At 48.4% G+C, this 72,089-nt stretch overlaps 1 protein-coding gene across 1 annotated transcript; it reads left to right on the top strand.

Moving 5' to 3' along the window:
• Positions 1-14,024: 14,024 nt before the first annotated feature.
• Positions 14,025-69,775, top strand: LOC144758122 (uncharacterized). Its single transcript, XM_078646413.1, is given in 3 exon segments — positions 14,025-14,065; positions 23,731-25,454; positions 68,574-69,775. Coding segments are annotated over 3 exon segments (2,967 nt in total).
• The last annotated feature ends 2,314 nt before the right edge of the window (positions 69,776-72,089 follow it).

Below are 72,089 nucleotides of genomic sequence, written 5' to 3'. Positions count from 1 at the left end.
TGACCTCTGTGGACAGTGCGTAAGCTCTTCCCTCGCACAGAAATAATTTCATTCATTTTCGGGGCTTGTTTTCGTAACCGGAGACATGTCAGGGCCTTCCACCTCCAGAGTGATTTAACAGCTTGTGCGTCAAAAAACCCAACCCGAGAGGACAGCCACGCTAAAATATTATTAATCACGCAGCCTGCACCTCCTCTGGGAGCCCCTGGAAGAGCGGCGGGGATGGGGGTTTCATCTGCCCTCACTTCCAGGTTACTGTCGGTGCCACACATATATACTCCCTTTCCTGAGCGCAAGCACGTCTGCGGGAAAATATCTGCCTCTCTGAACCTGAATGGCAGACGTTTGACATCCGCACACGGTGACCTTCACTGAGCATGGGGCGTTGCGCAAGTGGTACCCAGACTACAGGCACTCATACGCATCTTTAAATCAAGGGAGGCGAGTGGAAGCCATGCTCTGTAAGTGACGTCCTGGCTCTTGGCATAGTGATAGTCAAATTATCGCCGCCCTAAGCAGCAGTGCCTCCTACTAAGACATCTATACCTTGATCTTCATCCAGGAGTGCGTACCATAAATATCACAACTGGTCAATTGCCACCAAGGTGCCCAGAAACGGGGCCTGGTATGGTGTATAATCAGGGTGAGCAGGCGTCCCGTGTTTGCCGGGGCCGTCCCGTTCAGAGTGCAGATTGAGAGTGCAGATTGAGAGTGCAGAGTGCAGAGTGCTGATTGAGAGTGCAGATTGAGAGTGCAGAGTGCAGATTCAGAGTGCAGATTCAGAGTGCAGATTCAGAGTGCAGAGTGCAGATTCAGAGTGCAGAGTGCAGATTCAGAGTGCAGATTCAGAGTGCAGAGTGCAGATTCAGAGTGCAGATTCAGAGTGCAGATTCAGAGTGCAGATTCAGAGTGCAGAGTGCAGATTCAGAGTGCAGAGTGCAGATTCAGAGTGCAGATTCAGAGTGCAGAGTGCAGATTTAGAGTGCAGAGTGCAGAGTGCAGATTCAGAGTGCAGATTCAGAGTGCAGATTCAGAGTGCAGAGTGCAGAGTGCAGATTCAGAGTGCAGAGTGCAGATTCAGAGTGCAGAGTACAGATTCAGAGTGCAGATTCAGAGTGCAGAGTGCAGATTCAGAGTGCAGATTCAGAGTGCAGAGTGCAGATTCAGAGTGCAGATTCAGAGTGCAGAGTGCAGATTCAGAGTGCAGAGTGCAGATTCAGAGTGCAGATTCAGAGTGCAGAGTGCAGAGTGCAGATTCAGAGTGCAGCTTCAGAGTGCAGAGTGCAGATTCAGAGTGCAGATTCAGAGTGCAGATTCAGAGTGCAGATTCAGAGTGCAGAGTGCAGATTCAGAGTGCAGATTCAGAGTGCAGATTCAGAGTGCAGAGTGCAGATTTAGAGTGCAGATTCAGAGTGCAGATTCAGAGTGCAGAGTGCAGATTCAGAGTGAAGATTCAGAGTGCAGATTCAGAGTGCAGATTGTGTGGGTGACTCTATGTGTGTGTGGGTGGCTTTGCGTGTGTGGCTCTGTGTGGGTGTAAAATGCAAGAGGTCATGCATTTGCGAGCGATTAAGCTATTGGCATTGTAAATGACAATGCCATTTATTTATGTTTTTAAAAAAACACATAAATAAAAATAATGTCAAGAGCAATGCCAATAGCTCTAACTTTAACAAAGGCAAAACCATTGCATTGTAAATGCTTGTTAATTTATGTGACCAGAGCTGAAGCAGATTTATGTTTCGGCCGTGCTGGGAGAATTCCAGTAGGACGGAGAGAATGTATTTCAACATTGACCATTGAAGGTGCTAATAACAGTAGTTTTACGTCTTCACATAATACGTATTGTGTGTGCGGTAATAAAGGATACTATCAATTGCCTGTTGGGTGGTCCGGGGTATGTTAGATATCATTTTTGTTACCACCTGTGTTGTTGGCACCTGCGTCATATCACCTCGATTTAAAGTTGTACAATTACATTTCCAAGAATTGATACAAACGAACAATAAGGACAGATGAAGTTGATCAGACAGATACCACTATGCAACAATATGTCGATTTCAATTTGGGTTTGTTCTTTTTTGTGGGTGCTGCATTGAATAGCAGAAATATCAGGCGATTGACTTGGGTTGTGGAAGCTGTCACCAATCAGACAGCTATGGCACTTGGGAACATTACAAAGGAACTACAAATTGCAAGGATTGTAGCGCTCCAGAATAGGATGGTGCTTGACGTGATTCTAGCTGATCGAAGTGGTGCATGTCGCATCATCGGTAGCCGTTGTTGCGTATTTATACCAGATCACTCCCCTTCAGTAAATTATGCAATCTCTAAACTGCATAAGATTGCTGCAGAAATTCACCTAGAGACTGGTACATGGACATTTTCGAACTGGCTATGGACATTCTTTGTTACTTGGGGCTGGAAGCTACTGACTATTCTATGTATACTACTGGTGATACTATTTACATGCTGTACTTGTATACAATGTGGTCCTATGCTTTGCTCCATGTGCATCACTGCTTGTACACCTGCCAAAAGAAGTATTGCAGAAGTAAATGAACAAGAAATGTTGAATAAAGAAATAGCTAATATTATGAGCATCAATATACAGGATGCATAACTAGATTACCCCAGATAAACGAACTCTTGGAACTTCTGTTGCGATTTGGCAGCAATTAGGTTAGTATTAACTGAAGCCATCTTGCTTTTAGCGACTATCTTGTCCATTTTGCGGAATCCATTTTGTATTCTATCAGCCATTTTGTTTACCATGTGCTCTGTCCTCCCTTCCTGTTAACTGCTCCTGAAATCTGCCTAAAGACGAGATATATTTAGCCTCTCCTGTTTCGCACATGCTCAGTTGAGCTTACAGCTGTCCCCACTTTGTAACTGTCAGGATGTGTCCACCAGGATTAGCAACTGTTTAGCTCCTCCCACTTGTTGACTGTGCATTTTCTGTATGACCTTATATGTACCTAAAGCCAGCATTTGTACTTGTACCACCTTCATTTGAGCCCCTGTGTGGGTATAAAAGGACCAAGCTTCTTCCATTCAGTGTGCTACGTCATACATTGCCTAAGGGTGTTGTGTCAATGTAGTTCCACCTCATGAGGCTTAATAAACTCTGTATTTTCTATTCCAGTTTCTGTGCCAACTTCTTCCTATTGGTCTGAGGACTCTCTGCAGAGAAGGGCAAATCCCTTTCACTGGTAGGCCTTGCTGAGGCTCACCACCACACTTCGACATTCTATTCTGACTAGAAGACGGAAGATATCTCCCTTGTGGTCAAGGAGTGACCACCCTGTTCAAACAGGCACCATCAGCAACTTTGCTGGTCTGCAGTTTCTAGGCTCCCGCTGGAACCCAACGACTCTGCAACTCAAGAACTGGACTTCCAGACTTCTCTGACCCCGACCCACATCCACAGCAAAGCTGAGACCCGTGGCGGACAAGAGAGACGTGGGACCGGACAACTTGGGCATCCTGCATTTTGCTAACTGCACTCCTTCCCTGATGCCTCAGTAAGTTGTCCATTGGGGTACAAGAAGCCTTAGCCCCGAGCATCATTTGTACCAAAGCCCAGGCCCCCACACTCCGCAAGTGTCCCGTGGGCCCGCCTTCACATTTGTGCTCGACACGGCTTCCCTGGGTGAGGTAACTCGAGTACTCCGGTGCTCCTGCGGGTATTGACTCTTAAAGTGTCCTAGATTAAAAGGGTTCCATCCAAGTCCATCCGGAAGTGTCCTTAATCTTTAACTTTGTAACATTTACGAACACAATAGAAAGTCAATGGGAACCCGTGCCTGTGTTTAGACACTGCACGCGGCTCCCGTGGGTCTCCTACAACTGGCCGTTTAGTGTAGCCCCAGTGATTCTACAGGCCCTAGGCCTGCTTTCTAACTCTCTCATGGTTCTTATACCACTTTCTTGGTATATGGTTAGAGCGGCCCCTAGGTCATAACATATACTGTGCAACTTATTGTGTATTAACTGTGTGACTTGTATTGTATTTTTACCTCTGACCTCATAAAGAGTGCAGAGGGGTTGTGTTTAGATTAAATACATATATATTTGATATATACCTTGTGTGGTGTCCTTTCATTTGGTATTCAAGGGATTATATTTGGTAAAACAACTTGCTTTACTGAAGTCTTAGCCTGAAGACTGCTGGTTCATGCTACCACTAGAATAGCTTTCTATAAGGTTGACTTTACAACCATCACCAATAAGGGTCGATTAGACTGGTGCAAGGTGCCCACTAGAACTAGTGGATATCATATGCCAGGCTAACTTCTCACATTGGTGTGCAGCGGTTGGGATAAGAGCTTGCAATTTGTTTTACCAAATAATCTTGTAATAATCTATGTACATATAAATCAAGTCTTAGACATACATAAGTTCTACTAAACGTAGTTGTTGTAGGTGGTAAGGGCCTAGCACACCCTGACTACAACTCCTGGAGAGGTTCTAGTAGGAAAGAATCATGTTTAACATCTTTAGAGATAATGATAATTTTTTTTAATGCTTTCAGGACGATATTTTAATTTTTTCAGAGAATAATCAGGATCATTTGAAACATTTGTCTGAAGTTTGAAAAGGAGTGTGTTGACACTGAAGGCACACAAATGCAAAATGTTTAGAAACAGTGTAGAATATTTAGGACATACTTTGACAGGAGATGGTGTGATACCAAAAAAATCAAACGTGGACGGTATAATGAATGCTCCATCACCTAAAAGCAAAGATCAATTGCTGTCCTTCGCTGGGATGTGTGAATATTATTTAAAATTTGTGACAAATTTTGCAACAAAAATGGAGCCGTTGAAAAGGTTGTTGAGACACAATTCGTCATTTGATTGGTCAGAATTACAAGAAAATGCTTTCAATTAAATCAAAAAAGACATTGTCAACGCACCCACTCTCAGGCCATTTTGCATGAAAAAACAATGTATTATAATGGTGGATGCTAGTTTATATGGCATTGGTGGGGTGTTGTCATAAAAGAGTGGAAATGAGGAATGGAATGTTTGTTTTGCCTCGAGAACGTTGAATGAAACAGAAAGAAGGTATGCGGTTATAGAGAAAGAATTACTTGCATGTGTATGGGCTATAGAACAGGGGGTGGTTGGAATTCCATGGCAAGGATTGCCAGATTAACCTCTAGGTTACAAGAATATTGTTTTAGCACAGAATTTGTTCCTGGAAAAAAAAGTCACGGCTGACTTTATGTCACGTCATCCATGTGAGTCAGACTGTAAAGAAAAGGAGGATGATGTAACCACTATCCAGGATGTTGTGATTGGTGAACTTCTAATATATCAGAGGAAATGTGGAAACTGAGTGAAGAAAGGGATTTGTTGTCTCAACTGGTCAAGAGTTATTTGGTAGATGGTTGGCCAAAAAAGCATAACATACCTGAAGAAATGATGCCTTTATTTAAGGTGTCTGATGAATTAAAGTTAGATAGAGATTTTATTTACAAGGATAGAAAATGTGTGCCACCACTGGGGGTGAGGGAGATTATTCTAAAGTTATCCCATGATTCTCATCCCGGCATGTCAGCAAAGAAACGTTTAATTAGGAACTACTTTTGGTGGCCGGGTATGGACCGCATGGTAGATCGTGTGGTTAGAGACTGTTTGATTTGCAATTCAAGTGATAAAATGTTGAAAGTTAATGTTCCACCCCTCAAGACTGTAGATTGGACACAAGAACCGTGGAAGAAGTTGGCGTTTGATATTTCTGGTCCTCTCTTGAATTTACCTGTAGATTCACGCTATGCTCTGGTGTTAGTGGATTATCACTCAAAGTGTCCAGAAGTTAAAATGGTTCCCATGGCTACCACCAATAAGGTTTTAGAGTGTTTCAAGGAGGTCTTTTCTAGGGAGGGTTCCCCTTCAATAATTGTCACGGATAATGGTGTTCAACTGACGTCCAATGACATGGAGCAGTATCTCAAGGCCCACAGTATAAAACATATTACAACATCATTGTATGCGCCCTATGCGAATGGCCAAGTGCAACGCTTCAATAGGGTTTTGAAAGGTTACATTACTGAAGTCATGAAGGAAGGAGGAGATTGGAAAAATGTATTGAGGGGAAGATTGTGGATGTATAGAATTACACCACATTCTTTAACGGAGGTCAGTCCCTTTCGCTTATTAAGAGGCAGAGATCCTGTTTCTAACATTTGTCCCTGGTGGCTCAAAGGAAAGATTTGTAACAACATTGAGAATGTATGTAGAAACAATGATATTTGTTTAAGAGTGAGAGAAAATCAGAAAAGGTATAAGAACTGGTATGACAAAAAATGGGATACCAAGCAACATACGTTTAGAGTACGAGAATGGGTAAGAATAAAAACCCTGGATTGGTGGGTAAATGTATAAGCAAATTTTACAAACCTATTAAGATCACCAGAGTGTTTAAGAATTCTATTATAACACAAGATGGCAAAGTCTGGAATGTTAGGCATGTGTCTAGGTGTCCTGAGACGTATAAAAATAGTATTGTTGACAACAATGAGAAAGGTATTGATTGTGGTGATGTAATAAATACGCCTAATGTTTCGTATGATCTTCAATCAATAGATTTAAACACTACTGATGTACACTATGATTCTGCAGCCAACAGAGTTAAAGACTCTGCGTGTTCTAGATCGTTACCTGCCAAGATGGTGGGTTACGTTAGATAGTCTACTTATGTACTTCTGCTTTGTGGTTAATGTTTTGTTGTACTTCTGCTTTGTAGTAATTGTTTTGTTGCCTTTATTTTATATAAGGGAGATATGTTACATTTTGCATAATACTTTCATGCAATAGTGTTATCATTTAGTTAATGTTCTGATTCCATCAGAACATCTTGGTGGAATGTTTAACTCCTGAGTATTCAGGGACCAAAGGAAGGCCCTGCGTAACATGTAGAGAAACTGGAGGAGGAATAAGGATACAGCCACTTGCGAACAATACAAGATGGCGTTCCGTAGCTACAAAAAATCTATCCGGACAACTAAAGCCGCATTCTATGAGGTCCGTATAAATAGGGCGAATAATGTTCAAAAGGAAACGTTTAAAATCCTGAAGGAACTAACAAAAAGAGCCCAGGATGCAGAAAGTAGCATAGACTGTGACACCTTCCAGAAATATTTCCTGGATAAGGTTGATATCATCATGCGCGGGATAAAAAGCACGGGGTGCAGCCTAACTGAGCAGCATATCGATCTAAATCCAACTGTCAGCTGCTTATCATCATTTCCCCTCATGGACTCACTAACCCTTGAGTCATTGATGAGAAAGACAAAATCTGGCTCCCCAGCGGATCCATGCCCCCCAAGCATTTTCTGCTTGGCAGGTCCAATTCTAGAGGACCATATCCTAGCTACACTGAATAAATCCCTGAGTACTGGCAGGCTCCCCACTAGCTTCAAAGAAGCTCGTGTAAGACCGCTGCTAAAAAAAGTGGGGGCAGATCCCAATGCCTTAAAAAATTATCGACCCATATCCCAGCTGCCCTTCCTGTCCAAAGTACTCGAGCAACATGTACTAAAATCTATGTCAAGCTATCTGGAGTCTAACCATCTACTCCATGAGAGGCAGGCAGGCTTCCGTGCGCACCACAGCACCGAGTTGGTCATGCTCTCGGTGCTGGATAAGCTCAGAAGGATGGCTGACAGTAAAAGACCGAGCGCCCTGATTTTGTTAGACCTATCAGCGGCGTTCGATACTGTCAGCCATTCCATTCTGCTGAATAGGCTGGCTGGGTTTGGGATTCAGGGTTTAGCCCTTCGGTGGCTGGAATCATTTCTATCTGGGAGAACCCAGAGAATCCAGATGGGAGATAGTGTATCAGGTGTGGGAAGTCTGATTTGTGGCGTCCCCCAGGGCTCAGCACTATCCCCACTCCTGTTTAACATATATCTACAGCCCCTGATTAACACACTAGCGGGGATGGGCTGTCGGGTGTTTAACTATGCTGATGACACACAGCTGCTGCTGGGCATAGACGACACAGCACAAGCCCAGTCACACGCGCAGGATATACTTAGATATACGGTCCACTGGATGTCCACCAACCAGCTTAAAATTAACCCGGAAAAGACAGAGGTGCTGATAGTACCATCTAAGTGCTCCTCCTGGAGCGACATGTACTGGCCCCAGGAGCTGGGCCCAACACCACAGCCAGCAGCCACGGTTAAAAGCCTGGGTATTAAATTGGACAGTGCCCTCTCAATGACCAACCAGGTTTCCACTGTGGTTGGCACCTGTACAGGTCTTCTAAGACAGTTGCGCAAACTAGTCCCTCTTCTCTCCCAGTCGATGCTACGCACAGTGGTCTCGGCCACCATAGTGTCAAGACTCGACTATGGCAATGCACTCTACTTAGGCCTGCCAAAAATGCTAACAAACAGACTTCAGGTAGTCCTAAACGACGCCGCTAGACTTATTTTCAATCTTCCGCGGAGAACGCATGCCTCTCCACTACTAAAAAGTCTACACTGGCTACCAATTGGACAGAGGTCCGTTTTTAAAAGCCTCTGCATAGCCCATAAAGCCATCTATGGGAAGGCCCCGACCTACATCAAGGAACGGATTGAGATATATAGACCGGAAAGAAATCTCAGGTCCTCTGATGCCAAACTCCTTGTATGTCCTCGTTTTAAGCTGGCCACAATGGGAGGGAGATCCTTCTCGGTTTTATTACCGAACCTTTGGAACGTCCTGCCTGAAACACTCCGAAAGGAGGGGAATCTACTCCGCTTTAGGAAAGCCTTAAAGACCAACCTGTTCAGAGCAGCACTTAGCTTAGCTTAAGCACTCCACCCTTCTATATCCCGGATGTTATGTTCTGTGGTCAAAGCGCCCTGAGACCTGTAGGTGACCCGGCGCTATATAAATCCACAATAACAATAACAATAACAATAACAATTCAGTTACACTGGACTCTGGAGCTGTTCAGTGCTTGTTACTGTGCTGCTTTTAATTATATACAATAAACTTATTTAATTTAAATCTGTAGATTTAATAATGTTGTTCCAAAATTTTTGCTAGAAAGGGGAGCTGTGAGATGGGCCTGTAGATTTTTAAGGCTGTCGTATCTGCCCCTGGTTTTTTCAATAGGGGGGTGACCCTGGTCTAAGGACTCATTGAGTAATCCCAGAGCCTGCCTTTCGCAGAACCATTTGGAAAAGCCTCGGAGGACAAGGGTCCATTCGAGAGCCTGATTTAATTGGTTTTGCTAGTGCAGCCAGAGTGGCAGAATCAAAACTTGAAAAGCTGGCTGCTAGGGCACGGGGGCTACTCTGATCCAGAGAGCTAAAGTCAGTGGGGGTTGTGGTGATTTCTGAAACAATGTCCAAAACTTTTTGGAGAAAGAAATCCTGGAATCTATCGCAGTTCGGAAGAGCGATTGTTGGCATTTTTTTCCCTTTTTGACTCAGTTCCTTCAGAATGGCAAAGATCTTTTTTTGTTTATTTCCTGCCAGGGCAATCCTTTCTTCGTAAAATGCTGCTTTCCTAAGTATAGCTGATTTATACATAGCAAAGAGGGCTTTATAGGTTTTTAATTCTGTTGGCTCATAGTTAAGTCTCCACGACTCTCAGCTTGGCGGAGGAGTTGCTTCTTTCCCTTAGTGTGTCGTCAAACCATGGGGCTTCTTTCCCTTTGTCTCTGACCCTTTCTTTCCGTTCAGGTGCCAGTGAATCAATGGCCTGTTGAAGCCGGGAGAATAGGGCCGGACTTTTGTGGTCCAGGTTGTCCTCACTCCCCACAGGGAAAGGAATTGAGTGAAGCATAGTTACTAAAGAGTATGCCTCAACATTTTTCCACAATCTGACCTTCTTCCACAAAGGTGGAGGCCGCAAGAGTGGGCTGTCACTAGGGACCCAACATCTTAACAGTGAGTGATCCGACGAGGCACAGGGGTGATATCAGTTATCTGTGCCCGTGGTTGTGAAGACCAGATTAGGTCTAAAGTGTAACCTTTAATGTGGGTAGGGCTATTCATCACTTGCTGCAGATCCATAGAGATCATATACATCTCAAAAAGAGCTTCTACGGGCTCTCTTTGCGTCTTGTCCCAATGATAGTTAAAATCCCCCACTACAATGAGGTGTTTATATTTGGAACATAGGTCAGTTATGAGCTCCAGAAAACCATCATTGAAATCAGGGGTAGATCTAGGGGGGCGATACGCTACCATCAGTATGAGGCAGGAGGATTTCAAACAAATTTTTATCCCCAACACGTCACCACTGTCACAATTTTCCGCCAATATTTTAGTGACTGCTACCTTCAACCCATTAACCGTAGGAGCTCGGGTCTGACCCCGAGTCCTCGGGCCCCCTCCTCCTCAGTATTATTGGCCTTCAGTAGGGATTCGGCTCGCAACCTTGCTTGCACACTTTCCTCTAACACATAGTTACCTGCCTTGAGTGGCCATAGTGTCTCTGTCGCGTAGGTCAGCACCCGAGCAGGGGTTCTGGCCCCTGGTCCCGGCCGGGCGCGGCCGGGCGCAGACGGGCTTGCCTTTGGTGCGCCACCGCGCCTGCTGCACACATCCGCTGCGTGTCGGCTCCATCAGCTGTTTTTATGGCAGCCGCAGCAGAAACTAGACCGCTACCCAAGATGGTGGCATGGCCTGTGCCACTGGAAGTAGCAGCGCTACCACAACCGTCACCCTACACTCCCTCCATACAAACAGCACTTAGAGCTGCGGTGAACTGGGGAGAAGTGACCGGAATGCGGCGGAGAACTGAGGTAGGCAAACAAGATGTGGGCAAGAAAAGTTTAAACACCCTGTAGCTGTAGCTGTATTTTAGGCAGATTCTCAGGATCCCCACAGTATGTGCATCAAACTTAGACCGTAGCTAAAAGTATTTAAAAGTATTTAAAAGTACCCCCTGTAAAGAGCTCCGCGTTAGCTGCTCTTCTCTATGCAGTGCGTCGGCTCCATCATCTGTTTTTATGGCAGCCACGGCAGAAACTAGACTTCTACCCAAGATGGCTGTTCCTAGCTTTTTAAATGTAGGTTACAGTTAGGCTTAGACCTAGATGCGATTAAATTTCATGTATGAAGTAGTCCTGAAAGTGTGATCATTCTTGATTTGTATATATTATGTAAATCATTTTTTATGTCCTTTTTAGGTCTCGGCTAGGCAGCGCATGCGCTGACTCGTTGAGATGCTGTATACAGTAGAGTGGGGGAAGCTCTGCCCACTTTCCACCTATCTTCTTGGTTGGCTGAAATCCCAAATGCTACAATCTGATTGGTTTTCTGCAACTTAGTCCCACCTCCTGGCGGCCATATCATAATTTTTCTCCTTCTATAGCTATCAGCCCCTTTACTTTAAAAACTCTTTTGTTCCCCTGCCTCTCCCTGGTCCCTCCCACAGTCTGCAAGTTCTCTGCCCACCCCCACCCCCCCACCCACTCCAGTTTGTGCCTTCTTGAACGTCCACATTTTTGTTTACAATCATTATCACCTTATGGAGAGATTGAGGGAAGAGGCCATTATCAAAAGAATCGTTATACATGGTGGCCAGATGTGGTTCTAAGAGCAATGCGAAAGTCTTATGGAAAAAGGCTGGAAGACCATCCAGACTGGGGGCCTTATCACTAGGTAAGCTGTTTATGGCAGCAAGTATCTCCTCCTTATTGAAGGGCTCGTCTAAGAATTTCCAATGATAATCCTCCAACCAGACCAACGCGAAGGTTTCGAAATATTGTTCAAAGGCCTCACTCGAGGTGGGGAGCTAGCGGTGTAAAGTTGCGAGTAATAGTCCTTGAAACGAGCCTTGATTTCCTCCGGTGGTTCTGGTGGGGCCACCATCTCGGAGAGCCATAACGTACAACGCAGCATGGGGGTGTAGAAGATTGGCTAAGGTCTTTCCAGGCCGATTGCCTTCCCCGAAGCGACGTGCTCTGGCTTCTCTGCCCACCAAGGCGAGTTCTCTGTCAGCCTCATCAGTAAATTCAGTATGCTTTTTCCTTAAGAGCGCGAGGGTCTCGGGCCTGGGGTGGCCGCTTGAGCGGTATCCAGAGCCCTGATTTCAGTTTCCAGCCTATCCAATGTAGTACGGATGGAACGGAGGACCCTGGCCTGTTTGGAGATTCACTCGCCCCGTATTACTGTTTTGAAGCCTTCCCACAGGGTGGAAGCAGAATCCACAGAACCTACATTTAATTCAAAATAGTTGGTGATCGCTGTTTGGATCTCGTCGCAAAAGATGGTATCGCGCAGTGCATTCGGGGGAAGCCGTCATGTGACTGCACGTTGTGGAGAGTGAGGGAGTCTGAGACAAATTTGAACTGGAGCATGATCCGAGAAAGTGCGTGCCATATGAGAAGCAGAGGTGAGCCAAGGAAGGACATCCGGTGAGGTGATCCATAAATCAATGCATGACCAGCAGCCCCGAACACCAGTGACGCAGGTGCCCTTACGCGCATTGGGCCACACATTACGCCAGGCATCATATAAAAAGTTGCCCGTAAGTATGGACTGAAGTATCCAAAATCGGCCAAAGTAAGAGCTGACAGAGTGCAGGCAATTGTGGTGCACGAACCCCCCTGCCCAGCAGAACCACCCGCCTTTGCAAACCAAAAAAACCATTCCCAGGAAACCCGCCACCCACACCCCCACTCCAATCCCCCAATCAGGCTGAAATACCTCCCCGGCCCACCCAAGGGACCCACAACTGGGTATAAGGAGAACAACAATAAGAAAGGAACTTATCCCGTGAGGACATGGCAGGGCTCAGCATACACTCCCGCAATAAAGCAGGGTGGCCAAGCTGTTGGGAAGGCAGACAGAATACAGCAAAGAGTTCACCAATAAGTCAGAACCAATCAGTCATTGTCACTGAGATTTTTGGAAGCAGCGAGCTGGGAGCCGGAGGGTGACTGGGGTAAGGATTTATCAAGTTTTTTGGCAAATGCAAGTGCATCTCTCGGGTCAGTGAACACGAATGTCTTGGTACCCTGCTGGACTCTCAGCTTTGCCGGGTAGGTCAAAGAGTAAGCAACATCCTGTTTTTGGAGGATCCGTTTTCCTGGGAGGAATTCACGTAGAGCGGCCTGAACTGCTAGAGTATAGTCCGGGAAAAATGAGAGTGAATTTCCGTGGTGGTTGATTTTCCCCCTGTCGCATGCTGCACGAAGGATCGCGTCTCGATCTCTAAAATTCAATATTTTTGCAATGATGGGGCGAGGAGGGAGCCCTGGACCAGGGCAGGGACCAAGAGAGTGATGGGCGCATTCCACAATAAAGACTGAAGAAAGAATGACCCCAAATAATTCCCGAACCAGTTGTTCCGCAAAATCCTCCATGCGGGAGATTTTGGTAGATTCTGGCACACCCGTGATACGGAGGTTGCTCCGGCGGGAGCGTGCTTCCAAATCCTCATTCTTACTTCGATTAACGTCCAGTATTTTATCCATCTGGAGCATCTTCTGATGATCCTGCGTGGCAGCATCCTCAATGTCTGAGATCCGGGACTCCGCATGGAGTAGGCGATTGTCATGAGAGTTCACCCGGGCTTTAACCGAGTCCAGACGTGCAGAGAGTTGGTCGAGTTGAGCCACGAAACCAGTGACCGCTGATTTAATGTCCTGCATAATCGCCTTTAGGTCGTCGTCACGTGACGGAGGAGCTTCCATGTTGGCCGCAGAGTCGCCCCCGTCCGGACCTGTGCAGTGCTGGCGAGTCGATTCACGCTGGTCAAAGGCGAGTTTGGGCTGTTTCGAGACAGTCCTTCCCATGCCGAATGGTCGCCGGAAGAAGAGAAGCTCGACTGCGCTCAGGAGGGGCAGCAGCGCAGGGGACAGCGGGTCGAGCACCACCCCTCAGATGGGGCAGTCAGGGTAGCAGAACTGGTAGAGAACACAGCGCCAATCAGCAACAGCAGTCAGTTGCAACCCACAGTGGGCACAGAAGGGCGCCAAAGGGCAGGAGGCACCGACACCTAGGGATCATAGAACAGCTGCAGTGTGGCTCCCCAGGGACGAATTCCCAGCGTGTGGTGAGGATGTCCAGAGAGTACACTGTGGTACAGACCGCTGGCGTCAAGTAGGCTTCAGGACCAGAGTGGCACTGTGTGATGTGGAGGGAAAGGCGTGTAGTGCAACTTATAAGAGCCACAGCAGCCCTGAGCAGGGCGAGTCCAGGATGCACTGGTGGCCCCAAGCTCCTGAAGCGGGGGCGATGCGGTGAATGCAGGGCCCCACCATATGCAGCTGGCGGAAAGTGCAGGTCCAGGGCATCACTCCCGATCACCTCACCCTCAGTAAAGCAGCCAGCGCGGAGACATGCCGGTCAGAGGGATAGGCGCCGTCAGCACAGTCCGCCCAGAACTTGCCGCCGAGTCTCAGGGCTAATACTGCAGAGGAGGTGGGTAGGCGGCTGATCCCAGGCGCAGAGGAGTGGCCTGAGCAGGGCACCACGGGCCGCGAAGGCAGGCGGCCGGAGTGCAGTCCCCCGCTGACCGCACCACAAAGGATCACCTGTAGTCAACCGGCAGCAGGTGCCAAGCAGAAGAAGCCACGGCGAGGAGGCGCAGGTGCTCTGCCGCACAAGGCACCAGGCCCGGGCTCCAGCAGCCGCAGGATAGTGCCCGGCTGGGAATCAAGGCAGAGTTAGTGTTGCTGCAGGCCCGGGCCGGACCGTACAGCACATGGACCCCCAACCCCGCCACGAGCAGCCCCAGCAGCAGCCACACTCACCAGAGCAGGATATGGAGAGGCCCTCGGCGCCCCTCGTGTAGTGCGCAGCTCCCAGGTAGCAATCAGGAAAGCAGGCAGCGTAAGGTAGACCAGGCCCACCGCGAGAAGCGGACCCCGCGAGGCAGGAGGGCAGCTGATCTAGGTCCACATGCTGAGGCGATGAACTAGGGTACGGTGGCAGACAGTGTTGAACGCTGCGGAGAGGTCCAGGAGGATGAGTGCCGCTGTTTCCCCGTTGTCGAGCAGGGCTCGGATGTCGTCGGTGGCTGCGATGAGGGCGGTCTCGGTGCTGTGGTTGGCTCTGAAACCGGACTGCGAGGTGTCGAGGGATCCGTTCGTCTCGAGGAAGGCGGCAAGCTGTCTTTTGGCGATCTTCTCGATGACTTTGGCTGGAAAAGGGAGGAGCAAGATGGGGCGGACGTTTTTGAGGTCGGTGGGGTCCGCTGTTGGTTTTTTCAGTAGGGCGCTGAGCTCGGTATGCTTCCAGCTCTCCGTGAAGGTGGCCGTGTTGAAGGAGGCGTTGATGATGTCCCGGAGTTGGGGTGCGATGGTGGAGTCGGCCTTGTTGAAGACGTGGTGGGGGCAGGGGTCGGTAGATCTGGAGTGGATGGTGTTCATCGTGCGGGCTGTGTCTTCGGTGGTCACTGTGGTCCAGGTGCGGAGGGTGGCGGTGGGGTGTGTTGGTTCGACGATTGGGTACGTGGATGGTGCACCAAAACTTTTGTGGATGTCGGCAATCTTGCGGTGGAAGAACGAGGCGAGGGAGTCGCAGAGATCTTGTGAGGGGGTGATGTTGTTGTTGCCGGTGCTGGGTTTGGAGAACTCTTTGACGATGCTGAAGAGTTCCTTGCTGTCGTGGGCGTTGTTATCCAGTCGCTCCTTCAGTGATTTCTTCTTGGTGGTGCGGATGAGCTGGTGGTGCTTGCGGGTGGCGTGTTTGAGGGCGGTCATGTTGTCAGTGGTCCGGTCAAGGAGCCAGGCTTTCTCGAGGGTGCGGCAGGTCTTCTTGGAGTCCTTGAGTTCGTCAGGGAACCAGGGGGCCTTCTTGCTTCTGGGTCTGCTGGGCGGGTTCTTCAGTGGTGCGAGGTCGTCGGCGCAGGCAGTCAGCCACTGCGTGAAGTTGCGGGCTGCTTCGTTGGGGTCCGATGTGCTGGCAGGTGGGTTCTGGCTGAGGGAGGTGGTGAGCTGGTCGGCGGTGATCTTGCTCCAGCTCCTGTGAGGAACCTGTTGCGGGTGGTGGTGGGTTGTGGTTTTTCTGAAGCTGAAGTGGACGCAGCTGTGGTCGGTCCAGTGGAGTCCGGTGGAGTGGCTGAAGGTGATGTGCTTGCTGGATGAGAAGACGGGATCAAGCGTGTGGCCGGCGTAGTGGGTGGGGGTGGTCACCAGTTGCTTGAGTCCGAGGTTGGCGAGGTTGTCCAGCAGGGTGACGGTGTTGCGGTCCTTGTTGTTCTCCAGGTGGAAGTTGAGGTCCCCTAGGAGGATGTAGTCGGCGGAGGGGAGGGCGTGTGGGCTGATGAAGTCCGTGACGTCTTTGCTGAATTGTGTGCGTGGTCCCGGGGGTCTGTAGATGAGGGTGCCTCTGAGGGTCGTCTTTGGGTCGGTGTGAATCTGGAAGTGGAGGTGTTCGGCGGTGGCGAAGGTGTCGTCGGCGTCGGTCGTGATGCGGATGGTGTTTTTGTGGACGATGGCAATGCCTCCTCCGGTCTGGTTAACGCAGTCCCTCCTGATGATCTTGTAGCCATCCGGGATGGCGATGTCGGGGGCTGAGGAGGCGTTCATCCATGTTTCAGTGAGGAAGGCGATGTCTGGTGAGGTTGTGTCGAGGAGGTTCCAGATTTCCACGGCGTGTCTGTGGACGGAGCGGGTGTTGAGCAGGACACACTTGAGGTCGCTGCTGGAGTTTGGCTTGGCGGGCGCGGTGCAGGTACGGAGGCAGGTGAACTTGCAGGCTTGGCAGGTGAAGGGTCCGTGGGTGCGTTTCGGGGTGGCTCGGCAGCAGGCGGTGGTTCGGCCGGCGTTGAGTGCGTTGAGGGTGGCGGCGTCGTAGGTCCATCGTGTGGGCAGGGCTCTACGGGGGCCAGGGGTTCTGGCGCTGGGCGCGGTTCAGTCACAGATGGGCGCAGACGGGCTTGCCTTTGGCGCGCCTTCGCGCACAATCGGCGCGCCTGCTGCGCGTGACCGCTGCGTGTTCGCGCGGTCGCCATTTATGGTTAAGTGGGAGGGAGGAGCAGCTGGGAGGCGGGAGCGGGGAGGACACAAAACAAAAGGGGGCGTGGCCACGAGAACGGCGGCGGGAAGCGGGGAGCGGGGTGGGCAAGGCACAGGGGGACAACAATCAAATAATTACATCAGGCTATTAAAAAAGCACACAGGCACAGGGGGACAACAGCAGAGATAGAACAAAAGCAATGAGATAAACAACAGAATCACAATATGCTACGATAACACGGCGGAGGGGCAGGGAACAGCGAGGCAGGCGGCTAAGGCGGCAAGGCAAGCACAAGGAGGCTGTGAGCAGCAGCGAGGGGCACACACACAGCTGGTGGCCGTGCGGCACGGGGGTGTCCTGAGAACAGGTCACACTCACCTGCGCCGCGCGGTCGCCATTTATGGACAAGTGGGAGGGAGGAGCAGCTGGGAGGCGGGAGCGGGGAGGACACAAAACAAAAGGGGGCATGGCCGCGAGAACGGCAGCGGGGAGCGGGGTGGGCAAGGCACAGGGGGACAACAATCAAATAAATACAAAAGGCTATTAAAAAAGCACACAGGCACAGGGGGACAACAGCAGAGATAGAACAAAAGCAATGAGATAAACAACAGAATCACAATATGCTACGATAACACGGCGGAGGGGCAGGGAACAGTGAGGTAGGCGGCTAGGGTGGCAAGGCAAGCACAACGAGGCTGCGAGAAGCAGCGAGGGGCGACGGGCACACACACAGCTGGTGGCCGTGCGGCGCGGGGGTGTCCTGAGAACAGGTCACCTCCCTTACCTCTGTTTGAAATGGGGAAAAAAAACTGGGATTATCAACCCCTATGATCAGGTCCTCAGGTAGGGACTCTATCACTCCTACCTTCACCGTACAAGGGGGCCTTCTCATGGGATGGAGGGTTACTTGTGCTAGGGGATAAGGATTCACATCACCAAGAACACATCTGATATGTACTAGCTTGTCTGGGAGAACCTGTTCTGGAAGTACTAGTGCTTTTTGTACTACTGAATGCCGGCACCCTGAGTCGAGCAGAGCCCTTATACTTATGCAACTGATAGTGACTCGTACATAAAATGATGGCCCCATCTCTGCGGTGTACGGGTCTCGGGACGTATCCCACCTCCATGGGGACTTCGGGTGCTTTTCTCCTGGGGCAGAGGCGTGCAATATGGCCCCATTCCCCACAATCAAAACATTGTGGTCCTTTCATTAGAGGAATTTCCATCTTGATGGGTCTGGGTCTAAGGGCTCCAGACCCGTTTTTTTTTTTTTTTCTATCTTTGGTGCCTGTGAAGTTTTTGATGTCTTTTCAGCGTCTCAGGGAAGAGTTCGGGGTTGGGCCCTGGAATAATTGGCGGCGATTTCGATGGTTTGGTCTGGTGTTAATCCGGAATGTTCAACGCAATTTCCTATGCACACAACAATCAATTTAGGTACAAAATGTATTTTGAACAGACATCAATAAGTTTCGTCCTAGAAAATAATATTTTCCGCTTCTTTTGTTTGAGCAATATTCCGCTGTTTTATTGCCCAAAAACCTTTTCGCCAGCCGACACGTGTTTCGTCAGAGTACAGATTGCTCTGACTCTTCAGGGCTTTCTTGCAATGATGGCGTATATTGTAATCCCACTTGACCGGTGATAATTCCAACCCGGTAAGGGTATCATGTACGTTCAATGGTTGTAGCTGATCCTCCCACGTGTCTTCGGTAACTTTAATTGGGACGCAGTCACAATGTCGTCTAAAATCCGTGTTAATGCACTGGAAGCCGTATCTAGAAGCGCGTAGGCAAACACAACATGATCGATATAATCCACTCGTCACTATTCATGAGTGCGTGCTCCAATGCAGGCGAGGGGATCACCTAATAACATGTAAGCGTTACTCAATCGAGTCCGTATGTCCCTGGACCTTAGACCATAACAAGCCGTGAATCCGGCGATCTTCCTTTCCTGTCTCCTCGTTGGGTACGTTATTAGGTGATCCCCTCGCCTGCATTGGAGCACACACTCATGAATAGTGATGAAAATCTAGCTGGGTCCGTTGTTGCAGCTGTACCCGGGGGTCTTATCTAGAAGATATTTTCCTCGTGGGGCCCACTCCCGTCTGCTTTGTCTGGGTTTCTCCACCGTAGGACATGCAGGAGAGAAAGGATAAGGGGCAGTCAGGCAACAGTCCTCTATGTACAATGCCCAAGGGGGGGAACCAAGGAGTGAGGGATCCCCGCTGTTCAAGTGTATATACAATGGGTCTTTACACAATGGACGTCGGTGAATGACAGTGAGGGAAGTGTGATATAGGTAGGAGGGGGAGAATTCAAAGGGAGTGAAGCGCAGTATTTACAATTAGTGGCCCACAGGCGCTGGTTCTTCAAAAAAAACGAACTAGCTGTTAGCGGAGTCTCCCCGCCTCCCCACCCAGCTCGACACACCTGCCATACCTGACTGAGCCACACTCCGGGAGTGTGGCTGGGCGACTCGTGGGGACGGTGGCCTCCTGGCGCCTCAACTCCTCCCGCTCTTCTCACTCTGGTCTCCGTTTCTCGGTCAGCTCCCTCTCCGCTCCTCTCTCGTTCCCCAAACACCACACGAACTTCCTCCTCTGTGTCGTCACACCCCGACTCTCGTCCTTCCTCCTTCTTATCCAACCCGGTTGGGCCTGCGTCATCCAGGGGCGGGGCTTCGAACTCTTAGTATGCCCAGTTAAAGGAGCCGTCTCCTTCCGTGTAGCTTTGGGTGTTTAAAAGATAAAAAAGAAAGCACACATTAGCATGACACAACTGGACAACCTTAGACCAATCTCCCTCCTCCCCTATTGTGCGAAGGTAATAGAGAAATTGGTTAACCGACAGCTGGTGAGCTTTGTGGAGGAAAATAAGCTCCTCCACTCGTCTCAATCGGGATTCAGGGCCAAACATTCGACTGAGACCGCCCTTCTTCTATCCACGGAACTGTTGCGGAGTAGGGCTGATGAGGGTCACACGGCCGCACTGGTCCTATTGGACTTAAGTGCGGCGTTCGACACCGTATCACACTCCGTATTACTGGACCGTCTGAGGGAGAAGGGAATAACCGGTCCTGCTCATGAGTGGTTGATCTCCTTCCTCAAGAACAGGAGATTTCAAGTGCACTGCCCACCATGCAAATCCAGTATAAGATGTCTTAGACAAGGGGTTCCACAGGGCTCGATTCTGAGCCCCACGTTATTCAATCTGTACATGGAACCCCTTGCCAAACTGGTGGAGTCATATGGTGTTGCCATAGTCTCTTATGCAGACGATACACAACTGGTGATCAATCTGTCCCATGATCCAGTTGTGGATGCTGAGAAATTCTCGACCTGCTTGGTGGCACTTGATGGGTGGATGAAGCAGAACTATCTCCGCCTCAATGGTAATAAGACGGAAGTTCTTATCGTTGGTCCCTGTCCTTCCATCTGGACATCCGCTTGGTGGCCCGTAGAACTGGGCACTGTCCCTGCCCCGGTGGACACAGTCAAAAATCTTGGCATACTTCTTGATTCTAACCTAGCCTACACTAATCATGTTGGTAATGTTGCTGGCAGATGCTATGGCATTTTGAAGGTCCTGAGGAAAATCCTTGCCCTACTGTCTCCCAGCATCAGAAAAACAATGGTACATGCCTTGGTCACCTCCCATTTGGATTATGGGAACTCCCTGCTATGTGGACTCAGTAAAAAAGGCCTAATGCAGTTGCAACGCGTCCAGAACGCAGCTGCCAGGCTTGTCCTGAACCTCCCTAGGAGGGCCTCTGGGAGACATGCTTTGCGTTCCCTGCATTGGCTTCCAATTAAGGAACGCATCAAATTTAAAACCATGTGCATTACCCATCGCATAGCTCACAAAAAAGCACCTTCATATCGCCAGGATTTGCTTCCAATCTATCGTCCTTCGCGCCTTCTTAGGTAGATGGGCAGCATGCTATTAGTGGTTCCCCGGATACACAGAGCAAAGATGGGAGGACGGTCCTTTAGTTGCCTGGCCAGTAAAGATTGGAAATGCCTGCCCATCGAATTGAGGATGGAACCGTCTGAAGCAAGGTTCAGACAGAGGTTGAAAACCCATCTCTTCCCCAAGGCATAATTAGTTTAGTTTTCCCCACGGTCCTAGTGATCCTCCTCCCTGAGCTAAGCTGATGCGATGATTAGTGGGATTTTCAGCGCGGGGACGCACTGTTCCTTGTGCAACCATGCGCTTAACAAATGTCATTAATAATAATAATAATAATACAGAGCGGCTCTGTGTCCGTGTTCCACTCGCTCTGGGGTAAGTGAAGAGAGGGGAGATTTGTAGAGTCAGTGACCCACCATTCAGTTGTTGGGGGGGTGGGGGAGGGTTCTATGAGTCTGGTCCCCCTGCTACACATACGCAGCAGCAGTAATTCTAAAGTTAAGTCTGAAAGAACTCAACCACCTTATCCTCGTTTGAAGAAATAAACTATCTCCATGAATTTATGATCAAGGTCAAATGCGGGTCACCAACTGACCCTTGCCCTCAAGCAGTCATAGGATCTCTGATCTCAAGAATCAATCAATCAGCATTTATAAGGTGCACCCCAAAGATATCTGGGCGCTGAGGGTGCTGTTTATCCATCGAAAAGCCAGGTCTTGAGCAGTCCCCTGCAGAGCGTTTTCATCAATTCAGCAGCTCAAGCTATCGCTCCAAGCGCTTTTCAAAATGCTGTAGAGCTCATGTTACTGAAAAACCAGGGAGAAGTCCCGGATATAACCAAGAATTATAGGGCAATAGCTCTGCTCCCTTAACCTGCAAAAACTATTGGTCAGAGAACTGTCTTCAAGAGGTTCCAGGCTTTATAAATACATCAGCTCTCAGATAATTCTTATCAATGGAATGTCAGCCTCACCACTCCAGGTTCAGAATATGATGCAATTTGATGATCACTTGATGAGGTTGAATCCACTAAAACTGAATATTGACAAAACTGAGATTGTAATTCGAAAGAATAAGACCAACGTTTGGAGCCAACGTTACACACCAATAAAAATGAGATTGTTACCGGATCCTTAATCCACAGCTAAAAGTCTCTGAGTGATAATCGATATCAATCTTAGCAAGAACCAGCTGCTGGAGCAGTAGGATGTAAATGCAGATTTATACGAAACTACTTGAGAAACTAACCCCCCTTCTCCCACTTTAGGCAAGAAAAGCAATAGCGGTGGCCGCAGTCCTATCTAGATCGCATTATGCCAACCGAGTATATGTAAGAATACCCAGTATCACTATTCATAGACTAAAAGTAATTCACAGCGACGCAGCTTCTTTTCTACATCATCTTCAGAGGTGGGCACGCGCCACACCTGTATTGAAATAACAAATGCACTCTGAGACCCTCTGCCTCAGCCCTAAAGAGTTGAGAGGTCTAGCCCCTCACTTCATTGCAGACCAGGTGGAAATGCATACACCCGTACAAAATCAGAGATTGCCTCACTTGAATTTACTGTCTATTCCGAAATTACAGAAGATCAGATCAGGTGGAAGCAGCTTTGGTACAAGCTCCTTCCATTCGGATCTCTCTCCCGGTGAAAACCATTTTGTTTTTCCAGAAATCTCATAAAAAAAAAAACCTACTCATCCTACATTCTTCCCTGGTCTGATTCATTGTCTCCACTTTTATTTATTTCTGCTTCAGATCCAAGAAACCTCAGATTGAGCATACGCTCTACATATGCAATAACATAACAAGCATTTTGTAGATCCTGTAGAGAGGTTTGGTGTGTTGGCGCGTGCTTCAGTCACTGAACTGAATATTGCAAAAGAGAGTGTACAGTGCAAGTGAGGATGATAGCGCAGTCTTGTCTGCCAGGGTATTATAAACCTTTCATTGCTGCAAGGCTGTTACAGTATTCTATTTTTTTTCATAAGTGTGCAATTTGAGCAGACTAAGGAACAGACATACGTTGAAAACAAATGTCAAATTAGTGCCTTTCATAATATATGAACTATGTAATGGATATTGTTAAATTTTAATGATTGAATTTTTTTCTGGTTTTAGAAATTCACAATTTCCTCTGATCACACTGGGGTTGGTGAGACAGGAAGGAGTATTTTATAGATGGCCCTGTGTGAACAGCAAACTGTGACTGGAGTCCTCCTCTATCTCAAGCGTCTGGTCACGAGCAAAGTCAGCGAACCACTGAGGACAAATGATGGACGGCTGAATTTATACGTTTAAAATAAAGTATGTTTTGGAATGTGTTTTTTAATGTGGTTTAGAATCTGACCAAATTTATATTTTTTTCGTTTGGTGATTTGTTTTTTTAACCCTTCTCATATATAACAACAGATTTTGATTGTAGACTAGCTTTACATATAGGGATAAAATAAATGAAGGACTACAGTACAAATGAAAACAATGTAAACACACTGATTTAGGCGATAGTTGTATTGTGACATTATTTTATCAATGTTTTAATGCAGAATATTGTTTGTAAAATATTACTGGGCTGCCTCGTTTTACATACCTTACTTAAATAAAATGCCTTTTATTTTTTTTATAATAAAACTGTATATTTTCAGATATTTTGAAAATGAGATGCAAAGGTATGCATGGCAATGGTATGCGTGGTAAAGGAGCTTATAATGTACCCCTATGTAGGAGGGCGCGGCCTGGCCGGCTGCAAGATGGCTGCACTCTAAGTGGGCTCTGCCGGCTAACAATCCGGCATCATCCGCAAGCAGACAGCATTATCTCTGTCACTCACCTGTCTATACCGAAGCTGTGATAACGTGTTGTCTTTTCTCTTTTCCTCTCCTCTGCAGACACTTGAGACTCGAACATCAATTTTCCAGAATAGGGAGAAGACGGGCTCCAGAAAAGAAAGTGACAGCGCAGTGTTCACGTGAATCCGTAAGAGCCACAGTCCCATCTTTACCTCTTCATGACGTCTCAGCTTCAAGATCGCAAAATGATACTCAGAGGGACCAGAAGCTGAAATCGCTTTCAGAGGGCCTGCCGCACATTATCCTTTTATCCATGCTGGAGGAGTTGGAAGCCAAACTGGATAACTTGATGAATACTGTGGAGGGCGTACCTTCTAGAGTCGCTGGGCTGATTAAGAAAATCTGGATAGAAAAGGATCAAGGTTACCTAGATAATGGCGCAGTGTCTTTGGAGGTGGTCTGTCCGGCGAGCATTAGAGAATGTGCTGTTAGCGGGTCTCCTGCGACACCTCAACTGGACAGGCCAGGTGGACCGAGCTTGTGCCTTCAGCAGGTGTTCTCTGATGGGCATACACCAAAGCAGGACTGTACGTTCTCTTCTCCGACCAATGTTCAAGGGCGTCCAGAGGAGCCAAACCTTTGTCTACAGTCAATGTTTCTACATCGATGTGACCCACAGCAGGACCAGTGCGTGCAACCTGAGTTTCCAGATGTAAACGAGTTGCAGCCGGACGAGTGCATGCAGCTTGGTTTTCCAGACGTACACAAGTTGAAGCAAGACCGGTGCATGCAAACTGGTTTTCCTGATGGAAATGGAGTACAGCAGGATTGTACTTTATCCAGGTGCCCTCAGACAGATCCTCCAGGCAGATCACTGGAGGTAAGGTGGTGTCTTGACTCAGAATTTGTTGATGGGCAGACACCACAGCAAGACCACCGCATACAATTGGCGTTCCCAGAAAAGAAAGAACACAATGAGCCCCTGAAGCAAGAACAATCCCCATTGTCTGATAATAGCTGGGATCAGCAACAGAACCTCTGCCCACACCCACTATTTCCTGATGGACACGAACCACAGCAAAACCACTGTATACAACCCGCGCTGCCAGATGGGAACAGACCTGATGATCCCTTGAAGGAAGAATTGATGTGTTTTGATTTCCAAGATCCACAGGAGAACCGCAGCTTACAACCCGTGTCACCTGATGGGAAGGCACCAGACGATCACTTAGAGTCTGGGCTGTTGTCCTTTGATGAGTTGGGGTCACAACAAACCCAGTGCCTACAGCAACACTTATGCTTGAAGCAGGAGCTTCCTTATGTGCAGGATCCAAACGTGAACTACGAGCTGGAATCAATGCGCCCTGAAGCACAGGAACCAGAGCAGAAAGACAAGCTAGAACAGACCTATGCAGATGCACCGGGTTCAGATCAAAAGTACAAGCTAGAACCACTGCACATTGCGGCACTGGATCAAGAGCTGGAATCAAAGCGTCCTGAAGCACAGAAACCAGATCAAAACTACGCGGTGGAACCACTGCACCCTGAGGAGCAGGATTCAAGTCTGAAGTACACGCTAGAACCAGCCTGTACTGATGCACAGGGTTCAGATCAGAGCTACATACTCAAACCACTGCACCCTGAATCACAGCAACAACATCAGAACTGCAAGGCAGAACTGCTCTGTCCTGAAGAGCGGGGTCAGCCTGTGCCCCCATCATGCGTAGAACTGGACACAATTACTGCAGATGAAGACGCCCCCTCAGATTCAATGGAGACAGGACCAACACAGTCACATTTATTGCCGTCCAAAGCCACCCCAGGTATGTGTTTCGCTATACATAGAAACTCAGAGTGCATACTAACACAGGTAACCTCTTCAAAATGCATATGTGCAGATTTTAGAAAGTCTCCGAGGGGATTAATATGGTTTGGGTGGAACCCACTGAGCGATACTGACCTCCAGAGTATGAGTACACAGGGTGCAGATGTGTCCCTGCGTTCTCTGCCTCTGTTTCCACACAGGACTGCATAATTCCTGTGCAGAAACAGGCCTGTTTATGGGACTCTTCATGAGAGAAAAAAGTCAGTAGCTCTCGTCCTTCCTTGTTCGTCCCCATTCAAGGCTGAGGAAGCTCTCGGGTGCTTTATGTCAGCCAAAAGCCCCATGTCCTGACACAATGCAATGCAATACCCTGGCAGAATTCTTCATTTCAAAAATTGATAACATCTATGCTGATTTTGGAGACCCAACCCTTATATATTCACCCTCGGAACAGCCTGCAATGGCCACGGCCAGTGCATCTGAGGAACTGAAGCTATCATTCAGTAGTTCCTCCCAGCAGCTCACAACTTGGGACTCTTTAAATATTAACACACTTTATGACATCATTGGCAACATTAAATCAGGTTCCCCTAAGGATCCCATTCCCCCTCAAATTTTACGAGCCCTGGACACTTCTACCCATACCCTTATACTAGAATTACTTAACACATCCTTAAGGAAAGCCAAGGTCCCTAATGCATGGAATCATGCCATGATTCTACCTTTACTAAAAAAGGCCAATGCTGACTCTGAAAATCCTTCAAATTTCCGTCCCATCTCACTCCTTCCGTTTTTTTCTAAAATTCTTGAAAAACATATTAACACTCAACTCACCAAATACACCGAATCTAGGAATCTTCTTCATCCTTCTCAATCTGAGTTTAGGTCAGGCTTTTCGACCGAATCAACACTTCTAGGTGTCTCTGAGACCATCCGATGCCAGGTTGACAAAGGGGAAACCGTGGAACTCATTTTGCTCGACCTTAGTGCCGCATTCAATACGGTTTCCCACCCCATCCTTCTCAACACCCTACAGTCCTATGGCATCACTGGCTCAGCTCTGAAATGGCTTGCTAGCTTTCTTTTTGATCGAACCTTTCAAGTTTTCTCCACTACATCAACCTCCAGAACACACAACTCGAAATGCGGCATTCCCCAAGGCTCCATTTTGAGTCTCTTATTAATTAATATGTATATCATCCCTTTGGCCACGATTGCAGAACAATCTGGGCTCACCATTTATTCTTACGCTGATGACACCCAGATTATCTACTCACTTTCTGATAATTCTCATTCCACGTCTTCCTCCTTATGTTCAGGACTTAACAACATTGCCAAATGGATGTATGACAACAAGTTAAAACTCAATGGGGGAAAAACAGAACTTCTTCTGTTTGGTAACAATACAGTTCTGTGGGGATCTCATCACTGGCCTTCTCAAATGGGTCCTCTTCCTGCCCCCTCCAAAACGGCCCGTTACCTCGGCATTATCTTCGATGACCAGATGTCTATGAAGCAACAAGCGGTTAAAGTCGCCTCCACTTGTGTTACGATTCTCAAGTGGCTTAAGAAGATCACCTGGATGCTTTCTCAGGACACACAGAAAACCGTAGTTCAGGCCCTAATTACATCTAGACTGGACTACGGTAATGTCCTCTACTTAGGCGCATGTAAAGAAGTAACTCGTAAATTGCAGAGGGTGCAGAACATGGCCGTCGGGCTTCTCTGCAAACTTCCTAATAAATCTTCCACATCTCTGTCCTTAAAGAACCTTCACTGGCTTCACATTGAGTGCCGCTCAAAGTTTAAGGCCTTATGCTTCATGTACAAAATCCATACCGGCAGCGCTCCACTTTATCTTAGGAATCTAGTTCACCAATACTGTCCCTCGCGCATTCTTCGCTCCTTCAACCAGCACAGAATGGGTGGTCGGTCTTTTGCTTACTTGGCACCCTCCCTCTGGAATTCCCTTCCCTTTCTCCTGCGCGCTGAACCAAGTTACCTTAAATTCCGCAAGGATTTAAAGACCTGGTTGTTTAACCAATAGGCTGTTCTTTTATCTTACGAGTCTCAATCCTTGCCGGCTTTTACCCTCATCCGGTTCTTAGCGCCGGGAAACCTACGGGTAGCTGTGCGCTCTATAAGCTCAATTATAATAATAATAATAATAATAATAATAATAACTGGAAATGGAGCTATTCATGGGAAGAGTTACTGGCCGGAATCGCACGTAATAGTCGGATGCAAGTGATGTGGTGTTTATTGAGAATAGCAGACATGCGCAGTCTAGAGAGGGAAGTGTTTCCTGTTGCACAGTTACATTGGGTAAGACGCAGTCATCTCCAGTTCCTGTTATAAAAATTCTAGTCTGTATTCAGCCTCAACAGCCGGGACAACCAGGGATGTTGTTGTCACTTCAGGGTTCTCCACAAGTGCACACCACCTCATGATAGACAGATACACAAAATGATTTGTTATGTGACTTGTGAGTTCACCCACCCGCCTTCTAGCTCAGTCCCAAGTGTGCTATGAATGGTTTTAAGGGAAGATAAAAGTAGCGATGATCCCCTACAGCAGCATCCTGCCTTTAGTAAACTCTTTAAGTATGTAAAATGTCATCGCATCCTCTCATGTAAAATGCTGAGTTAGGGTTTGTACACCCATAGTGCGAGTTATGGATTGTGGTTCTAACTATAGCTTGCATATTGCAGTGGTTTGATCGGTTTTAAGTTTTTACTCTAAATGCACTTCACCCTTGTTTTTTAAGCACCTTTTCTAGTTGTTTTTTTTAACCCCTTCACTGCGGCGGCTATTCTGCCTCAGTGCAAAGGGGGCGAAGGGAGAAGTGTGGCTCAATGGTTAGAGCGGCAGACCCTGATGCAGAGGTCTAGCCCGGGATCAGGGTTCAATTCCCCGCCTCGGCGGGTCTTGAGCTCAAAAATTCCACGGACCTGATAATAGTTATGGAACTCCTCGCTGACATGCAATATCCTTATAATATGTGACGAGGTACTTTATCCCTAATATATTTCACTGAATAAGGTTAAAGTGACATTTTAGTTGGTTTTGTTATACCACCTTAATGGATCTTTAACCCCTCCCCTGCTGGTGACGGAACCACTCCGTCATCAGCCGCGGTCGCGCTGTGCTCATGACGGAGCGGTTCCATCACGGCCCTGCCCGCTCAATGGAACGCTCAGCGCAGGCGCGGAATCCGCGCCGCGCAGGCGTTCCGAGCTTAATAAGTTGAATAAATAAGCATGTTCTCTCTGCTTGTCACAGTAAGCTAGCAAAATAGAGCAGAAGAAAGAAAATCAAAGTTCCATTTGTTGGTTTAAACAGCTGCTTCAATTCTAGACCTGGTGTGAGAAGTTAGCCTGGCATATGATGTCCACTAGTTCTAGTGGGCACCTTGCACCAGTCGAATCGACCCTTATTGATGGTGGGTGTTAAGTCAACCTTATAGAAAGCTATCCTAGTGGTAGCATGGACCAGCAGTTATAGGCTAAGACTTCAGAGAGCATGTGAAGCAAGCTGTTTTACCAATTATAATCCCTTGAGTATCAAATGAAAGGACACCACACAAGGTATATATCAAATATATATGTATGTATTCTAAACACAACCCCTCTGCACTCTTTATGAGGTCAGAGGTAAAAGTACATCACAAGTTACTTAATTAGCATACGATAAATTGCACAAATACAGTTTTGCCCTAGGGGCCTCACAAACCATATACTAAAATAGTGGTATAAGAACCACAACAGAAATAGTAAGTAGACCTAGGGCCTAGGGAATCGCTGGGGCTACACGAAACAACCAAAGGTTAGGAAGTAGGAGACCCACAGGAGATGCGTGCAGTGCCTAAACACAGTCACGAGTTACCATTGACTTATAATGGGAAACGTAAAAGTTACAAAGATACTATTTAAGGGCACTTCCGGATGGACTACGACAAAACCCGTTTAGACTAGGACACTGTTAGAAATGGGATCCCTAGCTGGCCAGGGCTTGCGCCAAAGTCAGTCAGAGACCACCACTCCTAAGTCAGGGCAAGGGAGTTACACGCCAAGATAACCCCTGCTCACCCTCTAGGTAACGTGGCGCGAGCAGCAAGGCTAAACTTGGAGGCTATGTGAGTTAAGTATTTGCGCACGCACCCCAGCAACAACACCCAAGGCCCACCACAAAGGAAACTCCACACAAGGTTATATATAAAAATGATATAGAGACTTATATAGCTCTATTAGCGCCTAACTCACTTATGTAGGAGTTTTGCAGCAGCTCGGAGTACTTGAAGCTCCGTTATAGACCCCCGGTTCTTTTGTTGTTTGGATTACAGTTAGGGGGATACGAACTGGGCAGGTCTATAAATTTCCCTCAGACCCTTCTTCAACTGTTTGTGTTTTACTGTTTAGAGCAGCTGCCAGCTGCGGGTCTTTCTCTTAGACTACACTTTATGGAGGTAGTTCTTTCGCTAGGGACACTGTGTGCTCTAGTCTGCACCACTGAATCTTCTGGGGAGGTATTAGGTTCAGTTTCCTTTGAGTCTAGGGTCACCCACCTTCACTTTGGTCCTTTAGGGCTCTCTACAGATATACCCTTGGCACACTGTTTGCCTATATGTGAGTTTGAACTAACAAGCAACATCATTATTCTGATATGGCAGGCACAGCACAATATTGTTCTGTTTTGACAGCCCTCTACAACTTCAGTTTTTGAAGTGAGGGGCGGATGATTCAGCCCCCCTCCTCCTCCTCCCCCCTTCCCACCATTGGCTACCTTTCTTTAGGATTCATTTGGGGATCATTATCAGAGACCACTTTGATGGATCTTTATAAATAGACATCAGCTCGGTCGACTATTTCGCGCTTGCAAACACTTGTGCTATGGTTAAATAAAGCACCTTTATTTTTGAACTAGTTCAAACTACAAAGATGGCCGTAATGATGTCATCTTGTAGTTCGTGGGTGAACTACAACACAGTGGATTGTGACATCACTCTGTAGTTCAATCGAATCCCGCGAGAGTACGTGATACTCCGCCCCTATCTCCTTTATAAGCTTCCTGTGGGCAGCCATTTTTGCCTCCCGCGAAGCTCAGGTCCTGCAATGAGACAACGCCGGACAGGTTAGTGGCTCATTAGGATTTATTTTTGGCCTTTTTTCTTTTGGGGTGGCATAGACTGGTTCACATATGTTTCTGGGATATGAGACCAGGCTTGGTCTGTCAAACTTTTGCTAGCCCATATCTAAACCTGCTACAGTTTAGCTCCCTCCTATTGAGGACACTCCTATTTAGAGGAAAGCTTTTTACATTAAGTGATGGATCTTGGGAACCTTGGACTTTTATGGGCTCTGTGACTTATTCCACCCTTAGGATTTTTTGTGGCTCTGTGAAGCTTGACTGTTATAGGGGCCATATTATGTATTGGAGGGAGAGATAGAGTAGTACTGTCCACCCTTCCGTTCATTACCCCTTCCTTGCCTTCACAGAGCGGGGCCTCCTTTTTCCTGAGCTGGGTTCCAGGAGAGGTGAGGTACACTCCCTGTACTATTCAGGTGAGTAACATTAATAAAATAAACTGGCTTAATTAGTAGACGCCAGTGCCAGGTCTTTCCTGTTTTGATAGGACTTACTACATTTTATTTCTTGTTTCTTGTTAACAGATGTAAGAGACACCGTTTGGTACAGAGGAACACGATTTTGGACTATTTATGTATATCCTTTACAGATTGTGCAGTAGCTAATGCTTAGAACTCTGGCCCTGAAGAAAGCCATGGGATCTTGTCCCTACCGGCTGAAACATGTTGGCCTTGTAAATGCAGTTATATGTTTAGACTGCTTCCTCTGCATTGTTCTTGTTTGTTTGAGGGAAAGGACAAATTACATTAGAGTTTTTCGCCTATTGATCCTTTTACCCCTTGTTTTTAACTCACACATCTTTTGATTTTTGCACTGCACTCAATCCCATCTTTATCATTTGTTCATGGGTACCTTAGCGATTGATGGTGCGACCCAATTGAGTAAGGGCGATGGATGGGTCTCATTTATCAAGAGACATACCACCCCATTTTTGGATGACCAAATGAGAACACTTGATCTACATACCTATTTGATGGGAATCCAACACATCTCTGTACGGGTCTTACCAACAATCTCAGTAGGTCCTTCGACAGGTTTGTCCTGGCACACATTCTGATATAGAGACTTATATAGCTCTATTAGCGCCTAACTCACTTATGTGGGAGTTTTGCAGCAGCTTGGAGTACTTGAAGCTCCGTTATAGACCCCCGGTTCTTTTGTTGTTAGGATATATATAAAAATAGCCTTTGTATTATACCAAAACACATTAGATAAAAACACACACTTTACAATGTGCCAACAGGCACGGGCAGAATTTACAGGGCATATGTACAAGACAGGGCCACCTGGACCACTGTCAGGAATCAGCACTTTTAGAACTTAGAATACAAATCACTGTAGCATAAAATAGAACATAACGCACACAACCAGTAATCACTGGTAACCAGTAAGTACCACCTATGCAATCCTAACCACCTTAGTAACAGGTCACGCAGGGAACCGGGACCTCACTAGCACCACCTGTACTAGCAAGAAAACAACCACCTAAGTATCACAATACCTGTAGGGGTATAAGCACATAACACATGATGCATAACATACATTCAGCGGTATAAGGAAGGAAAACACATGATGCATCAACAACACATTCAGAGGTGTAAGAACAAGGCACATGACGTATAAAAACACATTCAGAGGTGCAGCAAAAGAACAATTGCGCCAAACTCACATAAGTCCCCACCTGTGACTGTCCCAAATGTCAGGGTCCTAAACGGAGCAGCTGCCCACTAAGTGCTGGGCAGCTGAAGGAACACTGGTGGGGATAACGTTGGAGCCTTCCAGGGCTCAAGAACAACAATGGGGCCAATGTGGGAGCCTCGCTGGGCTCAACAACAATAATGGCACTCGAGAGCCTCTCTGGGCTCTAAAATAAATGGGGGCTGGGAGTCTCTTTGGGCTCTGAATAAAGAGATGCCCCCTGGGCCTCTCTGGGCTCGCACACGAAAGGCCTGCTGCGCCTCGTGGGCTCGGATTAGCAAATGCCCATGGGGGAGCCGCTCCTGGGCTCTGAAGCAATGTGGGGGGTAGGCGGAGTCCCTCCCGGGGGACTCAGTATTACGTGAGGCCTCACGGGCCTCTCAGCATAACGGTACTCGCTCTGGAGGGGAGGGGCGGGCACCGGCAATGTGCCCCGACGCCCCTCCTCTCCTGCAAGGCACTCACCGGGTCGCGTCTCTGGCGTCTCTCACGAGAGCTCCCGCTCCTCGGGGGCTCTTGGACGATGCGGCCTCCTCTCACTCTCTGGGGCTCTCCCTCGCTCCTGGGAGCCCCGGGAGGGGGGGTGGGGACGCTTTACTTTCGGCCATGCAGGCGCGCGGAGTAGGCTCCCGCCGCTACCTGCTTCTTTTTCACTCTCCTGGCGGCACCTCGGAATCTCCTCGGGCCGGCAGCCAATCCCAGCGCGGCCCGGGGAGTGACGTCACAAGGATATCCCGGGCCGGCAGCCAATCGGAGCGCGGCCCGGGAAATGATGTCACGTGGTGTCCAGCAGTCCCGCCCGCGGCCTGCCTGACTTCCTGGTCGCGGCCGGGCGGCAACAGGGACAATTTTGCGCACTTTGCGGGGCAAATGCCGGGTGGGCACCGGCTTCAATTAAACTCTAAAGCGAGGTGGGCACTCGCTCAGGGCGCCATAATCGGGCTGGCACCCGTCAATAAGATAAGAGTGCACACGAAGCACTCAGGCAGACAAAGGGCAGTAGCGCTTCCCTCCGAAGGAAAATGACAGCGCTCTGCCCAGGGCTAGAAATAAAGCGCTCACGGTGCTAGTAGCTAATTACAGCGCTCTCAAGCGCTAGGGGTAGCCACAGCCCTGGGGCAAGGACAAAGGCACAGCAGAAGGTCCTGGGCATCAGAAGGGGCATGCAGGGCCCAGGGGCCAGCGCACAGGGCAGGAGACAGCCCCCATGGCGGTCCCTCCTGGGCCCCACCAGCAGCAGCTCCCTCCTATCAGGATCCTGGAACAGAACATTTTTCAAGAGGTCACAGCCTCTTTTTATACAGACAAATCCTTTGTCTAAAGGTGCAGGGTGGGGGGCAAAACCAGGCGCAGCTGGTTTGTGAGCACTGTGATGGGCTCAGCCCCTCACTCTATTCACTGGCAGGGCTAGGGTCGTTAGACGCACCACAGGGGGCGGAGCTAGCATTGTGTGGGGAAAACCCAGCCTCATTCAGGACACATGTGCAGCCCCTCCCTCACATCAGCATGCTAATCTCTCCATTCACCACCGGGGCAGACCCACACACACTCATGGAGCCTGGCATCCCAGCCAGCCCCAGCCAATCACACGCCAGGCATATTTTACACTAATATGCCAACTCCTAGAAGTGGCACTTCCGTACACGACACAATCATGCCACATACATCATTGCGAAGCATTCAATCACACGAGTTTGCACATACCAAACTCGAGCATGCACACCTCACGCATCAGGAACTACCAGGGACACAGACATTCCCCATGCATTCCTATGGGAAGGCAGGCCTATCTCACACACGCACTCAGGGAGCGCACGCACTTTACACTGAGCCACAGTGTCAAAGTGCGCAAAGACCAGAAATCACTATAATTCAAGGCAAAAAGTTCAGGGGTGAACCTGCCAGAAGGGCCAAGTCCAACAGACACTTCGAGAGTCAAGACCCACTGGAGCACCGAAGTACTCGTGTTACCTCACCCAGGGAAGCCGGGTGCATAGGTGCCTTTTGGTGTCGGGTTTCGTCGATGTTTTCCATGGAGATCTGCAAAGAAGTGCTGCTGGCGACCAGAGGAAAAGTGTCCGGGTGGATCCAAGGGTGGATCGCAGATCTGAAGAACCTGAAAGCAGAGGGGACAGAGTCTGGGTCACTAGCCAGTGACCAGGAAGGTACCAGGAAGGAACCAGGCAATGTCGCAATGATCTCAGGTGAAGAGGTGAAGCTTGTCTCTGCAGCCACTAGGACCAGGAGGTGTCAACGACGACCAGGAGCTGGATTCGAGCTGTCCCATGAAGGATCTAGTTGACTGCGGCGTCAGTATCCGGATTGGACCCAACAAGCCACGGCAAACGCAACCCACGCAGGAAGTGAAGATTGATTTCGGTGCAGACCAGCAAGGTCTGGGGAGCTTCTCCTTTGCAGGGAAGCTGGAGCAAGCCTGGAGCAACCAGGAAAGCAGTTTGGTTTCAAAAGAAAGTCTTCAGGGGGCTCACTAGCCAACGGACTAGGAACCGGGAAGACCTGTCGAGCTGAAATGCAAGAGCAGGCCCCACGCTGCACTCGTGCAGTGTGGAGGGCTGAGCTTCGGTGCAAATGATGCTCAGGTCTGGGGCTTCTCGTACCCCAATGCACAACTTCGAGTTACCTCAGAAGTCGATGCAGTTAGCAAAATCCAGGGTGTCCTGTCCCACGTCTCTCGTGTCCTCCACGGGTCTCAGCTTTTCTGTGGATGTGGGTCGGAGTCAGAGAAGTATGGAAGTCCAGTTTCTGTGTAGCTAAGTCTTTGGGTTCCGGCGGGAGCGTCGACAAAGCAGACCGGCAAGTTACTGGTGGTGCCTGTTTGCACAGGGTGGTCACTCCTTGACCACAAGGGAGATGTCTTCCGTCTTCTAGTCAGAATAGAATGTCGAAGGTCCAAGAGTTCTGTATCAAAGTTTCGTTCCAGGATAATCTAAAGTCCTGGGGACACAGCTTCTATACTTATACTGAGTTAAGGGGCTGGATTACCTGCTAGGTCTCTCCTGTGGGTGGACCTGGGAATGGGATGGGTACACCCCTTTTCCTTTGTCCAGTTTTGTGCCAGAGCGGGGATGGAGTGCCCCAGCAACTAGCTTGAACCGGGCTATGCATGGAGCACCTTGTGTGCCCCAGGCAGTGTCTGGAAAAGCATCTGCTGATGCAGCCCTCCCTGCCCCAATACACAAAACCCTGTCTGGGGAGGTGCTGGCACCTCCCTTGACAGGAAACCTATTGTCCAGGCCTCCCCTGCCGGAGTTTTGTCCAGCAGCAGGAGGTCAGACTCGTGTCTGTGGCAGCAGCATCCATTTTGTGATGCTGAGGCTCTGTTTTACTGTAACCAGGGTTAGCAGTAACTACATGTCTTCTCCCTCTAGAAGAGTGGAATGCTACCCCCACCACCCGAACTGGTAGTATTCCAAAGTGTTTGACACGTTACACAACATGTTTTGATAAAGCCAAACCAAAGTTAGCATTAACCGCGAGGATTATAATGCACTTAAGAGTATATGGTATGGCTATATCATAGAACAGCTATAAGGAGATGGTTCTGAAAGCTGCAGAGGGGCTCAGCTCATGCCAGGGTACCCTCTCACGTAAAACCAAGCACTCTGCCTCAAAAATCGATAAGGCCTGCCATTGGAGTGAGTTATAGGTGCACATGTGTCTATATAGAAGGTAGATATAGATATACTATATCTAAGTAAGGGGTGATTACACCACCTTACCCAAGCCGAGTGATAAGCCTGTGGTGTCAGTTTGTAGGGCCAGCCAGGGGTGGCATGGTGCATGCTGCAGCCCCTGGTAGGCCTTGGATGCACCTATGCCCTGGGTACCTATGGTACACTATACAAGGGCTCACAAGGTTGACCCAGTAACCAATCTGGTATGTACCTAAAGTACATGGAGTCCATTTTTTATGGAGAGCAGATAGCCTGGGGCCCTGAATAGCAGGTTCCCAGACCAACTAAGTCGAAAACCAGCAAAACACTCGGCAAAAAGTTAGGGTAACCATATAGTCAGATATCCACCTTCCTACACAACTCCCCCAAACGAAAGAAGATAAGGCTATCCTTGTCCAGGTAAGTCTATATTACCTAAGTGGCCATATAAGGAAGTACCTGCACTAGCATGGTTACCCCCTGTTTCATGGTCCACTAAGCAATCCCTCACCCTAAGGGTATCAGAGGGTCTCCACCATAGGGAATCTCTACCTGTGGTGTGTTTTGGCAAAGTAAAAGGCTGGTGCTGGGATGGAGTACTGAAGTGAGGCTCCACTAATGTTGGGCTCAGCTTCCTCCAATCACTCTCCACCATGTATGCCTTTCTTTCCTGAGTTGCACTGTGCTCTCAGGGTCAACCTCTGGCTGCCTACAGCTGGAGGCTGGGTCCCTTTGTTGGACCACTGGAGTGACAGGTCAGGTTTGGGGCCACTGGTTCCCAGGTATCTTTTATGTTGGCTGGATTTAGATGCACTGGGCGCCGTGCCACTGCTAATCAGTGCCACAGCACGAATGCTCCCCGTGTAAAGATGACTGTACGAATTAGGATAACCAGAATGCCTAGGTCTGTATAGCATGTTCTAATAGCGAGTTACCTTCCATTTCACTGTTACTATTGTGAAGCTATCTGTTCTCATAGGCCATAATGGGCAGGTTGACGATTACCTTCTATAATCATATCCAACCCCCAGAACCTGATAGTAACTTCAAATTTGATATGTTTATGCTCAGGACAGTGAGATACACTTTTTAGTAAGAACCATTTATATATCCCATGTTCGAAAATGGCTCTTCTGGAAACGCTGTATTTCCTTGCCTGATCTTTCCTGTAGGCTTTGCTAGTATGTCTATTGGCCGTCTGGTTTTGTAGCAGCTGGGCCAGCTGGGTCAGACCTGGCTGGAGAGAGAGATCGGTATTCCAAGCGTGGGGAGGGGTGACTCTTTAATCTGAGCAAGGCCGTGCCTGGCAAGGTGAATGATGGCTCCACCCCCCCACTGGGCTTCTGATAGCAGACCCCTGCATCCTGTCATTCTGAAAGGGCAGGGCGTTACCTCGTAAACCAAGTGCTCCCCAACCCCACCATACTGGTTCTGACTGGATTGAGTGATTTGTGGCTTTAGAGAACAAAGACTTTTTAGGTATAAAACGCTGTGCTGAAACCTTGTCCAGGTATTATCCTTCTGGATGTCAAGACTAAACTCTTTCCGAGTGAACAGAGGAAAGGAGATCCAGATCCACACCAACCCGAACACCACCCTCAGAGGCACCCTGATCTACCGACCCCCTGGACCACGCACGCAATTCAGCGAGGACATCACCGACTTCGTCAGCCCGCATGCCCTCCCCTCCGCTGACTACATCCTCCTGGGAGACCTCAACTTCCATCTGGAGAACAACAACGACCGCAACACCAGCACCCTGCTCGACAACCTCGCCAACCTGGGACTCAAGCAACTGGTGTCCACCCCCACCCACCTCGCCGGACACACACTCGACGCAGTCTTCTCTTCCAGCACAGACATCGACTTCAGCCACGCCACAGAGCTTCAATGGACGGACCACAGCTGCGTCCACTTCACCTTCAAGAGAACGACGACCCACCAACACCAGCAACAGGCCGCCCGCAGAAGCTGGAACAAGATCACAGCAGACCAGCTCGCCACCTCCCTGAGCCAGCACCCTCCTGCCAGCTCAGCGAACCCCAGCCAGGCCGCCGACAACCTCACGAAGTGGATCAGCAACTGCGCGGACGAACTCGCCCCACTGAGGACCCCCCTAGCAGACCCGGCAGCAAGAAAGCCCCATGGTTCACCGACGAACTCAAGAGCTCCAAGAAGAACTGCCGAGCCCTCGAGAAAGTCTGGAGAAGGGAACCGACACCGGACAACAGGACCTCCTTCAAACTTGCCACCCGGAAACACCACCAGCTGATCCGCGCCGCCAAGAAAACAGCATTCAAGGACCGGTTGGACAACAACGCACACAACTGCAAGGAACTCCTCAACATCGTGAAAGAGCTTTCCAACCCCAGCGCAGGAAACAATGACATCACCCCATCGCAAGACCTCTGCAACTCCCTCGCTTCATACTTCCACAACAAGATCGCGGACATACACAACAGCTTCAACAACCAACCAACGCACACCATGACCGAGCAACCACCCCCCACCACCACCCTCCACGCCTGGACCCCGATCAGCACCGAAGACACCATCCGCACGATGAACTCCATCCACTCCGGATCACCGACCGACCCCTGCCCTCACCACGTCTTCAACAAGGCCGACGCTGTCATCGCACCCCACCTGCGAGACATCATCAACACATCCTTCGACACCACCATCTTCCCTGAGAGCTGGAAACACGCCGAACTTAGCGCTCTACTCAAGAAACCAACAGCGGACCCCACCGACCTCAAGAATTACCGCCCCATCTCGCTCCTCCCGTTTCCAGCCAAAGTCATCGAGAAGACCGTCAACAAGCAGATGGCCGCTTTCCTCGAGACGAACGGATCCCTCGACCCCTCACAGTCCGGCTTCCGAGCCAACCACAGCACCGAGACCGCCCTCATCGCCGCCACCGATGACATCCGAGCCCTGATGGACAATGGAGAAACAGCGGCCCTCATCCTCCTAGACCTCTCCGCGGCATTCGACACGGTCTGCCACCGCACCCTAGTACGGCGCCTCAGCAACATCGGAATCCAGGACAAGGCGCTGGAATGGATCATCTCCTTCCTCGACGGAAGAACACAGAGAGTCCGCCTACCACCGTACAAGTCAGAGGCCTCCGAAGTCATCTGCGGCGTCCCCCAAGGATCATCTCTGAGCCCCACCCTCTTCAACGTCTACATGAGCCCCCTCGCGGCCATCGTACGCAAACACAACCTCAGCATAATCTCCTACGCCGACGACACCCAGCTGATCCTCTCCCTGACCAACGACCCCGCCGCCGCCAGAGCCAACCTGCACGAAGGGATGAAAGAGGTAGCCGAGTGGATGAAGACCAGCCGCCTGAAACTGAACTCGGACAAGACGGAGGTCCTCATCCTGGGCTCCTCTCCCTCCGCCTGGGACGACTCCTGGTGGCCTCCCGCCCTGGGCACCGCACCCAAACCGACAGACCATGCACGCAACCTGGGCTTCATCCTTGACCCCTCCCTCTCAATGACCAGGCAAGTCAACAACGTCTCCTCGGCGTGCTTCAACATCCTACGCATGCTACGGAAGATCTTCTGGTGGATCCCCACCGAGACCAGGAAGACCGTCACCCAGGCCCTCGTCACCAGCCGACTGGACTATGGCAACGCCCTCTACGCCGGTACCACCGCCAAGCTCCAGAAGAGACTCCAGCGGATCCAGAACGCCTCAGCCAGACTCATCCTCGACATCCCACGAACCAGCCACATCTCCGGACATCTGAGAGACCTTCACTGGCTCCCCGTCAACAAAAGAATCACCTTCCGCCTCCTCACCCACGCACACAAAGCCCTACACGACCAAGGCCCGAGCTACCTCAACAGCCGAGTCAACTTCTACGCTCCCAAACGCCACCTCCGATCAGCCAACCACGCCCTCGCCGCCGTCCCCCGCATCCGAAGAGCGACTACAGGAGGAAGGTCCTTCTCCTACCTGGCCGCCAAGACCTGGAACTCCCTCCCGACCGACCTGCGCCTGACCCAAGACCACCTCTCCTTCAGGAAGAAGCTGAAGACCTGGCTGTTCGAGCAGTAGCGGCACCCCCCCCCCCTCTCCCCCTCCCCCCCCCAGCGCCTTGAGACCCTACGGGTATGTAGCGCGCTTTATAAGTGTCACTGATTGATTGATTGATTGACTTTTGAAACTTTCACCAAGCTTGCTGAAGAAACTACCTGAGGGCCTGAAACAAGAGCGCCTCCTGCTGAAGTCACAGGGACATTAGACTTCACCCCGTCAGCTGTCGAAATTCCTGTTCGAGGAATTCTGCTTGCAGGTGAGGCCTCTGTCGAGCAATGCGGAGCCTCTATTTCTACTGTGAGGAACGCGGACTGGGAACCTTCAATGAATCTGTGTGGGCCACTGCAGCTAAGAGAGAGCTGCTGCCGCTGAGAGCCCGCCTGAATTTGAACCTTCGCTGAATTCGTGTGTGCCGCCGCAGCTAAGAGAGAGCTGCCGTCGCTCAGAGTCCGTCTGAATTTGAACCTTCAGAACAAGTTCAAGTTCCAAAATTTGTATAGCGCACTACTCACCCAGAGGGTCTCAAGGCGCTTGAGGGAGGGATGTGCTTTATTTATCGAATATCCAAGTTTTTAGTTGCTTTCTGAAAGAGAGGTGGTTCTGTGTAAGGCGGAGGTGGGTGGGGAGAGAGTTCCAGGTTTTGGCCGCCAAGTAGGAGAAGGATCTTTCCCCCATGGTGGATCTGTGGGTGCGCGGAATAGCGGCGAGGGCTTGATTGGACGATCATAGTTGGCAGGAGGGGGTGTAGAAGGATAGTCGCGTGTTGAGGCATTCGGGTCCTAGGTCGTAGAGGGCTTTGTGTGCGTGGGTGAGGAGACGGAACGTTATTCTCTTGTTGACAGGGAGCCAATGGAGGTCTTTGAGGTGGCCGGAAATGTGGGCTTGCCGAGGGATGTCCAATATGAGTCTGGCTGAGGCGTTTTGGATGCGTTGGAGTTTTTTCTGTAGTTTGGCTGTGGTTCCGGCGTAAAGGGTGTTTCCGTAATCCAGTCTGCTTGTGACCAGTGCGTGGGTGACCGTCTTTCTTGTTTCGGTGGGGATCCAACAGAAGATTTTTTTGAGCATGTGTAGGATGTTGAAGCATGATGATGAGACGGCGTTGACTTGTCTGGTCATCGAGAGGGAGGAGTCCAGGATGAAGCCCAGGTTACGTGCGTGGTCCGTAGGTATGGGTGCGGTTCCCAGGGCCGGTGGCCACCATGAGTCGTCCCAGGCAGAGGGGGATGACCCTAAGATGAGGACTTCCGTTTTGTCCGAGTTTAATTTTAAATGGCTGTTCTTCGTCCACTCGGCTACTTCTTTCATTCCATCGTGTAAGTTGGTTTTGGCGGAGTTTGGGTCTTTGGTGAGGGAGAGGATTAGCTGGGTGTCGTCTGCGTAGGAGATGATGTTGAGGTTGTGTTAGGGTGCGATGGATGCGAGGGGGCTCATGTATACGTTGAAGAGGGTGGGACTGAGTGATGATCCTTGTGGTACGCCGCAGATGACTTCGGTGGCCTCTGATTTGAAAGGGGGGAGGCGGACTCTCTGGGTTCCTCCGGCGAGGAACGAGGTGATCCATTCCAGTGCTTTTCCTTGTATTCCGACATTGCTGAGACGTTGTATGAGGGTGCTATGACAGACTGTGTTGAAGGCTGCTGAGAGGTCGAGTAGGATGAGGGCAACTGTTTCTCCGTTGTCCAGTAGTGTTCGAATGTCATCTGTTGCTGCGATGAGGGCGGTCTCGGTGCTGTGTTAGGCTCGGAAGCCGGATTGTGAAGGGTTGAGGGATTTGTTGGATTCGAGGAAGGCGGCCAGCTGACTGTTGACGGCTTTCTCAATGACTGGCAGGGAATGGGAGGAGCGAGATGGGGCGGTAGTTCTTAAGTTCGGTGGGGTCTGCTGTGGGTTTCTTCAGAAGGGCGCTGAGTTCGGCATGTTTCCAGTTTTCCGGGAAGGTAGCGGTGTTGAAGGAGCAGTTGATGACATCGCGGAGATGGGGTGCGATGATGGAGTCTGCTTTGTTGAAGATGTGGTGGGGACATGGGTCGCTTGGTGATCCTGAGTGGATGGAGTTCATCAGGCAGATGGTGTCGTCGGTGGTGATTGGGTTCCAGGCGCAGAGGTTGTTAGAGTGCGGTTTAGTTTGGGAGGTGGGTGGAGTGTACTGGTCTTCGGACTGTTTTTCAAAGCTGTTATGTATTTCGGCTATTTTGTTGTGGAAGAATGAGGATAGGGAGTCTCAGAGGTCTTGGGAGGGAGTGATGTCGTTGGTGCCGGCGGTGGGGTTAGTAAATTCTTTGACGATGTTGAAAAGTTCCTTGCTGTTTTGGGCATTGTTGTCAAGTCGATCCTTGAATGCTGATTTCTTGGTAGAACGGATCAATTGGTGGTGTTTGCGGGTGGCATTCTTGAAGGTGGCTAGGTTGTCAGTGGTTGGGTTTTTTCTCCAGGTTTTCTCGAGAGTACGACAGAACTTCTTGGATTTCTTAAGATCGTCGTTGAACCAGGGGGCTTTTTTGCTGCCTTGTTTGATTAGATGGTTTTTCAAGGGTGCTAGTTCATCGGCGCTGTGGGTGATCCATTGTGTGAGGTTAGTGGCTGCTTGGTTTGGGTCCGATGATTTGGCAGGGGGGTTTTGGTGAAGTGATGTGAAGAGCTGGTCGGTGGTGATTCTGTTCCAATTTCTTCGAGGAATAGGTTGTGGGGGGTTGTGGGTCGTAGTCTTTTTGTAGTTGAAGTGAATGCAGCTGTGGTCCGTCCAATGGAGAGCTGTGGTGTGATCGAAGGAGATGTGCTTGCTGGAGGTGAAAATAGGATCGAGCGTGTGTCCGGCAAAGTGGGTGGGGGTGTCAACAAGTTGTTTGAGTCCAAGATTGGCTAGGTTGTCCAGAAGAGTGGTGGTGTTGTTATCGTTTTTCTTTTCCAGGTGGAAGTTGAGGTCTCCCAGTAGAATGTAGTCCTCTGAGGGGAGGGCGTGAGGGGTGATGAAGTCAGTGATGTCTTCGCTGAATTGTGTGCGGGGTCCGGGTGGTCTATAGATGAGGGTGCCTCTGAGTGTGGTTTTGGGGTCGGTGTGAATCTGGAAGTGCAGGTGTTCGGCGGTAGCTAGGTTATCGTCGGAACTGGTCGGGATGCGGATGGTGTTCTTATGGACGATGGCGATGCCTCCTCCTGTTTGGTTAGTGCGATCTTTTCGCATGCTCTTGTAGGCGTCCCGGATGGCTATGGCGATGTCGGGCGCTGATGAGGCGTTCATCCATGTTTCTGTAAGGAAGGCGACGTCCGGTGATGTGGTGTCGAGTAGGTTCCAGAGTTCAATGGAGTGTCTGTGGACTGAGCGGGTGTTGAGTAGGATGCATTTTAGGTGGTTGGTGTCTGAACTTTCCTTGGAGTTTGTGGGTTTGGTGTGGGTCTTGATGCTGTCGAACTTGCAGGAGTGGCAGGTGAAGGGTCCATGGGTGTGTCCTGGGGCGGCTTGGTAGCAGTTTGGGAGTCGTCCGGGGTTAAGGGCAAAGAGGGTTGCAGCGTCGTATGTTATGAGGGTGGGGTAGGAATTGCGGGGGCCAGGGGGTCGGGCGCGGTACAGGCGCAGATGGGCGTAGACGGGCTTACCTTTGGCGCACCTTCGGCGCGCAAAGGGGCGCGACCGTTGCTCGTGGACGCTGCGCGCATAGGCATCTGTCATATGTGGATAGTGGAAGGGGAGAGGCGAGGGAGGAGCAGCTGGGAGGCGGGAGCGGGGTGGAGATCCAGGCAGGGAGGCACAATAACAACAACAAAATGGCAGCAAGCCAAAATCGAAACAGGGTTGCGGCACAATCGGAATTAGCGCGATGCAAATGTCAGTGGCACCGGCACAATCAGGCACAAATGAGTCTACAGGCAGCACAGCACAATTGAAATTATCGTAAAAGCGCACCTTGGCAATCTAGCGCTACGATCTAATTGAGATATGCAATTAATAAACAGTCAGGCAAGCTAGCGCTACGATCTAATAGTAATAATTAATCAGGCAAAAGCAGTTGTGGGAGCAAGGCGAGATAAGCAATCAGCAGTCTGGAGGTATAGCGCTACGATTCCAGGCCGCAGGCAGAGCAGGGAGCAGCGTGGGGAGCGACCGCTTCTGATAGGATCAGGACGGTCACAGCGTTACCACGGGAGAGCGGAGCTAACAGTATCAGTGGGAGGGAGGAGCAGCTGGGAGGCAGGAGCGGGGTGGAGATCCGGGCAGGGAGGCACAACAACAACAATAAAAAATGGCAGCAAGCCAAAATCGAAACAGGATTGGGGCACAATCGGAATTAGCACGATGCAAATGTCAGTGGCACCGGCGCAATCAGGCACAAATGAGTCTACAGGCAGCACAGCACAATTGAAATTATCGTAAAAGCGCACCTTGGCAATCTAGCGCTACGATCTAATTGAGATATGCAATTAATAAACAGTCAGGCAATCTAGCGCTACGATCTAATAGTAATAATGAATCAGGCAAAAGCAGTTGTGGGAGCAAGGCGAGATAAGCAATCAGCAGTCTGGAGGTATAGCGCTACGATACCAGGCGGCAGGGAGAGCAGGGAGCAGCGTGGGGAGCGACCGCTTCTGATAGTGCCCGTCTGAATTTGAACCTTCAGAACATTCTCTGAATCTGTGTGGCCCTCTGCTGCTAAGAGAGAACTGTAGCCACTGAGTGCCCACCATTGTGCCAGCCTGGTCGAGACCATCCTTCATCCTGTGGGCCGCCGTAGCTAAGAGAGAGCTGCTGCCCCTGAGTGCCTGCACCTTCTCCAACTTTACATCATTGTGGTCTGTCCTGTGGGCCGCCGCAGCTAAGAAAGAGCTGCTGCCGTTGAGTGCCCACACCTTTGCCAACTTTGTATCAGCGTGATTCGTCTTGTGGGCTGCTGCAGCTAAGCGAGAGCTGCTGCCGCTGAGTGCCCGCACCTTTGCATCATTGTGATCTGTCCTGTGGGTCGCCGCAGCTAAGAGAGGGCTGCTGCTGCTGAGTGCCCGCACCTTTGCCAACATTGCATTACCGTGATCTGTCCTTTGGGCCACCACAGCTAAGAGAGAGCTGCTGCCGCGGAGCGCCCGCACCTTTGCCAATGCTGCCTCATCGTGATTTGTCCTGTGGGCTGTCGCAGCTAAGAAAGAACTGCTGCCGCTGAGCGCCCACACCTTTGCCAATGTTGCCTCATCGTGATTTGTCCTGTGGGCTGTCGCAGCTAAGGGAGAGCTGCCACCGTTGTGTGCCCGCATCTTGTTCACCATTGTCAAGGATTGTCGCTATTGTCTTGTGGGCCGCCGCAGCTAAGAGAGAGCTGCTGCCGCTGTTTGCCCACCACGGAGCTGCAAGACGAGAGTCATTGCTATCACCAGTCCGGGCCGCCGCTGCCGCGTGCTGCTGCCATTGAGAGCCCGCCTGTGCCCGAATCACTGTGGGTGCACGCTGCGGACCCCTGCAGCCATGACTTGTGGTCGCTGGGAGTCCACCTGTCACCGTCTCCGCTTCTTTGAGAAGCTGCGTGCTGTGTCCCCTTTCAACTGCAGGTATCTGGTGTGCAACGCGTCGCGCAGGCCCCGGCCTTGAACTCAGTCAGTGTCCCGTCTGGTGAATACGTTATTGCCTTTTCGAGTCCTTACTGGTTTACGTGCATTGTAGCTTGTTAAAACGCTTTGAGAATCTTGAGTTAAACCGTGGATACAGATATTATTTTTCTATACCTACTTGAGTTGTGTCCTTTTGTGGTGTCGTTACTGCCTTATTGTGCATGGTCCTAAATGCTTCACATACTGCCTCTGCGATAGGCCTAACTGCTTGTGCTACGTTACCACAGGGTTGAGCAGGGGTTGTCAAAGGGGGTAGGCCCTGACTTAGGAAGAAGAGTCCCTATTTGGACATTGGCGCCAGCCATTGCCAACTAGAGACCCCCATTTCTTACGTGTTTCATGGCCTGACCTGCCATTCACCCTGGCTGCTGGCTCTTGCAGCAGGCATTGACCTCAGAACTCGATGGTAATCTACACTAATATAATAAAGAGAGAGCCCAAACCTTTGAGGCGGGTAATCTCAGGAACCACAGCACCAATCACAACACCCAATACAGCCTTGGAAAGGGAAGTTGCAGCAGAAGGACATAGGCTATGCAGACGCCCACCATATACATCTAAAAGGTAAAAGAACCGTGCCAGCAAAGTAGTCCCTTGTGGGCGTGTTTGCGTTGTGCTGTGGGCGTGTGCTGGGGGCGTGTGGTACGTTCCGCCCTTCATGCCATGTCTCATATCGTGTGCTAATCCCACCCTGCTCCCTTTAAATACCCCTGCACCCCATAATCATACCCCACCCGTCCTCCTTAAAATACCCCAACACCCTTAAACACTAACCCATCTTAATCCTATAAATATACCCAATCAATCAATCAATCAGAAAATTTATATAGCGCACTACTCACCCGGAGGGTCTCAAGGCGCTTGGGGAGGGGGGGTCTGCTACAGCTCGAACAGCCAGGTCTTGAGTTGCTTCCTGAAGTAGAGGTGGTCCTGGGTCTGATGGAGGTGGATGGGGAGGGAGTTCCATGTTTTGGCCGCCAGGTAGGAGAAGGATCTTCCTCCCATGGTGGCTCTTCGGATGCGTGGAACGGCGGCGAGGGCGTGGCTGGTCGAACAAAGCTGGCAGGTGGGAGTGTAGAAGGTCAGGCGGTTGTTGAGGTACCTGGGGCCCAGGTCGTGGAGAGCCTTGTGTGCGTGGGTGAGGAGTCGGAACGTGATTCTCTTGTTGACGGGGAGCCAGTGCAGGTCTCTCAGGTGTCCGGAGATGTGGCTGTGATGGGGGATGTCCAGGATGAGTCGTGCGGAGGCGTTCTGGATGCGTTGGAGTCTCTTCTGAAGTTTGGCTGTGGCTCCCGTGTAGAGGGTGATTCCGTAGTCCAGTCGGCTGGTGACGAGTGCCTGTGTGACCGTCTTCCTGGTTTCGGTGGGGATCCATCGGAAGATCTTTCGGAGCAGGCGTAGGATGTTGAAAGAAGATGATGAGACGGCGTTGACTTGTCTGGTCATCGAGATGGAGGAGTCCAGGATGAAGCCCAGGTTTCGTGCGCGGTCCGATGGCTTGGGTGCGCTCCCAGGGCAGGGGGCCACCAGGAGTCGTCCCAGGCGGAGGAAGATGGTCCCAGGATGAGGACTTCCATCTTGTCTGAGTTGAGTTTCAAGCGGCTGTTCTTCATCCACTCGGCTACATCTTTCATCCCTGTACCCCAAAACACAAACCTATCCCTAAACCCTAAAAATACCGCTGTACCCCTAAACCCAAACCTAGCCCTGAACCCTATAAATACCCCCGTACCTCAAAACCCAAACCTACCCCTGAACCCTAAAAATACCCCTGTACCCCAAAACCCAAACCTAGCCCTGAACCTGGAGAAGTGTGGCTCAATGGTTAGAGTGGCAGACCCTGATGCAGAGGTCTAGCCCGGGACCAGGGTTCAATTCTCCGGCTCGGCGGGTCTTGGGCTCATAAATTCCACGGACCTGATAATTCTCGCCTCGTGCCTATTCTAATCATAGAGTCCCACTCTGCAACTCTGGGCAATAGCTTGCTTAATCTCCACAACGGCCATACAACGCTAAGGATGCCTGGCCTTCACCCTGGGGGTGCCCAGGAGTGGACGCCTCACAGGGAAAGCCAGGACGGGTTCCACAGCGGTATTCATACAAGCGCCTTGAGACCCTTGCGGGTGAGTAGTGCGCTATACAAGGATCAATTTACATTTACAACCATAAAAATACCACTGCACCCCAAAACCCAAACCTAGCCCTGAACCCTTAAAATACCCCTGTACCCCAAAACCCAAACCAAGCCCTGAACCCTAAAAATAAACCTGTACCCCAAAACCCAAACCTACCCCTGAACCCAAAAATACCCCTGTAACCCAAACCTAGCCCTGAACCCTAAAAATACCCCTGTACCCCAAAACCCAAGCCTAGCCCTGAACCCTTAAAATACCCCTGTACCCCAAAACCCAAACCTACCCCTCAACACTAAAAATACCCCAAAACCCAAACCTACCCCTGAACCCTAAAAAAAATCCTGTACCCCAAAACCCATACCTATCCCTAAACCCTAAAACTACCCCTGTACCCCATAGCCCAAAACTATATCTGAACCCTTAAAATACCCAAACACCCCAAAACATATACCTCAGTACCCCAAAACATATACCCCTATACCCATACTTACCTTATCCGAACATTAAAAAACAAACATGCTTTTACCATTTGTGCATTTACAACAAATTTCATTGTAAATGTATGCGTGGTAAAAGCATATCAAATGTAATGCCATGCGTTATAATGGCATTGCGGAGTCTTGGTACTTTTGTAATGAAAGTATGCGGAGTGATGGTATGCGGAAAGAAAGTTGCGGAATAATGGGTGTTTACCCTCCCCCGGTAAGTACATTGGTGGCACGGCGGCCCACATCTCCAGCAACATACTCATATTTTTTCACCACCCATTTGAAAAATCCACAGGTCTCTCTCATTGATGGCCAGCACCGAGATACACTTTTAGACACACCTCCCGCCACAAGTTCTAGAATTGCAAACTTTAGAGCTGGGGAGCTACGTTCGAATCTCAGCATCAGCTCAACATCCTGTGATTCCAGGCAAATCGCTTTGTCTCCCCGTGCCTACCACAAATGAATGTGTTTTTCTGTAATGTAAATTGTGCTCATGCCATGTTGTCGAGTTCAAGCTATATAATATTGCAAGGAAAAATAAAGTAGGGAAACTCGAGTTCACACACTACTGAACGCTTAAGTGCATCAGCAGTGCACTGTGAATCGGAGCGTTTCGCAGGCCTGTCACAGACAAGAAATGCTATAAAAACGAAATCCTACAAAACAATATACTACTGGCCAGCAGCAATTCATACCCGAACAACGTCGGGACGGGCTGCTAGTAACTTATAATAGTCGAGTTCTGATGTCTTTTCTTTTTAATCAGCGACTCGCTGCGTTAAAGTTGCTGATCATAAAGAAATTAGGGCCAGATGTAACTACCATTGGTTTGGCCCTGAACTCCGTAAACTTAAGCAGGGCTGCAAAAGAGAGGAAAGACAATGGAGGAAAGACTATAGTTCGGAAAAAAAAACAAATACAGGGCCTCTATCAACGTCTATAAATCTGCTCTTAAGGCAGCTAAGACTGCTTTCTATGCAGAGAAAATCATCTCCTCCCCTAACGCACCAAAATAGATCTTTAGGATTGTAAAATCCCTTCTGAAGGCCCCAGATCTCCCCTCTGTCCCAGACGCAAAGGGATCCCGTTGTGAAGAATTAGCAACTTTTTTTCCACCAAAATTAAAAAAATACTCATGCTCCTTCCTCCTAGCCCTACTTTTGACTCATCCCCTCAGTCCGAAACATTCCCTCAAAATAACGCTCCCAAACTGACATCTTTCACTCCCCTTACTGAGGAACTTTTCCCGCCTCTCCTTAACTTAATAAAAAGTGGTTCTCCGCTGGACCCTGCCCCTGTCCACATCTTAAAAGCAGCCTTGCCCGCCATCATCTTACCCATAATCAATCTGGTCCATTCTTCGATGGAATCGGGCATAGTTCAACTGGACTGGAAATTGGCCATGGTGAAACCATTAATAAAAAAAAAACATCTTGACCCCGAAGAACTATCTAATTATGGTCCAATATCTCTCCTCCCTGGTATCAGCAAGCTGGCGGAAAGATTCATAAACCGCCAACTGTCCTCTTTCCTGGAAACCTTCAATCTCCTCCACCCCTCCCAGACTGGCTTCCGTCCGGGACAAGGCACGGAGACAGCACTCCTAAAAGTGGTCGAGGAGTCCAGAAGGATCCTGGACGCGGGAGGTACTGTGGCTATCATCCTCCTGGACCTCAGTGCGGCCTTCGATACAGTGAATCAACGTATCCGCCTACCTCGCCTAAACAGTCTAGGAGTCTCAGGAAAGGCCCTTTCCTGGTTGGAATCGTTCTTGCAGGAAAGGTACTTTCAGGTATTTGAAGGGAATTCTCACTCCTCACCCAAACCATTGCAGTGTGGGGTTCCTCAGGGCTCCTCCCTTAGCCCTACGCTTTTTAACGTATACATGTCTCCGCTGGCCGAGATAGTGGCTCCCTTCGGAATTCAATTGGTCAGCTACGCCGACGACACACAGCTCGTGGTCTCCCTAAGTCAAGTAGAACTGTGCCCCACTAACCTAAGTTCCTGTCTGGAAGAAGTCGCCAATTGGATGAGTCAGTCTCAACTCAAACACAATGGTGACAAAACCGAGCTCATGCTATTAGGCAATCAGGCAATTTTCGATGCTTCCACTCTATGGCTACCTTGCATGGGACCAGGACCTACTCCAAAAATGAAACCAAGAGTCTGGGACTCCGGTTGGACCATGAGCTTACGTTCAAAGTTCAAGCCAGAAAAACAGCGGCCACTTGCTTTGGCCTGCTAAGATCTATCCGGAAAATTCTTCCCCAGCTGCCTGAGAATGCTAAAAAGATTCTAGTCCAAGCCCTGATTTTATCCAGGCTCGACTATATCAACGCCATCTACTTGGGAGCCCCCATCTCGGTGATCCAGAAGCTCCAGGTGGTCCAGAACTCTGCGGCCAGACTTCTGACGGGCACGAACAACCGCACCTCAGCCAAACCAGCATTAAGCTTACTTCACTGGTTACCCATAAAAGAACGTATACATTTTAAGTCCCTCTGCATTACCCATAACAACCTGACTGGCCTTATTTGTGCATCCATTCACAAAGGGGAAGGGGTCCCTTGGGGACCCTTTCCTGTTTGCGAGTGGTAAACTTTTTCAATTGCGGTCGCACAACATTCATACATAGGGTTTAGACTCGCTATTAGGAAGGAACGCTCTTGGCACGGCCCTTCCTAATAGGGAGACGCTAACCCCATTTTGCGAGTCGCTAATCGATTAGCGGCTCGCAAAATAGGGTTAGTACATTGAGCAGACCTATTTTGCGGTCGCAAAGGGGCCAAAATCCCCTTTGGGACCGTAAATAACAGTCGTACATCTGGCCCTATGAGACTGCCTTTTATACAGGGATTACAGAATCCCATGTAATATAAATATATGAACATATAATAACTTTGGGACAGTGCAGAGAATCTGCACAAAACTATTTGGGTATAGCATGGCTAGTTTTATGTATGTCTGTCAAGCGGGTGGCCAAATGCCATTTTCCATTTAATTCCCATTGAAAAAGCTACTAATAGATTTACAGAAAAAAGGCTGAACAAAATTACAACAAACATTACTCATGGAAGGGCCTTTGATTCATTTGCTACAAATCCACCAGTTATGTTTGTGAAGTTGAGCATTTGAAAAGTGTGTTTTTTGTGGGCTTCAAATCAAGACACTAGTCAATTAAATTAAAGCTAGCTGGATCTTTAGCCTAGAAATGGTCAGTGAATCTGGACTTGATGACCAAATGTAAAAATATATTGAATCCGATTGGATTAAGGAGCTTTTTCTCCTGTCGTCCATTTCGGATACATAAACCCAAAGTTGGGTCCTCCGACCTGAAGCTCCCTGATTGGCTGGCTGCAAATCGAACCAATACAGGATAAAGGTACTTGTTCACCGCATCGTGAAACAATACTAAAGCCTTAAGGAGCTGGGCTACCATCCTGTCTCTCTCTGGCACAGGAGCTGCCTAATGTTAACATTGGAAAACAATTAGCTGATTTTTAGACCAAAGCTGGGTTCCACATTGTGGCCCATGAGGTCTGCAAACCTTGGACAAATGACTGCGAAACCATTCAATTGGCCTTAGACCCTGGTGGACATTTGTGATTTTCGGAGACCTGGTGCTTGGTCTGAAACCCTATCAGTGTCCAATAAGGATTCACAAGTTTGCAAGTGTGGGAAAGTGCCTCTTTTGACATGGTTGGCCCCCACTTTTTGGCTGATCTCTGATGTAGTTTTGTACTGTAAGTGCACTAGGTTCCTGCTAACCAGGTGCCAGATCTTGTTCCCCAAAACTGTACCACGATTAGCACCACTTCAGTTGCCCCTATAAGTTCCTAATATTATATGGTACCCCTGGTGCCTAGGGCATGGGTACTGAAGAGGGTCTTCTGGGGCTGCAGCACTGACTGTGCCACCCCAGGGACCCCTCACCAAGGCTAAGCACTCTGCCATTGCGATGCGACATGGCACACAGCCCTGCGTGCCATGCCCACATACACAGCATACGGTATAGGTAAGTCGTGTCTACTGCAGGCCTTGAGCCCTGAGGCAGGGTGCACTATATCCTATATGTGGGCATATCAGCTTGAGCAGATATTCCCCTACAATGGTGGAGGCACTCATAAGGCGGTTGTTCTTGGTTTCTATCTCCATGGCACAACTAACAGTCACGGACCGTCTCTTCTGCATAATACTATATACTATACTCTATACATGTACCACTGTTTACTATTTTTTTTTTTTTTTTTTTACAATTGCTGTGTACATTTCATGTTTGTCCTCTCTTCCAACCTATTGTAAAGTGCTGTGATATCCTTCGGGATCTTGTTCGCGCTATATAAAACTTTATAAATAAATAAATAAATGTCCAGCCTACTTGGGGATGTTGTAATTGAACAGGGAAGCCATAAAGAGTAGATGTGGTGGGTGCCTGTCAAAACGAGTATCCTAGCTCCATGATGTCTCCATTGATTTCTAAGAAGGGGAGTTGGCCTAACGGCTAGGGCGGTCCACTTCGAATCTGGGGAACTGGGTTTGAGTCTCGGCAATGACGCTGAACATCCTGTGATTCTGGGCAAATCACTCAATCTCCCCATGCCTAACAAAAATGAATGTGTGACCTCATGTAACGTAACTGGTGCTAGATAAAGCGCTCTGATACCCGATTCGGGTCAAGTTCGCGGTATATAAAATTCTGTAAAAAAAAGATGTTTGGGACCAAACATCTCGTCTTTATAAATCCCCACTGATTCCCGTGGTGGATTTAATAATGGATTTAGACAAGAGACCCTTTTAGAGAATCCCCTGAAAACCTTCCAAGCACTGGTGTGGTTCCTGACTTGTTTTCGCCAGTCTGCCACCCCGTTTCTGATTTCATTGGGTGAAAGCCAGCGCTCCTGATACCAGAAACAAAGCCTGCTTTGGGGGGAGGTGCTTCACACCTCCTCCAGGACAGGATGGCCTTCCTGGGTGGGAAGCTTCAAAGGAAATGCCGCCTTTTAAATCCAACCCAGGAACCTGCAGATAGTGGCTGAGGTAAATCCATCTTTCCTCCACTTTTGGCGGGAGGAATGGTGGGAAAATTAGTTAGGTGAGGAGGAGGGTCCCCACTTAGCCTACACCACCTTTAGGGCAGGGCAGGCGAGGTGAACCCCTCTCCTGAAATTCCACCATCCCCATTGTCTCTTGTAGTCCGTAATTGTGCATCGTAGTGATATATTTATCGAACTTTGAAAATTCATAACTCTGAAAGTATTTTCCCAGAGCTGTCTTTAACCCCTTCCATGCTGATGACGGCCCCCGGCCATCATGCATCACGGTGGGCGTGTGCTGATGACGGATGGGGGCCGTCATGACCACGCCCGCGATCGGAATGTGCCGCACAGGCGCAGAATTCCGGCCGCGGCGAAGGGGTTAAAGAACTTTCTTTATTGTCTTAAAAATTATATGAAAATCAATGTTATTTTTACAAATTGGTCTTGACTTTATTCTTGTGTGTGTCTCATTCATTGCCTCTGTGAGTACAACAAATACTTAGCACTACCCTCTAAAAAGCCTACCTGCGCACCCACACTACAACAAAAAGAGATTTAGTATTTTCTTCGAACTCTACCTACCTTTTGGGGATCTCTCACACTCTACATAGTGTGCTTCATTTTAGTACATTTTACAGAGAGGCGGTTTCCTACAGCGGGGCTGTTTGGAGTGGGGTAGATTGGAGTGGAGTTGGATGGAGTGGTCTCATGTGGAGTAGATTGGAAGGAGGTGGGGTAGATTGAAGTGGGATAGATTGGTTTTGGGTGCAATAAATTGGGGTGGTGTAGATTTGAGAGGGGTATGTTGGCGTGGGGCATATTGGATGGAGTAGATTTGAATAGGGTAGTTTGGGGTGGAGGGGGTAGGGTAGATTATAGTGGGGTGGAATGGGTTTGATTAGACTGGAGTGGAATAGACTTGGGTAGAGGGAAGTGGGGTAGATTGGAGTGGGCTAAATTTGATGGAGTAGATTGGAATAGGATAGTTTGGGTAGAGTGAGGTAGGGTAGATTGGAGTGGAGTGGGGTGGAGTGGGTTAGATTGGACTGGAGTGGGGTAGATTTGGGTAGAGTAAAGTGGGGTAGATTGGAGTGAGGTGGAGTGGATTTGGATACAGTGGAGTGGTGTGGGGAAGATTAGTGCGGAGTGGGGTAGGTAAGGTGGACTGTAGTTGGATGGAGTGGGATATATTGGGTGAAGTGGAGTGGGGTGGATTGGGTGAAGTGGAGTGGGGTAGATTACAGTGGAGTGGGGTAAATTACAGTGGAGTGGGGTAGATCGGAGTGGGATAGGGTCTGATAGATAAGATTGTGGTAGAGTGTGGTTGAAGTGGGGAAGAATTGGATATATTGAGATCTCCCATTTTTTGGGGGGGAAACCATGCCTGGCTCACTCCCTGCTGGAAGAGCACCCTCTGAGATCTCTGGAATTGAAGATGTAGATTGGGAACACAGAGGACTGGAGGGCTACACAGTAGAGCAATTAAGAGGCTACTGCCATAAGTTCAGAGTTGCAAAAGTGGGGAAGAATTGGATATAATGCAGTGGGGTAAATTGGAATGGATTGGACTGAAGTAGAGTGGAACAGATTGGAGAAGATTGGTGTGGAGTGAGGTACATTATTTCAAGTTTAAGTTTATTGCATAGTTAATAAAAACCAGTGCATTACAATCAAGCAACTTTAAAACCATAGATGGGGGGTTAAGATGACAACTGAGTAGAACATGCCAGCTCGTTGTTCCATCTTGGCGACAAGGCCCATCCACCCATGCCTTGATTTGCTGGAGCAGAGAGTCTTCATAACGCAGCACCTGACTTGATTAGCCGACCAAGGCACCCAGACGTTGCTCAAGACAGCAGATCGACTGAGGAGACAGCAGATTGACTGGGGCGTATGAACCCCAGGCTGGGCGTGGCTTCAGTGCTGAAGCGGGTGAGGCTGTGTCGGTCCGTGCTTGCCTGCCGGCCCTTCCAAGAGGGCCCTGCCTACCTACGAGGCGGTATGAGGGTGCTGGCTGACTGGCGTTGCTCTCACTGCCCCTGCGACAGGGACTCTGCTGCTGGGGCCGACCTGAGGTGAGCTGAAATGGGGCTGGCTGAGCCTGTGGTTCCAGACTTCCTCGAAGAGGGGCTGGACACGCTTGAGGGGGCTCTGGCTGCTGCTGAGTCCCTGGGTCGGTCGGCTGGGCTGTGGTGCCCCCTCGCTGACGAAGGATCCTGATTTTGCTATAGTGGATGGAGCGCCCATCCACAACGGACTTCATTCCCGGCCCTATTTGTTGATGCAGCGACAGCTTGTCCTGAAGGCTGCAACCCCTACAGGAACCTGGGTATCTGCTGGCCGTCTGAGGGGCCGTGCTGCTGAGAAGGTTAGCGCAATTGACAACCGGACCTGGGGTCCCATCTCTTCACCTCTAGCCTGACACTCACGCAAATGGCTCTGCTCTCCGTGCTGGGGCTGCAACGCCTTGCACCCGGAGCCTGCAACTGCTGCTGGGCTCTGAGGACCTGCCGGGCTGCCGGGGCCCATGCTGCTAAGGAGCGGAGCACAGTCGAACACCGGGCCCCGGGGCTTGCACCACATGCTAACGGCCCAACATGCTTGTGCCCACATTCACTTCCATCAGAGGGAGCGACCTGCCTCTTGGGAGGCCACACTGCTGTGCTCCATGCTGCCCCCCCTCTCCCCCCTTGTCACCTGGAAGAGGCACCAGACTTGCATCCCTTGCCCTTGTGCACCTTTGGGGTGGACCCTTCCTGACCTGGGGACGCTGGGACCCGTCTATGAGCATGGCATTGCTCGCTTGAGCTGCTGGGGTCTGGAGGCCCCCCCACCACCGATCATCTACGCCGTGCTGTTCCTTTGGACTACTGTATACCTGGGGGCCCTCCCTGTATCTGGACGACAAGAGGACGCCACTTATTGATGGACGTGAGCCCCTCAAGGTGCATAACCAGGGCCTATCAGCTGCCACTGCCTCCAGCGAGGCGCTGTTGGTCGCACAACACTTGCTTACCTGACTGCCGGGGGTGTTGACTTTTCGACGGAGCCGCAGTGCACCCTTTGCACTGCCTCACTCTACACTCCTCTCACATGCTGGCTAGCAAGGGAAAGAAGAACTGCTCAGCGAAGGGCTTGCTCCTCAAGGCCTCCAGCTCTCATGTCGAGGGCTCCATGCCAGCCCCTGATCCGTCTGTGTCTACGGATGCCAGTGACGCTGAGGCCCGCTTACTCGTTCCTTTATAGAAATGCTTTTCGTCCTCCTCCGTGAGGACCTAAAAGCCATGAGGAAGGAGCTCTCTCAGGATCCCAGAGAAGTGAGGCGAGATATAGATGTGCTGGGGACAGGATAGACACACTGGAAGCATGTGACACAAGTAGGGACGAGGAGATCGAACAATTCCAGCAGGAGATAATCTGCTTTTGAGACCTCCACCTGGACCTTCAGGTGCATGCCAAAGCTTTGGAGAATCGCTCCCGAAGTAATAACATTCGCATCAGGGGATCACGAACGGAGCAGAGGGCATGAAGAACACCTTTTGTGAGTGACCCCTTCCGGGCGATTTATAGAGGCCCCTTGCAACTTTGAGATTGAGCTTGACTGCACTCACTGCGTTAGTCGAAAAAGGTCCACCCAGCACCCACTGCTGACATCCTCACCTGTGTCCATGATTTCCAGCTGAAAGAGCGCGTTCTTAAAAAGGTCATGGACAGTAGCCGGGTACAGTTTGAGGGACCCAAACCTACTTTGTACCAAGACCTCACATAGTCCACTCTTGAAACAAGCATTGACATAGCCAATAGGTCTCGCCTTTGGGACCTTATAAGTGTTTACCCATGCAACACTTGATGTTGTTGCAGCAAGGATATTGTGCTGGATAACTAAACACTTATTGATTCCCAAAGGCAAGGCCTATTGGCTATGCCAATGCTTGTTTAATAGTATATCTCACCATGTAGTTTCCAGGAATCTGATTCATGCACCTAAACTCACTGAGCAAGGTAACCACCGTTCCTGTCCTTAGCCCATAGGTTTGCTGCACCACGAAGAACTCATGAGGATGGAAACATTTTATAGACATCATGCATGATGGCCATGCCAGAAATAGGTTACACGGATAATTTGGGGTTGTTGATTCCACCACAGCAAAAAGAAGTGGAAGGCTCCAGCGAGCCCTCCTGTCCATAACCTTACTAGGTCTCTGTGATAAGACATACACATACAGTAAGGAATGACAGTGTGAGTCTATAAGGGAGGGTGCTCATAGTCTTGATGTGAGTTGTCACTCCTACCATTAATGAAGAAAGGGATTCACAAGAACAAACACGTTTTCTTTAAGGGAACCTTTAGCGTACATTTAGAAGCTTGCCATGAGCAACAAGGAAACCTTTCTGGGAAATATGTGTGACATGAACCAACCGAACAACAATGCAGGTCCAGAAATAAAGAACACAACGTCCAAATGAATAAAAATAAAAGATGAGGCTTGAATAAGCAAAATAGCCTAATAATGAACACATTTGTCAAGGCTTTCGTAAAATATGAATTCTTGAAAAATGTTAATGTGACTCATGAAAGTTTCAATGGTAACTAGAGATCGAGATCAGGGTATGCCAACCTTTGAGGGCACACTGTGAGCTTGTATTCAAGGCTTATGGTCGTCAAGTGTTTCCCCTTCGGGCTTGAAAGGTTCATCTGGAAAAAATTCTCTTCAGTAGTTGCAAACAAGAGAATGCATCAGCTGAGGCTGCTTTGTGATATTTGTGAGGGTATTTCTAAAGCGCAACGTTCGCTCCGGAGGGAGCATCTTGGCGCTGAAATCCTGGAGGACCAGTCCTGGTAACGGTAGGGGATTAGATGGCTGCTTTGGAGTAGTCATCGGAGAGGTTGAAGATCCAAGTCTTTAAAAGTTTTCTGAAGGGTTTTTCGAGGGTTTGTTGTCTCAGATTTTTGGGCATGTTGTTCCAAGCTTTAGTAGCCAGGAAGCTTAGGGGTTTTCCGCCCTTCGTCTTCAGGTTGTACTTAGCGGGGAGGATGAGGTTGTCCTGGGATGAGCGGAGGGATCGACTGGGGGTGTAGTGGGTGAAGCGTCTGGAGAGGTATTTTGGACCGGATTTGTTAAAAGCTCGAAAACAAGTGATCAAAATTTTAAAGAGAATTCTTTTATGAAGGGGGAGCCAATGGAGGGATCGTAGGGCTGCGGAGATAGATGCTTTTCGGGGCAGCTTAAGGACCAGTCGTGCGGCCGTGTGAAGAACACTTTGGAGTTTAGATAGAGTATTCTTTTTTGCCCCTGCAAGAAGACCGTTGCAGTAGTCTAAGCGTGAATTTATGAGGGCTACTGTTACCGTTTTTCTGGCGTCAAGTGGGAGGAAGTCGAAGAACTTTCTTAGCGATTTTATTATTCCGAAACATCTACCAGCAACAGTCCTGGCATGTTGATCGAAGGACAGGTCGGAGCCGAATGGGACGCCGAGGTTCCTAGCTGTTGTTACTGTCTGGGGGGGGGGTGCAACTGAGTCATCCGGCCACCAAAGGGCAGGGCAGAAGGAGGTGTTTTTTCCGATCGGGAGGATCTCCGTTTTACTAGAGTTGCATTTGAGATGGTTGTTGTCCATCCAACGGAAGACCTCAGTCAGGCAATTCTTGAGGTTGAGCTCAGCTTCGGTTGAGTTGTCCTCTAGGGGCACGATGAGTTGCGTATCATCGGCATACGATGTAACCGGTATGCCGAATGATTCAATCAGGGATAGGAGTGGGATGAGATAGATATTGAAGAGGAGGGGACTCAAGATTGACCCCCTTTGAAGACTTTTGCACATGATTCATAGACTCATGATAAACTATTTTAACAAGGACTATGGTATCTTTCAATTGGCATGACTCAGTGCGACATCACTGGATGTCATTCAGGCCTTTTAACGTTCTATTCGCCTTTTAAGAGGTCTGTTCAAAAAATTAATTGTGCTGTTTTGGTCATGACGTTTAGACCGAGATTCAGTAGGGACTATGACGGATTTACCTTTATTTTCATCAACTAGCGAAGTAGTGAATCTTTTGACTTTTACCACGTTAAGGCTTCACTTGAGTGCCATTGTTTCCAACAAAGATTTTTAAAGCAGATAGGTTTTGACGTTAATTGCTTACCTGACTGCTGGCTGCCATCAGCTCCATATACAGGGCGAAGAGGAGGGGAAGCAGCAGACAGCCCTGTCTCGTATCTCTATGGATTGGGAAGGGGCAGAGGTATAACCATTCACTCGAACTGTTGCAGAGGGCTGCGTGCACCTGCTCAAGACCCACGGAGTAAACCGATTAGGAAATCCAAAGTGCCGAAGGGTTTCTCTCAGGTAGGGCAAATGAACCCCATTGAAAGCCTTTTCTGCGTCAATAGATAAAAGCATGCGTTCTATATCAAAGCGTTGTGCCTTATCGATAATATGGAGTAGCCTCTTCATATTGTCGCCACATTTGTCATTAAGGACAAACCCCACTTGGTCTGGATCTATCAAGCCAGGCAGAAGAGGGGTCCATCTTGAGACCAAGATCCCCATGAACAGTTTAAGGTCAACTTTCAATAAGGAAATCGGCCTATAAGAGGCCAAGTGAAGTTTGTCCTTGCCATTCTTAGGTATGATGACGATAGAAGCCCCCCGCATGGTCGGAGGGAGCAGGGAGAAAACCCCAGCAGCATTGTAGACTCTGGTGAGTATGGGAGACAGGATGGCACAAAAGGTCTTATAAAAAAGCGTGGAGAACCTGTCTGGCCCTGAGGATTTAAGCAGCTTTTGCTGGAAGATAGCAGACACCACTTCCTCAACTAATATATGAGAGTCGAGAGTCACAGCCTGATCGAGTGCTAGTCTGGTGGTAGCGGCTTCACGGAGGTAACAGGTAAGGGCTCCCGGGGTGAGTGCCTGCGCCTCATAGAGGTCTGCGTAATATTGGTGGAATGTTTCGGCTATATTCAGGTCCTCATTCTGCTCCGTCTCAGTCGAACCGACCACTGAGACTCTGGATGACTGCCCTTGGGCAATACCCTATTGGCTTGCAGCCTCCCATATCTATTACCCAGGACATGAAATGTGTGTCGCATTCAGAGCACCGCGTGTTCTGCTCTGTCTAAGTCAATACTGGACAGCTGAGTGTGCGCAGCCTCGAGCTTTTGCCAGATCCGGGGAGCACCATCCAATGAGGGACATGCTTCAGTTCTTGGACCTTTTGAGAGAGTTGGCCCCGCTTGTCCCTGCTTATCTTATTATCAGCTAAGGTAAGCGCGATAATCCCCCCTCCCCCATCACTATCTTCAGGGTTTCCCAGAGAGTGGTGATCGAGGTCCGGGATTGTCATTAGTGTCAAGGAAGTCCCTGAGCGCGTGGTAATCTGCTGGACTACAGCAGGGCGATGCAAGAGCGTGTCCCGGAGATGCCAAGTCTTGGGTGGAAGGCGGGAGGATGGAAGAGAAAGCATGAGAACAACCGCTGCATGGTCAGACAGTGAACGAGGCAAATGTTTGTCAATTTAGGTATGGGATATGATACCAGAGGGGTCCAGGAAGTAATCTATTCTCGCATACATCTTATGGGAGTGGGAGTAAATGTGTGGTGGGGTGAATGGCCTTCCAGATGTCTATCAGGTCCATCTCTTCCAGCTTTTGTGTCCGTTCCCGTGAGAGAGCCCCAGACTGTCCCTGACGTTGACCAGAGCAGTCCATTGCGTTGTCGATGGCTATGTTAAGGTCGCCTTCCATCAGCAACAGTCGATGTGTCAACCTAGTTAACTCGGCCACCGCCCAGCACAAAAAGCTCTCCTGACGACCATTTGGGGCAAACAGTGAGCCCACTGTAGTGGTGTGTTATCCCAGCAAAAATGAGTAGGCTAATAACCTGCCCCAGATTTCTGCCTGTTTCGGACCAATCTTCCAGGGAACGCAGAGGACATAAGGATGGTCACCCCGCTGACTTGATGGAATAGGAAGAGCAGAGCTGGTGGTGGAACGCCCTGGAGTGGAGCCTATAGGTGTCGCTATCTTGGAAGAAGCATATGTGGGCCTCGGAATGCTCCAGGTATGGGAGGATGGCGTGCCTATTGAGATGGTTGTTGAGACCCTCACACTTAGTGTGATGATCTGAAGATCCGGGGCCATTGAAGGGACTATAATGTGATTCTAGAGGCAATTGTAATCTGGGGTGAGGGGGAGTGTGGTAGCCCGTGAGTCAAGTGGCACCGGGGTGTAGCTGTTTGGGACCTGCCCGGGGGAACCCAGGAGTGGAGGGAGACCAAACATCCCAATACAAACCTAACAAATGTTCAACACAACAAAGTAAACCTTATCAATGTCCTGGTCAAGAAGCACCATGAGCGAGAGGTGAACGATGCACTGACACCCCACCTCGCACCCCCAACCCGCCAGGGCCCACCACCCATTCAGAAAGATAAAGAGAGAAGGCTGGAAGGAGAGCAGACTCATATCAAAAACAGTGATCAGGAAATGTGACAAGAATCAGAGCTATGCTGGGTCAGAGGAATCCTCACCGAGGGATGCCAACACCGCCCGGCGCCCTCAGCCATTGACGGACCCGAGCAGGGGAGCGACCTATGGTCTTCTAGTCTCCCCACCCCCCAGCCAGAGGGGACAGCTCCTCTTTGTATGTTTACAATGAAAGGGACAATGGCAATTGTGCAACATTGATGTTTACTTCAAAAAGGCATGCACATATGGGGCTAGTCGAATGTGAGAAAAAAATCCAAAGTGTAGGCAATTCGACATGAAGACAGCTGTGCGTCAATAAATATTATGCCGCTGGAGATGTATAGCGAATTATCTCTGGTACCACAACTTACGAATTCAAAGACTAAAGTATACTCATGGGCTGCCTCAACACCCTTCAAAAGTCAAACAAAAAAATTGTAGCCACAATGAAACTTAAGAAAACTGTAGTGAATGTGCCTATTCATGTACTTCAAGGAACAGCTTCAAGTGCTTGCTGAGTTTTCATAGTGCTGCTGATATGGGACTGATATCAGTGAACTACACTATAAATGCTCCTCAAGAAATTGTAAGTCAATTTCCTTCATTATTTCATGGTTCGGGAAAAGTCAAACAATGAAAGTAAGGTTACACATAAATGAGAATTTTCATCAAAAACATAGACGAGTTGCGTTTCACTTACAAGAAGCTGTTGAAAAGGAACTTCATTTTTTACTTATACATGGCATCATTGAAGGCTCCATTGGTCCGACACCATGGCTTTCTCCCATTGTAACAGTGCCTAAAAGAGACAGGGAAGGAGCTGTATGCATTAGTGTTTGTTGACATGCGTCAGGCCAACAAGACAACTGAGCGAGAGCAACCTCACATTCTGCACATTGCTGATATAATAACTCAATTGAATGGCACAGAGTTCTTCTCTCGACTCAACCCAAATAAAGGATCTTACCATTTGGAACTTGAAGAAAAATCCAGATACGTTGCAACCTTTTCTACGCATATTGGTTTGTTCTGCTACAAGCGATTGAGTTTTGGTAGATCCTCTGCTGCAGAACTTTTCCAAGTCGTCATTTGACTTATCATATAGCATGTAGTAAATGCATTTAACTATAGTGATATGTTGGTATTGTGGGGCTGCACAGAAAGAGCATTTCAAAACTCTCATGCAAGTATGTCGTTTGCTGAATGATGCAGCCTCAACTCTGAATGCTGACAAATGCGAATTCCACAAGAAAAGCTTGAAATTCTTCAGCCATGTCTTTTGTGATGGGGGTATGAAACCTGATCCATCTAGAGTACAAGCATTGTCTACTGCAAATCCCCCACAAGGCATTTCTATGATACAGTAATATCTTGAAATGGTCAATTACTGTTCTAGATACATACAAGACTTTGCTATGGTCATTGCAACAGAACTAACCAAAATGTATTTGTCTTTTCATTGGTCACGTGAGTGTGAGAAGAGCATCCAAAAAATAAAAAAAGCCATTGAGAGCACCATTGAAATGCCCCTGTCGGGTTAGGCACAATCCTTGCACAGCACAACGGACCGCCAAATGCCTGGAGACATATTATGGTACATGCCAATAAGAGCTAGTCACAAACTGAACATGCATACTCGCACCCTGAGAAAGAAGGCTTGGCACTGGTTTGGGCTTGTGAATAATTTCCATGTGTTTGTGTATGGAAAGCACTTCACATTAGTGGCTGATCACCAAGCATTGTTGATGGTATTTGGCAATCCCACAGCAAAAATGCCTCCTAGAATTGAGCGTTGGGGGTTTGAGGTCACAAGAATTACAACTGAACGATTCTTCATCGTCCAGGGAAAGATCAGAAACTGGCTGATTATGCCCTGGTACCCCATGTAAGACAGTGGAGGATTACATCAAATTTATTGTGAAATCGAGCACACCAACTGCCATGTCTTTAGAGCAAATTGTCACTGCCACGAGCCAAGGTAGTTGCATGTCAAAATTAAAAATTGTGGAACCAGTATTCTAGACCTCTCACTAATGACAGCGAGTATATGAAGTTCTGAAATGTAAGAGATGAACTTTCAGTAACGCAGGAAGGCCTCATTCTGCAAGGTACACAGATTGTTATTCACCAAAGTCTCTGACAACAAGTAGTCGAATTTGCCCAAGAAGGAGATCGAGGAATAGTTGCCTCTAAGAGAGCTGTCCGTGATCGAGTCTGGTTTCCGTAACTTGTCGAAAGGGTCGAGAAAGAATTGAAGACTTGTCACATATGCAACTGTCTTTCATCTCAAGTTAGTCAGCAACCTTTGATTATGTCAGAATTGCCACATCATGCTTGGGAGAGAATTGCTATTTTTTTTGGCCCTCTGGATAATGGACATAATCTTCTAGTTATTGTTGATCAATACTCCCATTTCCCATTGGTAGAAGACCTTCTATCCACTACACATGAGCAGGGTTATTCAAAAACTAGATGGCATCTTTGCGTCATGACTTGTACCTGCAATCCTAAAATCTGACAACGACCCACCTTTTAATGGTCAAGAATTCAAAAACGTTCTAAATCACCTCAAGATAAAGAATGTAAAAAAACACTCCCCTTTGACCCCAGGCCAATGGTCTGGTAGAACGCCTCAGGAGTACTCTAAAGAAAGCTGTTCAGCATTCTGCATTGGGGAAGCTCGACCTCAAAGGTGTTTTGAACACTATTCTATGAGATTACCGTTTGACCCCTGCACTCAACCACGGAGGAAACCCCTGCAACTATCATGTTTGGAAGAGTCATGACAACCAAGCTTTCCCAATGGAAGGGGCTGGGTGTGACGGGGGATACATCTGCATACATCTGCATGCTGATAGTCGTCTTCGGCTGGGAGAGAGGTGATTCACACTTACATTTGAATAGGTTGTGTCCTGCCCTCCCTCAAAGGGCTGATTTACCCCCTACTGATCGTCTGGAGCCAGGAATGGGCTGCAAGGGACTGTTGCACACTTCTGAGGGTTCATTTGAAGTCACCCGTTCATCAAAGACATTTTTGGGTATATGTACTGGAGCTCTGATCCCATGTTTTTAGACGCTGCTTGGGACTTGTAGAGAGACACTGTTGGCTTTACAAACTTCTCATTGCCATGACGACTGCTGTGCTGCCAGGAGCAACCACCATTTCGACTAACTGCCTTGTTGTGTTGACCTGCTGCTGCTGTGCTGCAGGACGGACTACCGATTTGCAACCTAACTGTATGTGCTGTCTGCTGCCTGCCACCTCCTTTTGTTCCCTGAAGTGCTCTCCAAGGGTTTGTTTGCTTGCCCCCTGTTCTCTCGAGATCTCAGGGCCACCAAAGACCTTGTTGCCTCTTTTCTCCAAGACTTCTGCTGGGTGAGCCCATCTTACAAGGGCTAGCATGTCGCCAGTGCTCCCTTCTGCACCAAGTTAAAACTTTGTGCATTACAGGACAGTGCACCATGGGCCTACAGTGCAGCGCTCTGACCAGGGAGTGCCTTTGTGCATTCTAGGGAAGTGCTCCATGTTTTACAAACCAGCATGTGGTGAGTGTTTTTCTCTAGCGAGAACAGCGTTATTTCGTCTGGAGGCATTAGCAGAGAAACAAACACGTCCTTGAGCCAGCATGCTCACTGGAGCTGCATTGGATTGTGAACCTCACCCCCGGAGTCTGGCAAGATATCGCCACCGTCAGATGCCACCAAGAACAAACTAGTGTGGCCCCTCTGGTTGTGAGCCTCGAGGAACAGCCCCCTGAAGACCTGTATTGCAAGACCTGTATTGCTCTGAGGTGGTACAGTGCAGCGTCTAAGGCTGCAGAGCTACTGGAGCTCTACATACCCTTCAAGGCAGGCGTTTCGACGACACGTTGTTCTGTAACATGTTGTGGGCCAGCACTCTGAGGCTCATTCCAGCCAGCCTCACCCTCTGGTTTTAACGCGTATACTGCACAAAGCTCTCAACGTCGGGTCCCACTCCCAAGACATGACAACATTGTTAGCAAGTTACAGATGCCCTGGGGACAGTGACCCTGCACCCACAAAGGTACTGTGAGGTGGGTTGGGTCCAGAAGAGTGGTAAAGCCGCCCTGCTCTCCTTCACGGGTGGCTTGGTTTCCCTTGGGCAAAGAGACGCGATTCAAGCGGCCCCGGCAGGCTCCAAATTCGCAAGAGCGTGAGGGGTATTTCTTGTTCAGCATTGTCTCTGCTCTGGAGATGACCTCAAGAATGGTGCAGGGCTATCCATAAAGGTGAACTGCTGGAAGACTCAAGCTCAATTACTGTTTAGCGTTTAGTAGGTGCTCCTGCGCCCTACGTTTGGTTTCGAAATGCAATCACTTCAACCACGTTCACTACAGTTACCGTATGAAGTGTAATAGGAGCGCAGGTGCGCTGTGACCCATGTTTTCATAGTAATTTGTGTTTTTCTCTGTCAAACCTGCATTATTTGCACTAACGGTGTGATTTTAGTAATTGTGGTCTAGTTTGATTACAATATAGAATTCATTTTTACATAATCCTGCGTGGATTCCCTTTAGTGGTTTACTCACTGTGTTGCTGCGCTAGTGTGTTGCACAAATGCTCTGCACATTGCATCTTTAAACTAGCCTTACTGCTCTGCGCCAAGCTACCAGAGGGTGAGCGCAGATTATCTCAGGTGTGTATCTGGCTTACACTGACAAGAGTGGTGGATTCTGCCTGGCTTAGTTGCCTACCCTAGCCAACCAGAAACCCCAAGTCCAACAGTGGTTCTTGTGAATCACTTGATTTCCCAGCATGCCCCTGCTGCAGGACTAGGTCAACGCACTTTGTGTAGGAGGACTAGCCACCATTTATGTAGCTTTTTCTATTTTTACACAATTTGAAGCTTTGGGGGGGTATCGCATTAATAAATGGAAAACTGAGATCATAATTTGCGGTAATACAAATCCGGATTTGCATCCAGATATTCAGAGATGTATTAACAATAAACCCAAAAGATATCTAGGGGTATATTTTACATCCTCAGTATGTGATCTATATATATGCTGAATTTTTAACCCTTAATTTGGAAAGTGCGTGATATCCCTCTAAGATGGGAAGCACTGCCTTTATCCATTCTAGGCCGCGTGGCATTAATTAAAATGTCAATACTCCCTCTATTCAATTTTTTGTTTTCTACCATCTCCTGTTCCCTTCCAGGCTATTCTTTTTCAAAGGTTGAATCCCTTTTTTCAGCCTTCATTTGGGCCAAAAAGACCCCACAAATAGCTATAGAAACCCTATATGCAGATAAGGAACACGGCGGATTGGGTCTACCAAATTTGAAAGATTATTACTATGCATATTTTGCACAGTATCTCTCGAGATTTAAATATCCAGCATTTAGAGATGCATTATTTATTAATTTCTTTTTTGATTTAATCTGTAAAGAAACAAAGATACCTTCTCCACTCGCAATTTTTAAATCACCCAAATTAGTCGGATATAAGACTTTGCGTTGGTTTCTCAAAAAGCGAGATGTTATGCTGAAAAGCTACTCACTTTCTCTCCTGACCTTAGTAACTCCATTAATAGAGGCTGTCTTTGGAATGGGGACCAGATTAGAACCCGATATTATACGCACTTAGGCGAGATATGGGTTCATTAATTTATCTAAGTTTATTAAAAATGGAATTTGGTTGACTCATGACGAGATGTCTTTGTTAATATGTGGAAATTTTCTCCTTATGGGCTCATACGCAGTACTTTATAGGTTAATGGGTTATATAGACATAACACAGATAAGCCAAATCTCTAATCTAACGAATGATCTTTTTTGGTCCCCAGTATTCAAGAGTGCGGGAGTATGGAAGAAGAATTTGGTGCAAAGTAGGGAGGAGGATTTAAGTGCCAAAGCGATAAAAAAATGGCAAAAACATGAAAGCTTCACTTAAAGGAAATAAACTGGAAAACCCTAAATAAATTAAACTTTACGGTTCTTAGAGGTGCCAATTGGAGACGTATGATTTTTCTTTAGCAAATGGCTGTTGTATTATACGCCTGCAGTCATGTCAAAAATGTATAGTAATACGTCGTCTACATGCTTTAGATGCACCCAACCGGATTTGCCTAATTGGTCACATATCTTTGCCTTTTGCCCTAAAATTAAGGTTTTTGGGGAAAATATGTTTTTTATATTGCCTCAATATTTACATTTTACGATTGTTAGTTATAATAATTTAATTATACTTGGGGTTGATCCAGAGCTTAATTTGGAAGATTCCTTAGTTAAGCTTTTGTATATCATTGTTGCAATTGCCAGATCCTTGATTCTTAAATATTGGAAAACAGAAATAATTCCAACAGTAGATGAGTGTTTTCAAAAAATCAAGAGAGTCAGGAGCAGTGAATATTTGTATGCAAAAAGGATGGGAGCATTGCGTAACTTTACCAAAATCTGGAAAGATTATTTTGATTTAGAAAAATGTTCAGTGCTGTATATATGGAATATCATGTTTATGCTTAAGTATACATTCTTTATGCATTCTGTACTTATTTTGGGCGATTTCAATGTATCCTTGTTCATTATGTTCAGATTTAGCTGTGGGATTGTGAAATCTTCTTTTTTTTTCTCTTCGATATTTTGCAATCATTATGCTATTGAATCTTTGCCAAGAACTCAATAAAAATATATATTTTTAAAAAACATTTGTGTCTCAAAGGGAAGTATGACTCTTTTTCCTAGAACATAATTTTTTTCCCTGAATTGTAACTGTTCACTTTTCCTTATTATATCAATGCAGATTTTTCAAGAAATATTTTCTTCATGTAATTTTCAATGTTTTTTCTATTTTGCAGAACAACAATCACATCTACAAAATATGAATGGGAAAGAAAGCCACAAAGGTTCCGGAGGCAAGATAAATTTTACTCGAAATACCTACTTAAGGAAACGGCGCAGAATGCACATGAAGGAGAGACGCTTTGCTTGTAATGTGTGTGAGGAAGGATTTATCAATGAGACACTTCTTGTGAGGCACAAAAAAAGACATACCAGCCTCAGGCCATATCACTGCGAAACGTGTAAAAAGTGTTTCACTCAAAAGGGAACTTTTTTACAGCATCAAAGAACACACACTGGAGAGAGGCCGTATCACTGCACCATGTGTGAGAAGAGCTTCAGTCAAAAGGCAAATCTTCTTCAGCACCAAAGAAAACACACAGGGGAGAAACCTTATCATTGCACTATGTGTTCCAAAACCTTTTCACAGAAGGCAAACCTTGTACTGCATCAAAGAACTCACACAGGAGAGCGGCCTTATCACTGCACTCTGTGTTCCAAGCGCTTTGCTGATAAGGGATCCCTTGTACGGCATCAAAGAACACACACAGGAGAGAGGCCTTATCACTGCACTTTGTGTTCCAAGCACTTTGCTGATAAGAGATCCCTTCTCCAGCATCAAATTGTACACACAGGAGAGCAGCCTTATCACTGCACTGTGTGTTCCAAAACCTTTTCTCAGAAGACACACCTTGTACTGCATCAAAGAACTCACACAGGAGAGCGGCCTTATCACTGCACTCTGTGTTCCAAGCGCTTTGCTGATAAGGGATCCCTTGTACGGCATCAAAGAACACACACAGGAGAGAGGCCTTATCACTGCACAAAGTGTGCCAAGCGCTTTGCATATCAGGGATCCCTAATACGGCATCAAAGCATACACACATGAGAGAAGCCTTTTCACTGCACTGTGTGCGAGAAGAGCTTAAATCAAAAGTCAAGTCTCGTAACACCAAACACACTGGAGAGAAACCTTATCACTGCAAAGTGTCTTACAAGCTCTTTTCTCAGAAAGAAAGGCCATGTATGGCATCAAAGTGCACACACAGGAGAGCTGCCCTATCACTGCACAGTGTGTGAGAAGAGCTTAACTGGTAAGGCACATCTTCTACGGCTCCGAAGTTTACACTCCAGTGAGAGGCCTCATCGCTGCACTGGGTGTGAGAAGAGCTTTACTCAAAAAGGTACATATGCAACGGCACCAAATAATACACACTAAATAGAACCCTATCACAGTTTATGCCAGGAACTTCACTCAAAACGAACGCTTCTACAACACCAATTAATACAAACAAGATACATCCATTTTCACTGTAACAATCTTATGTCCTGCTTACCCAAAAGTAGGTTTTACTGGAATGTTGTAACTTAGTGAGGGCTTATAGTCTTACATTCCTAATGGCCAGTGTTCTCAGTAGGGAGCGTGCATTTAGTGTAATAACCCTGAGTGCGCAAACTCCGTTGCGAAGCGCATACACTTCACATATCACTGAGGCACCATTTGCAGCTCTTGCTTTTAATTGGTTGTTTATAAATAATTCCTCCTCACGGGGACCCCCCTATACATTTACCATTTAAAAAGCGAGCAGCATAGAAAAAAAGATCTCTTGCGTGAAGGAGCACAGAGAGCAGATCTTGGGCCTAGCAACATACCACCGTGGAAGTGGGGAGAACGAGCAGCATGGCTCTTAAACTGCAGTGTATCGGGTCACCAGTTGTGCAGCATGTTTCTTCTTCGCATGCTGTTTGCTGCACTAGTTTCTGAGAGAGGCTGCAGGGCTTTACAGGCAGCAGTGGCTGTCCGGGCATGATCCGCACCTTGCAGATTAATTTATTTTAAAAGTCCATCCACTAATTAGTATTGTTCGGTATTTAGGGGAACGATGTACGGCATACTGATGTTTAAGTCCCAGCTCAAAGTGTTCAAAAGGCAAGCACTTCGTGCATAATGGAAGTCATTTTTGACCCTGCCACAAGCATGCTAAGGCATATGTGCCCCCAGTGACACAGCATCATTAAGATGAGTCATTTCCCGGCCTAGACCTGGGCTCTGTAATTGCAGCTCTGGTCACCTGTGAAGCGTGATTGCGAGCAGCCGTACAACAATGTAAGGAGACTATGATCGGTAACCAATCACATCCTTGTGTTATTTCTTTATAAATGTTCTTAGTGTTTCTCACTGCTAGTTGATTCTATTGTACCAATAGATTATAGGATTAATTTAAAGGATTCATTTACCACCTCTCTCACGCCTTTACATGAGGGCACAGCCGCAACGCTATCACGCCGTCTTACAAAACACACACTAAACTAATACTTATACGTCACAACAACTTTTAGCTCACAGCTAGGGCTCTCAGCACAGCCCCCTATTCACAGATGCCAAAGTCCCAACAAATCGAAGCCCGATGCTCCTCTGTAGCGCACAGAGGTACTCGCCTCTCGGAACGGACTGGCTTCCATCTTCAGGCCAGGTGCTGGTTGCTCTTTGTGGTGCCTGATTACCGTTGGAGCTGCAGAAAGAAAAGTGGGCTCTTTTCCCTTCCCATCATACCATTTACCACATATGTTTAAGAGTTAGTAGTTCAACTATGGTTATTGCAGATGTATCTAGACATATTTTCCTTAATAAATCCTGCTGTATCTTGCATTACAATGGGTTTGAGTCAGCATTCTGTGCATTTAAGATCCCCTCCTATAGGGCTCACATTTATGTTTTTTGTTGCTCTGTAAGCTCTACAGCGCTCAGGCTTCGGTAGTGAAGAGTGCTGCCGCAACCAACTGAAAAGCAGCTAACCCAATGAGCAGCCCCTTCTCTATGAGTGCCGCTAGGTATAACTTGATTTACCTCTTGTAAGGAGTAAATACTGTGTCCAGACTGATTTTTAAAATTTCTTTTTTCATCCTAGTCCTTTTTTGCTTTCCTCATTCGAAGAATGATAAATACAACAAGACTTAGGGCAGGATGTACTAGCATCAGGAATACCGATTTCCTATTTGCGATTCTCTATGAGTCGCAATATGGAAATAAAAATTCCTAATGTATGAAAGCAACTCTTTTGAGTTTCATTAGCGATTGCTAGCGAGTGACAAATAGACCTACATCATGCATATTAGTGTGGTAGGTTGCAATTTGAGACCCATTAGAAATAACAACCATCACAGAGATGGCAGCCTGCTGAGGTCAGCAGAACACAATGTCTAAGATTGGTTTATAATAAAGCAGTCTGTTTATTTATTTTTAATGCAGCCCGTTTTCCTTAAAGGATAATGGGATGCATTTAAAAAAAAAAAAATAAGCTTTTCCGTTTTAATTTTCTAAGAGTAGACAGTGGGGGCCGTGGGACAGCCGCCTGCTCTTAAAAATATTTGTTTTCCATTCTTCAAAGGACCCCTACCTACTTGCAAATGGGTTACCACCTCCTTCAGGGAGTCAGTAAAATGTGACCTTAATTTGGTCGCAAAACATTCATACAACCCATTCAGATTCAGTAATTGGAAGAGATGCAGTAAACACGCCCCCTTTAAATACC

This window comes from Lissotriton helveticus, chromosome 1_1, assembly GCF_964261635.1.
Source record: "Lissotriton helveticus chromosome 1_1, aLisHel1.1, whole genome shotgun sequence".
Classification (NCBI taxonomy): Eukaryota; Metazoa; Chordata; class Amphibia; order Caudata; family Salamandridae; genus Lissotriton; species Lissotriton helveticus.
The sequence above is the reverse complement of the archived record's forward strand: the minus strand, read 5'-3'. Positions and strand labels throughout refer to the sequence as shown.